Consider the following 72,089-nt stretch of genomic DNA (forward strand, 5'->3'; position numbering starts at 1 on the left):
ACATTTTGCAATCTTATTCAAAATTACTGCCACCTTTTTACCCCTTTATATATATATTTATTTATTTCTAGCTTGAAATTTCCTATTACACAATTCCATTAAAAAAAAAAACAATAACACAAAACAAAATCCATATTTTCCAAATTTATTCAAAGTGACCTACAAAACAAAACGAGACAGAAGAGAAAAAAAAAACAAACCAAACAAACAACAAACAATAACTCATTTTAACTTAGTTAAAAATACCCCAAACAATTCTAAAATAATTCTACAAAATTCCTCTCACCCCCCCTTGACCTTTTTCCATTCCTTTTTCACTTTACACTATTTTTTATACATGGAACCCATATTTACAAACACTTCATTAATTTACAACAATCAATACAAACCAAACCCACAAAAACATTGACACATACAAGACACATCCTTACCAACCACTTTCAATTCTTTAAAAAATTACAGAAAATCTAGAAACCTTTCCTTTTCTTTTTGCAATCCATGGCCCTCTTTTTCTCCACCTGTAAATTTCAGCAAACAAATATTTTTGCCTATTTTAAAATTTTAAAATTTTTCAACATACTCAAAAATATGATAAAAATTCATTAAAAATACTAAAAAATTCCCAATTAATTTTTGAAAAATTCATAACCCTTTCCTTCCCATTTTTATTTATTTTTGGCATATTTTTCTCAGTTGTTATAATATTTTCTTTCACACCTAAATTCTTTCACACTAAATCACACAAATTCATAACATACACAACTAAATACACACAACCATAAATAAATAAATAAATAAATAAATCCCTTTTTCCTCAACACCCCAACTAACCGTCTCGAAATCCCAATCCAGATATTTTTGGATTGAGAAGAGCGCATTCTTGCATTACATACACACCCCTTCCAGGTATTTATTTTATGTTATTTATTTATTTATTTTCCCCCTTAATCACAATTAATTGTTAAAATAAACCCTTTAATTCACCCACAGTTTCCACGCGCATTCGCGCTAAACACACATTTTTTTTAAATTAAAATAAACCAGCCGTTCACTTAGCACGCGCTACGTGCGCTAAAGAGGCACTTTAAATTTTAAATTAAAATAAACCAGCCGTCACATGAGCACGCGCTGGCAAAAAGGCGCTCCACATCACCTTAAATTATAATCAATGAAGTGCATTTAGAGACCCAGTCGGGAATCGAAGTCCGGGAATCGAATAACTGCACCGTTTAACCTAATAATTGGTAAATAAATTTATAATAAGGAACCGCCGTTTTCTTATTAAGGTTTATCACCTAATAAAAATTCACCCATTTTTAATAATTGATTAAAATCAACTCTTCATTACATTAATTCCCCCCTCACTGCACTTAATCCCCTTTTTAATGAACCGTTTCGTGGGATGGGTATACGCAGTTCTTAGTGTTATTTTCCATGGTCCAGTCTTGGTTCTATCATAGATGTCGTATTGATATGTGTTGGATATGGTAAGGTTTTGGTTTCCTGTTTTAGTTACGATTACGGGTACGGTATGCAGTTTTTTTTCTTTTATTGCCTGATACGGGGTTCAGGGTGTTTGTCTGATGCATTGCATGAAGCTTTCGGTCGCATTTGTCTCGAGGTCATGTCAATTTTTTTCTAGGATGTGGTTTGCTTGGGGTTAGTAGGTCGTGTCACGTTTTGATTGGTAATTCTCTTATCCTTGGTTTTTGTCTGTTGCTTTGCAGGCATTCTCTTTGATTGTCTGTGTTTGTGGTGTGTGTGTAACCATCTGAATGGCGCCTTCTCATGCTCCTCCCCCTATCCAGTACGTCCCATTAGTTAGTAGGGATTACTCGTCCCTACTTACTTTTGAGCCCCTCACGAAGGCAGGACTTGCTGCTTTTGTGGCCACTCCTTTTCCATTACTTCCAGAGGATCCGTCCTTATGTGATGAGTTCCTGGCCTCTTACAGCAAGAAGACAGGAGTAGTCCAAGGCATGTCTATGACATTGACGTCTCGAGGCTTAGGGAAGGCTCTGTCTTTACCCTTCAAAGGAGAACCTTTTGTGACCACTCGTCAGCTCTTCTCTAATGAAGAGATTCTCAAGCTGTTGCAGAAGCAGACAAGGGAAGTCCTTGATGTTAAGAAAGTGATAAACTCTTCAGGAGTTTCGTTTTCTATGATCACTGATCCCGTATGGAAGATGATGTGTCAGTTCCTTCAAGACAGGTTCATGCCTGCCAAAACGCCATCCCACTATTTGTCCAAAGAGCTTTTCACAGCTTCCAGGATGGTGCTAAAAGGAGTTGCCATTGATTGGAGCACATACCTCCTTACTAAAATGGATCAGCATTTTGTTAAAGTCACGAGGGGTAATGTTACCAATGTTACCTATGGATCATATTTGTCTGCCTTCTTGACCTATTCAGGTTTATAGAAGACTGTGCCTCCACCTCCTCCATCAGATCCAGTACCTCCTCCTCCACCTTCAGAAGGGTCAGCACCTATTGACATTGAGGATGATGATTCTCCGCCTCCCCTGGTCATACAGCGCAAACGCTTGAAGAGGGTAGCGGACAAAGCCCCTGCTGTACTTCCCTCAGTGCCTATCCCTGCTACTTCTGGCAGTGAACTCCCTGGGTATCTCACTTGCAATAATCTGTTGCGAGCACATCGAGAAGGCTCTTTGGAGATCTCAGTTCCTTCCCTGAACAGTCTCGTCTCAGGAGATGCCATTCCTTTCCTCTGCAAGGATATTCAAAGTTCCATTGAGTTGTCAGTGACAGCCTGTGTTCAACAGCTGTACGCATCTTTCTATGAGGAGCTCATGCAGTCCAAAGACCAGTTGCATAAGGCAACATCTGAGTTAGCTTCTGCTAAGGATACCCTAGCAGATCTATTTAAGCAAATGGAACAGCAAACCCAACTGGTTGTCACTCAAAGTAATGAGATTTCTTCATTGAAGACCCAGTTATTCGAGGCTCAGTCACAGGTTACTAGTCTTTCAGCGGAGAAGGAGAGGATGTCCAGCGAAGCGAAAGAATTCCAAGTTCTTTTAGATGACAAGCTTTCAGCTTTACAGATGGCTAATGCCACAGTGGCCAACCAAGCCTCCCAAATCCAGCAGTTGCAAGATCAGCTTGCAAAGTCCCGCTCTGTTCCTCCAAGCCCTCCTGTTCCATTAATTCCTTCTCTTTCACAGCAGGACTTGGCTGCCCTACAGAGACAGGCTACTTTGTGCCCTCTATTCCGAGACAAAGTGGAAAGATTGCAGTCCCGAATGGACTTGTTATGGTCTACCTTTGAACAATTTCAGGACTTTGTCTTACCAGACCATTCTTTCTTTGTCCACTACCACTTGCAGAAGTTGGTCTTCTATATGAAGCTTTCCACGATGGATTTACCTTTTCCAGAGGATGGCTGGAGTGGGGCTTGGTCTGTTGAGTTGTTGACAGAGATAGTCAGAATGCTCTTTGAAGATTCTGTCACGCCAGACACCATGTTGATGTCATACATGTATCTTCGAGGAGATTTGTTAATTCCAGATGAGGTAGATATGGCATGGTATGTGGGGGATGTGGTCTTACAGGCTGTTCTATATGTCAATCATTTGGAGTTGCGCATAGCTGATATGTTTCAGAGTTATTCCTCCAAAGTGGCTGATTGTCAGGATAATTCGTGGCATCCCATGATTGATTCAGTGGTCCTCAATCAAAGACAAAACACAGCTCCTACCTTTGTATAGAGTACTAACCAACTGAGGATGGATCTCTTAACCTATCTTTCCAAACATAATCCATTTGATGCTACTTTCTTTGATGCCTATCATAGACGATCTCTCTTAGGACCTTCTGTTCCTACCCTCCTCTATTACCAACAATTGGCTCACCGCTATGATATATATTTTTCCCTTTGTCAAACAAATTCCACAGTAATTTTACCCCTTCTTTTCCAACCTTCAAATTTCCCTCACATTCCTATTTTCACTTACTGTTCCTTTATTGAGGATAGGGTATTTTTCCCTTCTCCACCCTGTCCTTCACCCCTCATAAATGTTCCCTCCACATTTCCTATTTATCAGTTAACACCGTTCCTTAGTGATTCCTTACAAATTTCTGCCACTTCTTCTTTAACCTTTTCTTCCTTTTATGATTTTTCCTATCCTTCCCTACATCCACTTTCCCTTATTCCATTACCCTCTCCTAACACTTCCATATCTCAACCACCTTAGTTGGTTACTGACTGTGCCGGTTTTGATACTCAGATTTCCAGACGAAGGGGATGGAGTTCGGATGATTGCCTTACAGGACCGCAGATTAATTGGCCAGTTATTCTAGGAGAATGGACAGCTTCCAGTCAAGCTTATCAAAACTATGTTCATTTTGCCCAACAGTATTCACAGTCTGCAGATCCCTCAGTGAGATTAACTGCTCACTTTGCTTGGTACCTGGCGTATATGCATAGGCACTCTCATACTGATTCAAAGCCTATTCCAAAACTATGCATGAATGTCAATGTTAGCATTGATTCCCAACAGCTGGAGATACTGTATTTTCATGCCCTCTGTTTGCCTAGCAGATACTTGGTCCTATTGGAAAGGATGTGTTGTCTCCAATTTTTTCAAAATCCTCCTAAAAACTTTGTAGATGAATCCTTATCTATGGATCGATTCCGACAACATCAATCTTTTAAGAGGGATCATCTTCATTGATACCTTTCCAATGTATGGTGCAAGCTTTTTAATGCAAAACTCTCTTTTTGAAGAAGTCATTCAGATGGTTGTGTTGTGTATTAGTGTTTGTGTTGTGAGTTCCTTTATGTCAAACGAACGTGGTGGTTTCCTATTGGATTTTGTGTACGAGCTATGTTTTGGAGATTTGTCGAGATGGGGTCGTGGTTGGAGAGTTGAAGATGAAGATGATGAAGAAGAAGCAAATTCTTATATCCTTTAAAAATTTGTGGTGATTTTTAGTTTGATAAGAGGTGTTAATCTATAAAGGGTTTTCCTTTCTTTGTATTTTTAATATCAGAAACAGGTTATAAGTTGGGGTCGTGGTGGATGGCTTCTTTGTGAGAAGATATTGAAGATCAAAGTTGAGCTTTTCTATGAACTTGTATTCCCTTTTTCCTGGGTCGCGAGGACGCTTCCTTATTAAGTGTGGGGATATGTTGAGTGTTGAAATGACTTGTTTTTTGGCTGATTTTTGTTGTTTTTGAGAGCTGAATGGTTGATTTTATGGGATGATTGATTGATTTGGAAGTGGATTGAGAGTGTTTTGGATGATATTGATTGTGTTTTGGAAGTTCATGATGTTTGTTGATGGTTCTGTGATGTTCTGATAGGTTCTGTATACCTTCTGTTTTGTTCTGTTTTGGTTTGTTTTGTTCTGATTGTCTTCTGTAAGGAGGGATGGAGTATTGATTGATGAAGATTGAGAGCTTGTGAAAGTTTATTGAATGGTTTGTAAGAGTTTGGAATGGTTTGAGAATGAATTATGAGGTTTTGATGACCTTCTGTAACCTTCTGTAGGTCTTCTGTAGACTGTTCTGTTTCTATTCTGTTCTGTACTGTAGCTATTCTGATACTGTTCTGTATGCTTTTGTAAGTGTTCTGTGGAATGTATGTGTGATTTTGGGAAAGTTTTCTAGCCTTGGAAAGAGGTGAATACAAATGCAAAAGAGCTGAAAGAAGTGGAAGAAGTAGCTGCTGAAGACTCAAGAGAAGACTAGAGTGAAGTGACAGTAGTGAGCTGTGAAGAGACACTGTAGTGGCTCTGGTGACTCTTCATATCAGACATACCTCTTGGGAGGGGTATCCACGACCTAAGAGTGATTATTGAGAGTAATTTTTGAGAGATTCTAGTGAGGATATGATGTATTATTGATGGAGTGTGTGAGAGAGAGTCAGAGATAGCCAATTCTACTCAAACAGAGTGATTGTATATGAGAGATTGAGAGAGAAGACTATGAAGATATTGAAGATGAATACTATGTGATGTATTTCCATTCAAGGATGGTGTATTTCTTTGCTTTCTTTGTTCTATTGATGGATTTTATGAAGATATTGAAGAATATGGTTGATTCTATTAAAATCCGTGGGAGATTTACATGATGCTGCATGAAGATTTGTTGTGCCTGGTGTTCTTTTCTTCATTGTGATCATATGAAACATGATAAACAAGCTTGTTGATGTTACAAGATAGATTTTCTTGCAAGAGAATTCCCTTTTCCTTGGTGTTCCTCTTGGGGCTCCAGTCATCCATGCTCTAAAGCTTTGGAGATACTACCTGTTGGGTAACAAGTTTACTCTAGTGACTGATCATAAGAGTCTCAAGTGGATCTTTACCCAGAACGAACTCAACATGAGGCAACGTCGGTGGATTGAAGTGCTGGAGGAGTATGACTTTGAAATCAAGTACTGACCTAGAAAGGAGAATGTAGTTGCCGATGCACTCAGTCGCAAGGCATTCCTTAATTCTCTAATCTTGCAAAATCCATCAACAGCTAGATCTCTAGCTACAAAGGTATCTATGCCAAACAATCCAATACTTGAGCTAGCTAGAGAGGAAGCATGCCAAGATCCAGCCTATCAAAAGATGCTAAGGGAGATCTCTATCAAGGACCAGGATCAAAAGCTACAAGCTAAGTATCATGAATTCTCTATCAATAGTGGACTTGTCTACTATAGAACAAGGTTGTGTATACCGGCTTGCCAGTCACTTAAGCAGAAGATATTGTGGGAAGCTCATGATTCCCCTTTCTCAGGATATCCTAGCTATGCCAAGACTCTCAATGCAGTTAGAAAGAACTACTATTGGGAGAGGCTTAAAGGTGACGTACTCAAATATGTCACTGAGTGTTTGTCTTGTCAATGTATCAAAGTCGAACATGTCAAGATGCCAGGGAAGTTGCAACCACTTGACATTCCCAAAATGAAATGGGAATTCATCAGTATGGACTTTGTTGTTGGCCTACCCCAAGTTCAGGGAGGATATAATTCCATCATAGTTGTGGTTGACATGCTGACTAAGGTTGCACACCTTATTCTGGTAAAGACAAACTATAAAGCCTCAGACATTGCAAGGTCGTTTATCAAGGAGATATTCAAGCTACATGGGCTACCCAGAAGAATCATTAGTGATCGTGATTGTCTCTTCACTTCACACTTCTGGAGAGCTATCTTTGAAGCCATTGGGACTCAACTCTGTTTTCGTACAGCTTACCATCCAAAAACTGATGGCCAAATGGAGCGGGTCAATCAAGTTATCAAGGATATGCTTAGGGCACACTGCTATCGTGAGCCAAAAAGGTGGATTCAATATTTGCTCTTGGTTGAATTTTCCTACAATGCTTCTTACCAACAAATTATTCAGATGATCCCTTTCCAAGCATTGTATGGTCATGACTGTTGAAGTCCCCTAAACTTAGCAAAGGTAGTGAGGGCATGATTGGACGCAGGGGTTGTGCATCATCTGGGGAGTGGCGGACACAAGACTTATCTAGAGGACTTTGTAAGTTTTCTTTTAGTTCTTCTCGCTTTCTTATTTGGAATGTCACTTGTGCTAACAATCATGTTTCTAAAAATGCTATTATATTTTCTTTGTATCACTCCATCACAAACCGTGATCCCACAGGTTTGGAGACTTGATATATAGAGAGACACGGTATCACTGCACTTATCGATAGATTGTATGTGCATGGCGGCCCAGTATGTCAATCCTCTTTCTTGTCAGTAGTAGTCACTAGTTTTTTTAATGATGCATTATGTATAAGGGACTAATTGTCTGGTTGTTCATTTTGCAAAGTCCGTTTGATGCTCCTTTACATTAGGATGAGCTTTTAGATAGCAAGGATATGTAGCATGCGCTTGGATTCGAGGAGCACACGCCATCTTATTTTTTGATCCTGTGATCTGTGTAGGCATCTCCCATCTCCTATGTAGCATTCCTTTGATGTACTTATCATCCTTTGTATAAGATCATACTTTGTGATATTTACATATAGATTTTCATGTTTATTTTGGCTCTCATATCTCCATGGTTTCATGTAATTTCACGAGTTGTCATCATTAGTCTTGTACGAATTTTATGAGTTATCAATCTTGTGGTTTTAAGTAGTTTTTGTGCCTAACAATTGCATATCCAACATGTAATTGCTTTGTACAATATTACATAGCACATGGTGCTATGGGTGGCAGGGCAACTTGCTACCATGCCACAAAAAAAAAACCTCTATAACCGTCGCTATTTGCGTTGCAAATTTACTGCACTCATCACTATTAGCATCACAATGAGCGTTGCTATTTGAATCACAATTAGCATTGCAAATGCGATGCTAATAGTGATGCAAATAGTGATGCCCTCTGCGATGAATTTGCAAAGACCCTTATATCGATGCTTTTAGCAATGACGGGGGAAAATTTTTTAATGAACGGTTGCTTTGAATGTCTGTATGAGGCATGTATCTTGTAGTGATTGCATTGCATTATATTTTGCATCACTTGGAATACATCAAAATTAGAATATACTAGATTGAAAATATCAATTGGTTGCTACTCAATTAGCAGATAGCTACAAAATGGCCAATAGTTTGATGATTGTGATTATCCTATTGCCTTTGATAGCCATTATTGGAGGATATATAAAGGATCTCTTGTTGTTGCACGAGGGTCAAAATATGGCACTCGTTATTCTTTATGTATGTCCAGTGTTAAGAATCACATTGTATCTATAATTGAGTAGTCACCTATATCTCTTTGGTATCATTTTTTAGATCACATGTTAATTATATGAATGGAAGTTCTTTCATGTTTGTAATATCTTCCTTCTTTTGACCTTTCAAATTTTGAGATGTGTAATCATTGTATATATCTAAAAGAAACTAAAGTATAACATAAGGAAATTCTTAGAATAAATTAGAAAAAAATGTTGAAATTAATGCATCAAATTGTGTATGGGCCTATGCCTACCATTTCACTAGGAGCATGTTACTTTATTATATTCATAGATGGTAATACAATAAAAGTATGGGCTTATCCTTTTTACGAAAAGGGTGAGTGCATTTGATGCATTATAAAAGTTCTTGGCTCATGTGAAGAGTCAGTTATTAGGAGAAAAATTCTTGAGGGATGATAACAGGGAGGTTTATACATCTTATGTATTTTGAAACTCTTGTGAGATGCATGCTAACAAAAGGGAGTTGGCTCATCTTGAACATTGGAATAAAATGAAGTAGCAAAAATATGAAGAGGACCATAGAAGAAAAATGTTTAGATTATTTTTGAAATGTTGGTCTTACTTATGGATTTGGATTGAAACTATTAAGAAATTTATTAACTTTATTTAATAGATCAGCTAGCAAGCCATTGGATGGAAATATTATTGAAGAGTTATGGTCTAGGAAGAAGCCCTCTTATGATCATGTATTTGTATTTGGATATGAAGTTTATATGCATATTTCAAAAGACAAGTGGGAAAGAAATGAACGTTTCTTGGATATTGATACCTAGAAGAGTTGGTATATTGCCTATGGGATCTAGAGGCTAAAATGATAGTGGGCAACCATAATGTTCAATAAATAGGGGAGACATAAATATCCTATTCAAACCTTTGATATATATATAACGATATTTCAAGTTGATAGAAAACCACCATATGAGCTGCATACGCAACCTCTCCAGCATGATGTAGGGTTAGGATAGCTAAGAAATGGTGAGGTGGGAGTGCTATAGGCAAGTGGCCAACCTCATATATAGTAACATAGATATTGGGAAAAGCTAAATGCTCACATTGAGCAAGAATTGAGAGGGATCATGGGAGTTTTTAGACCACCATAGAGGTAGAATATATCTTCTTGATTAAATCATAATTATAGACTGAGCAGGACATTGAGCAAGGATTGAGAGGGATCATGAGAGACTCTAGGCCACCATAGAGGCAAAAGATATCTTCTTGATTATGTCATAGTTACAAATCGCATAGATCCTTCATGTTATGATGATGCTATAATCATAGATCAGAGTCATAAGTGGAAGAAGGCTATGGAATATCAGATGGAATGTTTGGTGAAGAATGCAACTTGGGAGTTTGTTCATTTTTCTAAGAGAGCATGGATTACCATGAAACTAGGTTTATAAGCTTAAGATGTCTCCATTGAATGCATTGCCTAAGTATGTGGCAAGATTGGTGGCTACAAGCTTTAAGTAAGAGAAGGGTATAGACTTTAACGAGGTCCTCTTACCAATAGTCATGATGGTCAATCTTTGTACGATGCTTTCATTGGTTTCCAAGGAGGGCATGGAGCTTGTCCATATGGACAACTTATTCACATGGAGATTTGCATGAGGTTATCTACATGATGGGACAACTAGAGGGATTTGTTGTGCAAAGCTATAATAGTTGATATGTAAGCTCAATAAGAGCTCACATGGATTGAGGCAAGTTCCCAAGGAATGGAACCATAAGTTTGATGCTTTCATGAGGTTTCAAGGCTACACAAGGAAAGAGATAGATTTTCTTCTTATTACATGGAAGGCTATGTATGGTACTTTATGATCTTGATCCTTTATGTGGATAACATGCTTATCGCTAGGTGGTAATATTCAATGTGGATACATTGGGTATGTTGAACAAAATATTGCATGAAACCTTTGATCTGAATGAAGGAAAATAAAATTGATATTCTTGGCATGTGAATTATGAGAGCTAAATATAAGAAGGTTCTCTCTAGGAGTACATTAGGAAGGTACTAAAATGTTCCAATGTGAAGGGGGGGAAGGCTATGAGTGTTCTCTCACCTCCACATTTGAAGTTTACCTAAGAGGACTACCCTTTGATAGAGGAACATAAGGTTAAAATGGTGAAGATAACTTATGCATCTGTACATGGTAGCTTGATGTATACTATGCTAGCTACACATCCAAACATTGCTTATGATATGGCGGGGCTAATAGATTTATGGCACCTAGAAAGAAGCATTGAAAAGTAGTAAATGGGAAAATGAGATACTTGAATGACACTAGAACTGTGTACAATTTCTTCAGTAGGAAGGATGCATTTTGGCTTGGTTATGTAGATGTATATTTCATAGGGAATGTGCAATGTAGGCTCTAGGAAGTCTATAATAGTTTTTGTCTTCTCATTCATAGTAGATAAAGTCTCATGGGTCCCTAGATTGCAATGGTGAGGTGTTTTTGTAAAATAGGAAATTGAACCCATAAACCTTGGGAGAGCCTTGTATGTTTGGCTATGAAGAAAAGGAGCACGTGTTTAATTTTTGAAGTTATTTTTTTGAAACTTTATGCATACCATTTAATAGTATGTATCATCCCAACATGATGAATTAAAAATTTTCACTTTCCACAAAACCATAATCTTCTTTTTTATATACTCAGATTTAATTAACAATATGTGCAAAAGTAAGAAAAGCCTTAGTTCATTCCATGGAAATGAGGCTTATAATATAAACTCTTAAAGATAAGATTAGAATAATATTGTGGAGATATTGAAACACATTCATGATGCCAAAAATGTGAAAAATCGGCAAAAAGACGAGTTCAAGGAGAAGATAGTGGACATGAATTCTAGTTTGCCTCTTTTTGAGGGGGTAAACTCAATTTATTGTGGATTATGATTAGTAGAGGAGATGAAGACAATTATCTATTGATTTTGCAAGTGGGATACTAGCCCATAGCCAACTATTACAACAACTTGAGAGGCATAGAGGGAGGTAATATAGGCTATAGTAAGGAGCATGAGAAACCATTAATAAAGGGGGGAAGGTTGAGATTACTTAAGTGTTGTAAATAAAGGAGAAGAAGTGGAAAATAAGAGAGGAAGGACTAGATTTTAGGAATTAAGGATATAGAGAAGAGAGCAAATATCAAAGGAGAGAAGTGATAGCATATAGGAACCACTCTAGAGTGAAGAGAGTAAGGAGTTATTTTGATAAGAGGGAGTTGTCAATTCAGTAAAGAGAGAGGGAAAATTAGGATTAAGAAGAGAAGATGAAGATACCATTCCATCCATCTTTTCAAACACACAATACCATCCTTCATCAAGCTCAAGGGTTTGTGAATAAAGAAGAGCCAAGGTTCATGAGTTCAATGTGTATTTGTTTGAGGATTGAATAACTCCATATTCAGGAATTTGGGAATCTCCCATCAATATGGGAATTCCAAATCAAAATGGATTTCATGAATTTTGGAAAATTCATTAATTTGGAACTTGGTGCAATGGAACATATTATTGCTTATGGTTGTTTCCAAGAGATTGAAAAGAACTCAAAAAGGTGGTGTTAATAAATACCTTTCTTTTAATATCCTTGAAAATCTTTAGTCAGTGGATTCTTGTAGACTTTGTTTGGCCTTCAATACAACATTTGGGGGAATTTTAAACATTTTGGGAGATTTTTTACCTTTCTCGATCCAAGAGAAGACAATGCTATCTATTGTTTCCTATCGTTCAGGATCTTTTTTGTTGCACATCCAATATTTATCCCAACAATTAAGATACACATCTACATCTATAGCATTTTGACGACTACAAAGTGGTGCCTAGTATTATATACATATTGTTGAAGTTTTTAGAGTTTCTATTTGTATCCACCTCACTTTCTGCAACACCAAAACATATCGGATATACTGGATTTGAAGGTCTAACAAGCACAAAGTCATCTTTCTAAGCATAAAGCATTGGTTCAAATGCATGCTTGTGTCGTTTGCTGAGAGGATCACAATAGTGATCATTTAACTCTTCCAATCTAATAAAGTCATATGCATTATCTACATGTATATTGGTTAAATTGCTTTGTGTTCCTGGCCAAAAATCTATGAAAAATATATCTTTTTGGACATTTGGAGTTTGAAGACCGTAGATCATATGTTTCCAATAATCAACCACTCGTGTTATAAACTTTGTGAACTCTGCTTCATGTCCTTTTACATTTGACCATCTTTTCCAATACTTCAAATAATCTTTAACTCCACTTACTACTTCTTGATGATCGTTAATGTAATCGAACATGGGTAGCGACATTGGAACACCCTTTGGAAGAGTAGGCTTTCTTGTAAAGTCTCTCTTCCATAATTCAATGCCACCTTCTCTTGGTAACCAGTCTAGGGACTTTAGATGCATCTTGTATTGCATGACAGGTGTATCTCCTTGCATATAAAATTGAAATTGAAGAGGTTTTGAGTGACCAACAAGAGTATTTCCTTGCTCCCACATGATCAATCCTACATGATGATTCGAACGTATCATAAACATAGTTTGTGCAGTCTTAAAATTGCAATCCATAAAAGTATTTATGTAATTGTTGCATTGCTTCTCTATTAGCAAAATAACAACACTTTTCTTGGTAACAATCAATCATGGAAACATATGAAATGGAGTCCATAAAAGTTCTCACATTTTCACCTTTAGGGGCAATAATTTGAGGCTTTCTATTGACCATACAATATTTTTTTCTGAACAAAAAATGATTTTTAAATAGAAATAGAATCTTCATTGTTGGTATTTTCCATTTTTTTGGCACAAGCATTTGTAGAGATAAATTGCATGTATGATTGTTGTTCTAGTAGTGGTATTCTGTCATCAAAGGTGACCTGTTTAATAGGCCATCTTTCCAAAGTGACACAATGGAGGTTGTCACCTATATATGTTCCTGTGGTTTGATAAAGGGCTTTATATACCACCACACCAACATTCTCTTCTCCCAACAGTTCAAAGTTTATCACATCATATAGAAAGCCAATAATATAACCCTATCCCAACACACATCATGTTGCCTTCTATCCATAGCATCACTCTATGTTCTCTCCAACTTTCATGAATGCTAAGCACATTAATATCCTCAGAAGGTAGGACATGGTTTGATTCGTAATCATCTCCTTTGTCATGAATTGCTATTGAGTTTGAAACAACCAAACAACCACTACATCTTTCTTTCCCCATTTTGCAAAACCACCTACAACTTCATGAACCTTCATTACATCAATTGTTGGGAATGGTAAATATGCCACCACATTTAAACATTTATAAATAGCCATTGAAATATATCATTCTTGAAGTGTTTCTCCATGGAATGTCTTATTTGGCTGTTTTGCATGCACTCTCCCAAGTGTAACCTAGCAAATTCACAGTTTCTCCAAAATAAAATTTGTTATTTATGATACATGTACAAGTGAGAAAATGGAGATTTTATAATTTGTATATTATCACCTCTCAAAAAGAAAAAAAAAGTAATGAAATTGCTAAATACAATGAAGTATCAAGTTTCATTGAAAAGACAAAAGCACTAAAACATTAGATAGAATGAGTCCAACATCCATAATACAAAGTATTAATGGAAACATCTTACAAAAAGGGGATAGATTTGACCATATGGCCAAAAATAAACTTTCTCACATGAACTATGCCCTAAACTAAAGAAGAAACACTACAAGGAATTGGGCAATTAGCGACGCTGATTAGCGACGGCGGATATCGGCGTCGCTATTGGCGTCACTATGGGCGTCGCTATTGCGACGCCAATAGCGATGCAAATAGCGACACCAATAGCGACGCCGCAGGAAAAAAAACGCGGCCGAAACCCGAACGCCGTTTTCATTTCTTTTGTTTCGCCTTTTGAGAGCGAGAGCAAGAGAGAGAGCGAAGGCTTTGTGAGAGAAGAAGAGGAAGAGACTTGCTGCCGCCGCCGCCGCCGCCACCGCCGTTGTTTGCGAAGGAGAGGAGGAGCCCTCGTTGCAAAGAGAAGCCGCCCACGCTCGCCATATCTCATTGGTGAGTCTCCCTCTCTCTTTCTTTTGCTTGTTGAAGGTTTAAATCGTTCTCTTTTGCTTGTTTAGGAGAGGAAATGAAAGAGAAGGAGAGGGAGAGGGAGAGAGAGGGAGAGAAAGAGAGGGAGAGGGAGAGGGAGAGAAAGAGAAAGAGAGGGAGAGTGCATTCTCTCTCTCTCTCTCTCCCTTTTGCTTGTTTAATGTTTAAATTACTTTCTTTTTTGCTTGTTTAGGAGAGGAAACGAGAGAGTAAGAGAGAAAGAGAGGGAGAGGGAGAGAAAGAGAAAGAGAAAGAGAAAGAGAAATAGAGGGAGAGGGAGAGGGAGGGGGAGGAAATGAGAGAGGGAGAGAAAGAGAAAGAGAGGGAGAAGGAGGGAGAGTGCATTCTCTCTCTCGCTCTCCCTTTTGCTTGTTTAATGTTTAAATCACTTTATTTTTTGCTTGTTTAGGAGAGGAAATGAGAGAGAAAGAGAGCGAGAGGGAGAGGGAGGGGAAGGAAATGAGAGGGATAGAAAGAGAAAGAGAGGGAGAGTGCATTGTATCTCTCCCTCTCCCTTTTGCTTGGAGGATGTTTAAATCACTTTATTTGTTGCTTGTTTAGGAAACGACAGAGAAAGAGAGATAGAGAGGGAGAGGGAGAAAAAGAGAAAGAGAGGGAGAGCGAGAGGGAGGGGAAGGAAATGAGAGAGGGAGAGAAAGAGAATGAGAGGGAGAGGGAGAGGGTGAGAGAAAGAGAGAAAGAGAGGGAGAGGGAGAGAGAGGGAGAGAAAGAGAGGGAGAGGGAGGGGAAGGAAATTTAAGATAATAGACTTATTGATAATAGTATGCAATGTGCTTTGCCATGGGCCACGTACATTGGTAACTCTTTAAGATGGCTTAAAAATGGTCAATTCCTTCATGAAGTCCAAGTAGGGGATCTAATTGTGATATGCATAATTCATTGTTTTTGTATTAACTTTATAGGCATGCCAAATTAGAAATCATGCCAACTAGTCAACGGAAGGACTAAAAGAAAATGATACCCTAGCTAATGGTCATTAAGGTACTTCATCAAAATGAACCCAAAAGTATTGTTATAGAAGAAAAAACCCTTAAATTGAGTATAGGATAATTTCTCTAAGGTCTTATGACTATGAGTAGAATTGATTGAAATAAATTTTATTACTACAGTTATAAAATTTCATAGATGGCGCGCATTAATTTTAAAATGGATTACTTATACTCAAAGCCGAGATATAACAAATAATTATCCACCGGGACAAACAAATCCTTGAGCATGATACAAGGCCGAGATATAACATCGGAAAATCTCTCAACTACTATATACAATGCAAGATTTATGGTCAACTTGCAACTTGACGTACATCTCCATAAAGCTATCCATTTAAGCCTCGTTTGCTGTAATGTAGATAAGATGGCAAACGAAGAAGGTCTTATTGTTCAAGACTGCGAGACGTATCTTAATCAGCGTGTCCCATGTCCTTGCCCTCAATGCAAGTTGGCAATTAGACGAAAACGCCGATTGTCTATAGAACACGTACGACGATTTGGCGAGTTTCAATCTGAGATCATTGATCAGGCGATTGCGGATTTTCAGCAAATGGTAATTTGAAGTTAGCATTTTTCATGCATTGTACTCTCAAGCTAATTGAAAACCATACACAATAAGATTGGGTCTTGTTGGCAAATTTTCTATCCAGGGGGTGATGTCTCGACCCAAGGGGGAGTGCACCCTTTGCGGCCAACTAGAAGAGTTCGTGGACGTGCGATGGATGGATTGCAGGAGCCAATCGACCACTCGCAAGGCCCATCTATACCGTCAATGCCAGAGGAGACAGACAACCTTCCCGACCTGCCTACAATCTTGGAGCCTGAGATGGAGGCAATGATCGATGCATTGATTCCCATGGATGTTGAGACATCTGACCCGCTTAGAGAGGAAGCATCCATATCATTATATGATGGGTGTCGAGTATCTCGGTTGAAGACATTGCTTGCACTCTTAAGTATGCAAGCAAAATACGGTTGGAGCGATACGAGTGTGACTGAGTTATTCAGTCAGAGGCGTTAGTGCATATCTCACAATGGCTACCAACGGTGGAACCAGACAATGAAATGCTATGGATGCTGAAGGACGATGATAGGCTGATTGGAGATGTGGTGGTTGGAAATGGGGTAGAAAAAAGAATGGATGCCTCAATGGAAGAGAAGGTGAATCGCTTTTGTATGTTGCACCATGCCTCCATGGAGACGTGGCTCACCAAGTACCAGATTGCAAGGCAAGATCGAGAGGAAGCGCGAGCTGAATTCCAACGTAGTACGCGTCACCGACCGATTCGATATCCCGAAGGCATGGAGGAGATGCCACGGTTTATGTCAACACGATGGTTGCATGGAGCCTTGACCGCAGCATCCAGCGAAGGGACAGAGGTCTCACTAGAGGAGTGGGAGTTCTCGAGGGGTTGTAGTCCAAAGGTAATGAGGGGTTTAGAATGTGTCGTATCTAAATTTGCTTGCTACATCTAATTTGAGTGTTTCAATGTGCAGTACAAAATATATAGTGCAGCGTGGTCATGCGGACGGCATTTTCGGGTGGAGCGTATTGACAAAATGCGCTCCACAATGGACTGTGGTGTCATGGCAAGGTTTGAGTAAGAGAGCCGGTGACGAGCAACGGATCCGACTACGGTTGTGGATGAGATGGAGTATTTTGGGAACTTGCAAAGTATTATTACGGTGGATTATCGTAGCTTCTCCATGATACTATTCGATGTGCAGTGGTTCAAAGTGGTACTTGGAGGAGCTGGAGCAACAGTTCGACGAGGTCCATCTAGGTTTCTCGAAATAGATTCCGAAAAAAAATGGACGGATTTGCGCGACACCTTTGTGTTGCCGGCCCATTGTGAACAGGTGCAAATAGTCATTTGCTTGCTAATTGTAATACGATATGGTTTATATCAGAATGGTTTGAACTCGCTTTGTAAGTATTTGTGAATAGGTAATCTTCCATCCAAACCCCCGACAACCTCGATGATGGTATGTTATACCTTCAACTCCTCGAGGTGCGAGAGTATATGATCAAAGCGATGTTCCAGGCATAGATGAAGAAAATATGCAAATAGAGGGGTCGATATTACAAGGGGTGGAGGCCACCGTAATCTTGGAGCCCGCATCGGCTAACAATGATGGAAATACAGAAGTCGTAGAATTTTTTGAGAATGAGGCAGACTTGTTCTTTTGTGGTGACATGTCTATCGACCTTCCAGTGTATGCAGAGTTGTGTCAGGAGATTAACATGGGACCATAGAATACTTAATTCTTGGAGAATTGTATTACTCAATTCGTTGTTTAGATCTTCCATAAAGGTAGACAAGATATGCATTTTAAGAGAGATTTTTCAAAAATGATTTATATTAATGTGCTTTGTATAGTTTAAATTGATTATTCTAACATCATTTTTTATCTGTGTAGGTATCGACATTTTCAAGATGAGTCGAGGGATGAGCGATGAGGAGTTTCAGGAAATGATGGCACGCATGTCTCCAGATCAGCTCGCGAGATTCAGAGAGATGGCAGACCAGGAGCTGTCTCGTTCTTTGTCAGGGCGCTCTGCTAGATCAGCTTCAGCGCGATCAGATGCTTCAGCTTCGAGCAGACGATCTCGACGCTCGCGACTTGGGTCAGAGGGAGGGACTACGACTGCAGGAGGATCAGCGGGTATTGCTGTGGAGACATGGACGTGGTGTCTCCGTCTCGTGGTTCAGCTCGAGCTACGTCACCTCCAGGATTTGTTACACCTGTGGGGACGTCCACTCCAGTTACTCCGGCTTTTGCACAGCCGTCGGCAGATGGCACGCCTTTTGGTGGCACTCCTTTTGGTGGCACCCCCTTTGGTGGCACCCCTTTGAGTGGCACTCCGGGAGAGGGTACCCCCGTCAGTACACCAGATGTACAGGGGTCTCCTGGATATGCCCAGGAGCGTAGACGGAGATGGGAGAGGGCCCATCTTAGGCAGACTCCTAGGGGTTATGGATACCTAGTGGATAGTAGGTCAGGAGCCATCATCATGAATGATGAGGGGAGGAGGGTGATGGCTCGCATGAGGGAGTTGTGCCAACAAGTTTTTCGGCACAACGTCCTGGATCATTGGAGGAACATACCGGAGGGGAGCAAGGACTACATAGTAGCATCCTTGCACGAGGAGTTTCCGGTGCCAGCCGCAGTAGATAGATTCTCTACGGGCTGGATGATGGATTGCATGCGTGCATACATGTCACATAGAGGATCCGACGCATGCAAGGCAATCAAGAGTGGGGCTCCAAAGCCTGAGTGTTTAGATGCAGACAACTGGCGCCGACTGAGGGAGGAGGCTACAAATTCGCCAGGACGTTGGAGTCAGCAGTGGGAGGCAGCGAGGGCATGAATCGAGGCCGGATCGGTGCATCATCTTGGGAGTGGCGGCCACAGGACATATTTGGAGGACTTTGTAAGTTTCTCTTTTGTTTTGCTTATTTGTTTTTTTGAGATATTCTTTGTACTGACAATCATGTTTCTAACAGTTAGCATTTTGTTTTCTTTGCAGCACTCTGTTACAAATCGCGATCCGCAAGGTCTTGAGACTCGATATGCAGAGAGGCACGGTTTCAGGGCATTGATCGACTGATTGTATAGATGCGGCGGCCTTGTAAGTCACTCATCTTTCTTGTCCGTAGTTACCATGAGATATTTGAATGCATTATTGTATGGTGGATTGATATGTTGTTTCTTTTTCTGCAGAATCCGTTTGATGCTCCTTTGCAGCGGGACGAGCTTTCGGGGGACGAGGATTTGTAGCTCACCCTTGGATCCTTAGAGCTCACACACCTTTAGTTTTTAGTCGCCTGATCTATGTAGACATTTTCTATGTATTAGTGATATCGTTTCATGATTGTACCAATCGCATTTTATGCGATCATGTATTTATTTCATGTATCAGTTTTATGATTTCAGTATACATTCTTTTTGTTTGCAAATGCTTTGTATGCAGCAGTGCAGAAACTATTTTGTATGGCTCTCATACAGCACACAGTGCTATACAATTTTTTTTTCTCTGTTACCGTCGCTATTTGCGTCGCAAATTTACTGCTCGCGTCGCTATTGGCGTCTCTATGAGCATCGCAAATTCTCTGTAACCGTCGCTATATGCGTCGCTATATGCATATAGCGACGATTCTATGGCGTCGTTAATAACGACGCTTTTTGCGACGACGGGGGCAAATTTTGTTGTTTGTATTTTCGTCGCTTTAAACGTTGCTATAAGGTCTATATCTTGTAGTGAAAATATTCTTCTATTATTTTTAGTTGCCCTTGATTTTACTTTAATTTATTAGCTACTCTTTATGTAAGAAAAAACTTCTTTGTGTGTTCTCATTGGGGAAAGATATAGTAGATAGTCAAAACTTGTACTATATCTATTCAACATGAGAACGATGATTAAAATTCTTTATAATGTATACAGGAAAATATTTAGCCACTTGGTCAAAAATCTATTGCATGTATTCCACACCATAACAAATATGAAAATTCTTTGTGGTCCCCATTGGAAAATACATAATCAAATGATTGAAACCTTATTGTATGTATTCCATATGATAAAAATGATAAAAGTTCATTGTGTTCTCCATAGAAAAACATTTAGCCAGATGGTCAAAACCTCAAGCAAAATACATACAACAAGGATAAAAATTCATTGTGATCTTTATGGGAAAATATTTAGTTGGATGGTCAAAACCTCTATTGCAAGTATCTTATACAAGACTTAGGATTAAAATTCTTTGTGATGTTCACAAGAAAAGATTTAGCCATATGGTCAAAACATGTATTGTATGTAACCTAGATGGTAGCAATGATAATAATTTTTTGTGATGTCCATAGAACAAGATTTAGCCAAATGGTCAAAGCCTCTATTGTATGTCAACAAGGATAAACAATCTTTGTGATCTCCATAAGAAAATATTTGATCAAATGATCAAAACCTTTATTCTATGTATTCCACATGACAATAATAATAATATATTTCATGAGAAACATTGACCTCGCACTTAAACATTGAAACCACAAGGACCTCAAAAGAATAGGAGATTTCATTCCCTATGACATGAAGCTATAAATACTAAGGAAATTTCACCATCAATTAGAAGCTATTTGAGAAGGAAATATAATTTGTATCATGGTTAAATATTTATAAATCTTATAGTACCTACTTGTTCATAATAGTAAAATGTATCATATTGCATTTTATTTTTATGTTATACTATTTTAGTCTAAATCATGTAAAATTAATATATCATACTATGTGCATATTATGGAATATAGTATCCAAATATATTTAAAAATATATTTTAATTTAGTTTTATTAACAATTAATAAATATAATTAAAATATATTAAATTATATTTTATAAAATTATGTATATTTAATGTGTCTAATATGTAATGTGTAATGTCATTGAGGATTTTGAAGCCATCTTAGTGATAGTTCAAGAGTAGAATATCTAGCAAGGTAGGATAGGGAGTGTATAGGCAAAATCTCTAGTTATGAAAATAAGAGCAATGTCCCAATCGTGGGTTTTTAGGGGGGGAAGGGGGAGGGGGTCTAGGAGAAACGTCCCCAGTGAGAGTCTAGGGGCCATGTCCCCTCGGTGGGGGTGTGGGAGAAACACCTCCAAACAGGGAGTCTAGGGGAGACAGTACCCCTTGGTGGGGGTCTGAGAGCAACACCCTAGCCAGGGTCCGAGAGGGTAGTGCCCAACGGTAGGGGTCTTGGGGCAATGCCCCCAATGGGGGTCCGAGGGACAGCGCCTCCCGGTGGTGGTCTCTAGGGGCAACACCCCCCAACAAGGGTCAGAGGGGGCAGCACCCCCAACAAGGGTCCAGTATAGCCATTACGTGATTTTTGAAAATTTTTGACTTGAAATCTTAAAAAAATTAAAAAATAATTACAAAAATAAGATCCAAATCTACTCGTATTTCATAATAAGTATGGTAATTCGAATAGTGTGATACATTAAATGATGCCTTTCACGAGGTCAGTATCTTTCAACTAATCATGATGTTTTTCAAAATGAGTTTCTCTTCCCCTCCCTCTCTCTTTCATATAACGCTCTAACCTGAGTGTTTGCTATATTGCGTTTTTACAGTTGTAGGTTTTGCATCCCTAATTCTCTGCATTTTTATCTCTGCTCATGTTGCCTCACACTTACTGTAAGTTTTGCGGCCCTAATCTTTGGTGGTTTTGTCCCCTTGCTTTTCTTTGAGTACTCTCTATAGTTTTATTTTCTCAACTAAAATAGATTGTGCTCTATAAAATTTGATCTACATCTGGGTATTGTGACTATAATTGTATGTGTCTTCAAATAAAAAATCTTGCTCTAAGGGTTCAACCATTCTACAGGGTAGTGAATGGTCACCACTCCACAATGTGTTTGCTCTACTTCGCGGGTGATTTTTATTACATTCTGAATAGCACAGATTACTTATTTCTACTAACTGTGGCAGGCTTTAAACTCTTCTCTACTTTATTTTTGATTTGAGTTAAACTACACTGATTTAGTACTAGTGATTCTCCACTTCTTTTCTAATCTCTACTAATGCATACTCTCTCTTGATCAATTCAATACATATAATTACTACAAATCACACTATTAGTCTTTCATATGATTAGTATAGAATGATATTAAGATAAAGTATGCACCACAAGAATTATCTAAATAATAATCATGTATAAAAATTAAATACAATCTTTACTTTTGTAATAATAAGATTAGGCACTTACTCTTGGATATTCAATGTCTTCTTCTTGTTCCTGATTGGTTGTTTGATCTCTTGAAGTGCTTGTCTTTTTTGATACCCACTACCTTGCAAATGATAGCTTCTTTGCTCAGCGAATATGAAAAACATGATTTCGTGTGATGTTAAAAATACTCTCTTTGTTGTGAATATGAAATATATGATTTGTGTAATGCTAAAAAGACTTTCTTGGTGGATGTGAATATGAAATAAATGGTTTGTGCAATGCTTTCATCATTGAGTGCTTTCAAAATACTAACCTTTCTTTCTATTGTGTGATGCTATATACCTTAAGGTTTCACCTCAAGGCTAAATTTAGCATTACATTTGATCGAGTTAGTGTGGTGATTTTGTGTATCCATGCTATATGGATGTTTATGATAGTCAAGGAAAAAGGGTTAAAAATGTTCTCTTATTTACTTTAAAGAGTGATATTGCATTTTTTCAACAAGATGGCGTCATAGAGAAGATAACAGATGGATGTGCTGGGAAGAAAGAGGGAATACCATGTAATCTTGTTAAGATCAAGGGGAAAAATGTAGTATACAAACTTGATCCTTTGCCATTTCACTTTGCACATATTAAAGAGGATGAAGAATACTCTTTGAAAAAAATGGGATGGACCTTATTTGAGGAGGTAAAGGGCACAGAAGACATTATATCAACATTCCAAGCTATCCAAAATAGTGAGCTACTTTCCCTATCAAGAAAATGTGATCGCCCCAACAAAAGAATAAAGCTCCAAGATAAACAACCAGACTTGAGATATTCACCTGCTCTTCAAGAAGAAAATAATATACCAAATCCCACAAGCTCAAAGTCAAAATCACCTCAACAAAGTTCTTTGTCACAAGCTCTAGTTGTTAATATGGCTGCTAACATTGGCGAGAATGATGCGACTTTATCTTCCATGTTGGAAATTACACCTATTGCAAAGCCAATAATTTCTCTTGAGGTCAAGGGAGTAGAAAGAACATTTGATTTTCTTGAGATAGTTAATAAGGAATTCGGTCTAACAACACAATTTCCTATTCTCATTGACAGGTGCTATGAGGCACCTCCTTTGTATGCTTATAGGTCACTATGTTGGGATTATGTGAAGAACCTAACCACATCTTTCATAAAGAATCTCATGAATCTAGCAATAGCATCATATCTTATGCCATTTGTGCAAGACAACAATGAGAAGAGAACCATGCATCGTGATGAGGTGGATGTTAATAAGTTGGACACTTATAGTTATTGGATTATATCAGGGTTTCACTCAATTCATGTAGTAAATATATATATTCAAAGTAATACTACAAGTTGTCTAGCAACCAAGCATTTATACACCACGAGAAATGCTAGAATATTAGTTGATTGTCTTGCCGAAATATACATTAAGCTTTCACGAATGACAAATATGGAATCACATAATGTTATAAAGAATGCCCCTTATGTTGAGCAACTTCAACAATTAAGAGATCAATGGTGGCTAGCATTTGGTTCTCCACCAAAATCCCAACAAGGGCTATCTAAGACAAGCTCTCAAAGAGTACCATTGCATGTAATCACATATAATCTTACCTTCTCTTTTTGTGAAGATTAGTGTGATGCTCTTTATTTTGTTCTATGCTCACTATTTTGATCTTTTCTTTGGAGAGATTTGTGGCATTGTTACCGTGTTTCCGACCGTGTTTCCACAGCACAAAGGAGCGAAAAATGGAAAAAAGGGAAAATAGCAAAAAAAAGGCACAGGATAAAAGCAGAAAAAGGCGCCTTGACCGGCAACCAATCCCTGAAAAATTCAAATGTTCGGGAACGACTCTCAAGAAGCTTCGGTGTCGGGCCAAGGCAACGAAAGAGGAAAAAGGCGCACCATTAAAATGCGGAAGCACCCCCGAATCTGTGTAAAAGAGTGCTAGGCTCGCTCCTGTGCAAAGTGTATGCATTAGTTGGGAATAGGATAAATTAGAATGGTGGGAAATGGAAAAAGGGCCTAGGCTACGGCCGGCCATGTAAAAGAGGGAAAAGGGGATGACCGCCCAAAAAGGATTTAGGGCTTTGTATATAAAGTTGGAAAGTGAATGAGAAGCTCATTCTTTGGTGTGTGGCAAAAAGAGTATTCTTCTTCCTCTCTTCTTCTCTCCTTCTTGCTTGTGCGTGCTCTTGAGAGAGGGAGTGTGAGAGTGTGAGGGAGTGAGTGTGTGTGAGAGTGAGGGATCAAGAGGGTGAAGCTCTTCACTATCTCCTCTTCTCTTCTTCTCTTCTCTTCTCTTCTCTTCTCTTCTCTTGCGCGCGCGGCTATGGAGGATGGAGCTTGGAGATGGAGGAGGCTTGAGGATGCTTGAGCTAGCATCAAGAATCGTGGAGCTACCGGAGTGCAAGAGAGAGAAGGGTACTCGATCGGGCATCAAGGTAAGCTCACTATACTTGTAGGATCGGCGGCGTGTCGGCTAGGTGAGAGATAGCCATTAGAGCTCGCTTGGAACGCTTGAAACAATAAGCGGTCCGTGGGTCTTGGCGGTTGAGCGAAAGCTCCCACATTTTGGTTCCGTTGCCGGGACCAACGGATTCAAGCTTGAGCACTTGCACGCCTCACATCGAGTATCGAAGTAGGGTATTCATCCCCGAAACGGAGCTTGAGGTAGGTAGGAAGTTGGGTGCTTTTAATCTTCAAAACAAGTAAGTATTTTGGAATATTTTGGTTGTTTGATGATTGGAAAGCATGGAGGATCTATTTCAGTTTTTTGCCTTCGATTTTTGTTGCATTTAGCGTAGGTTAGAGTTAGGAAATCGAACCGGAAAAGGGTCGGGTTCACTGTTTCAAAACATGGCAAAACAGGGAAAAAATCGTGCAAAATGCTTGCTAATGAGGCCTAAGATCGACAAGAGAGTGATTGGGGGCGTCAACGCCACAGTTGGGAAGGCATATAAGAGCTAGGAGGCCAAAAGAGAGCTCATTTGTGCCATTTTAGTGTGAGAAAGAGAGAGAGAGAGAGCTAGAGAGCCCCAGCCCGTGTGATTCGATCGCATCACCGACGCACTCACCGACCCGTTCAGGTATATGAATCCCTTCCTCAATCCCCCTAGATAGGATCTGGAGGGTTGTGCTTGGTATGATTGTGTAAATCCCAAGAATCGATCGAAATCGACATCGCGCTGTCTTCGTCGCGCCGCGTTCGGCCCATCCGAGTGGTCATTTTTGGGTCGAGTCCTAGAATCAGCCCTTGGCCCCTTACCATTCGGCCACTCGGCCCGGAACCCTAGTCGGCCCTTAGTCCCAGTCAAACCATCCGAGTCAACCCACTCGGACCGTCTGAGCTAGAACTTTTTGCCACGTGGCATATTCGGCCTCGGCCCGTCCGAATGACCTGTCCGAGTCTCAAAGTCAGAACTCGGCCACACCTGGGATTTGGCCCTCGTCCAAGCGCCATTCGGCCTGTCCGAACCTGCCATTCAGCTCGTCGGAATAAAAGTTTTTCGAGTCAAATTCGGAGATTCGGCCCTTAACCCCGTGCCATTCGGCTCGTCCGAGCGACCCACTCGGACCCTGCAATTCGGACCAGTTGGTCCGAGTGTAACTTTTTGTCAAATCTGTCAGAAATTTGACCTGACCTGGCAAATACGCATTTGCGCAACTTGTCGAAATCCTTCGGGCGCCTAGAACGTGATTCTGGTACACGTGATAAGAGAAATTGTAGTACACAGCTGCTTAGCGGTTAGCAGTAGACAGTTGAGGGACCGAAGGACTCGGAGGCGAGCCGCTGAACCGTAAAACCTGATCGACTGGAAGCGAACGAGGCAACATGCAAGGAAACCCTAAACCCTAACTAAATGGCTAGAAAATGGACCTACAAGCCTATTAGGCCCAAAATGAGCGGGAGTGAGTAAGACGCTGGGGAATTGCTTGCGGCACTCACATTGAATTTACGCACTTGAAGTACACTTAAGAAAGTTGAAAGCCTGATTGGGCACAAGTGCACGAGGGACAACACACTCACTGAGTGACCATAAATTGAGGTTTGTATTCAATAATAAAAGGAACTCACTCAGATAAATTGCTCAAGGAACCCACCAATAGGAGAAGACCCAAGACATAGACAAACACGCGAAGCACAGGGTAGAACCAAGCAAGGAGCGCCAACGACGAGGATCTGTCACGACTATCCAACCTAATCGATAGCCCAGCGGGACGCAAGAATTCGACCACCATGACAGAAGAAAGCTCAGACCATCGGTCTAATGAGGAGCTCGATTTGAGTGTATTCCCAGATGCTATACAGCAGACAGCAGATGGTGAGCAGTTACGACGTGCACGCCCGGTACGAGCACCGCGGCAGGACAACATATGTAATCATTGCAGACCTAGAGGAGGAGAGAAGGCTAACCCGCAAGGCATTGCAAGGCATAGCTGATTATAATAGGGATCAACAGGCTAGGAGCCAAAGGCAAAGCATGGAGCGGCACGAGGTGCAGCGAGTGCTGAACTTGACTGGCCGGAACCGAACAGACCATAAGAGAGCGCTAGAGGGAGACTTGACACTGAGCGAGCTCCTCATGAAATGGCTGCTTGATAACACCGCAGTAGAGCAGAGTGCCACCGCACTAGCGACGTCTCTGCTTGCAGGATTAGGGGCAAACCAGGGCTCAAAGAGCCAGGCCAAAATACCAATTGTTGCCAAGCAACTCGACAAGTACCAACTGCATGACGATCCGTACAGCTTTGTTGAGCAGTTTGAGCAAGTCTGCGAAGCCAACGGCCTCAACGACCAGACTCAACGTTTGCAAGCATTCAGGCTTTGCTTAGGCGACAAGGGTAGGACGTGGTACACAAGCCTGGATGCCATGGAATGAGCCAACTTCAATAATCTCAAGGATCTCTTCGTCAAGAGGTTCGCCAAGCCTGGATACTCCAATAACCTGCTACTACGCTTGATGAATGTCAAGCAAAAAGAGAAGGAAGACATCCGCGACTACGTGACCCATGTGAGAAGTCTCTTTAAGAGAATCCCTCTAGGCGAGCGACTGACTAAGTAATTTCAACTGTATTCATCAGCGGAACTAGAGACGAGGAGTTATTTAAGGCATTGACAGGCAATTCAAGCTTGCAGCGGGACGTGGGTGGCTAGAGTTTTTGAGGAGGCCATCAGAGTCGATGACCAGCTAAAAGAGCAAAGCTCTGGGAGCTCAACTCTAGAAGAGACCAACCCACGAAGCTAGAGAGAACGTCAGCCTCTAGTGAGCGGTCAAACCCATCATCCCAAGATAAGGGGAAGGCCACTGAGACAGACCAAGGCTTGGCTGAGGTCAAGATGAGATTAGCCAAGATACAAGATGTTGAGACGACCAACGCGCCTGCACATCCAGTGCGTGTGCTGTGGCGGAAACCACTTGCCAGCCGAGTGTCAAGACCCTAGGTCAAGACCTTGCACTAACTGCGGTAGGTTCGGTCACGATATGGCACATTGCAGACTACCACAAAGACTTCAATACTCTCAACCCTACGGTCAGCCTTATCTAGCTAACAGGCCGCAACCATTCTTCGGAAGGGGAGCCCCATTGGCTCTACCCGCGCCTAACGATATGAAACCAGTTGTCCCTAGAATGGACATAAATCCTACATGCATTCCTAGACTGCTTGGTCCTTATGTGACCCACCCACCGAGCGATGCTCCAGTACACTACGTGGAGGAGCCGAATGAGGAAGAGACCTACATATACCCTTATGTCTCGCATGACGATGAGGGCAATGCGATCCTCATGGATTATCGACCCGTGCCGGTGATGGCATTAGGATGGGGACGGGGTAGAGGCCTGGGAGGGCAGCCACAGGATCCAGTCACTTGTTGGACTTGCGGACACCCCAGTCATGTCTCATCACGCTGCCCTAAAAGAGAGCAACAAAACAGGAACAAGGCTGACCAAAGGTGCGCGGAGTGCGGAATCACCCATCTTTTCATAGACTGCCCAAAGCGGAAGCTGTCCTCTGGCTTAGCTAATTTTCCATCCGTCCCATTGGGGCTGTTTGGCGTCGAAAGCCCTGATGGGGAGGCCACCCCTATTTCCTTGCGAGTTATGACCCGAGCCCAAACGAAGCATGCTGGCATCTCTCTACCAGGACCTAGGAATCTTGACACAACCTCAATAGGAAAGAAAAGCCGCAGGCGAAAAAGAAGAAATCAGAAGCTAAGGTCGCATTGAAGACCGAGAGTGCTATGTCTTTACCTACTGGGAAGAAAGTCTCAGACGCGGAGGCAGAGACTTCAGGCCCTAAGATAGCTGAAAAGGGAAGCGCTAAGATAGGGGAATACCCTCATCCAAAGAGACAATTAGAGGCCATAGAAAAGGTAAGGGAGGCTCAACAGCATCTCAAAGATGCTGAACCCATCATAGAGGACGAGATCGATGATCTCTCCAGCATGAGCATGCCAATGTCACCGCCTCAACCTAAGTCGGCCGAAGCCACTGTGCCACAAGCAGTGCCGCTGAGACCAAGTCTAGACGCAACAGAGCCGCAGATCAGCCACGCAGCCATTGGCTCGGATAGTCTAGGCTAAAAGAAGGACGAGTATCTGACGACCTCTTGACCACGCTAGTGACCACGCCTGTAACACTTAGGTTGGGGGATCTGCTTAAGCAGCACCCTGCCCTATGGCATGACCTTAAGTAGTGGGTTGAGGGATCGCAAGAGTAGGCCACGGCAGACCCTCGAGACTAGGATGCAGAAACACAACTGCCAAGCCTGACGCTGCACTCCGTGCCTAGATCTTTGCAAGTCAACGCCTTTTGGGAAGGCTCTGAGATGCACGCAAACTTGCCGGTCCTAGCCCTGGGTGACACAACAAGGAAGGGAATCGTAGACACGGGAGCCCGGGTTAGTGTGCTTAGCCACACAGTGCTGCAGACTTGGGGAAACCCGCCTGTCGAAGCTACTCGGTTTAATGTCACGCTAGCAAACGGTATGAGAGTGAAGCCATTCGGGGTCCTGAAGAATTGGCCAGTGAAGATCGCAGGTGTCCAGTTCTCTGTCGACTTTATAGTCATGAAGGGAGTGGATTACGATGTCCTATTAGGCTGACCCTGGATGCACAACGCTAGGGTCATCGAAGATTGGGGTAACGGCTTGATCTTCCTTGGCAATAGAACTGACGCTGTAAGAATAGAGATGGACACTTGGAAGGCCTTATCAGTCGACCTAGACGCCATCTCTGCTATGGTCAAAGGGAACATTCAGGTCAGGAAGTCCTATGGGTCCTTGACCAAGTATATTTCATGCCCAAAGGATGAGCGGGATTGGATGCACGTTCTCACTACAATTGACCTGCCATTCTCAGACCATGAGGCATATGAGCAGGCCATCAAAACGATCGGCAAGACAAACGAAGCACTCTTTACACCAGTTTGTATGATGGCAGCAAGCCTCCGTGGAAGGTCTACGCCTGTTACCTTCCAAGTTCCATCCAACAAAAGGGAACTCCAGGGGGTACTGGAATACCTAACGGACCAGCTAGCTGGCAACCCAGTCGCCAACTTCAAACCACTCTAGGACCTCTTAGAGGATTCCAAGTGGCAATGGACCAGGGCGCACGAGCTGAACCTCATGCATAACTGGGCCCTGGTTCCTGACCAACAACATGGGGAATACCAAGCCCTAAGAGACGATGAGCAGTTAAATGACAAAGATTCCTGCGATGAATATAAGGACTGCCAATCCTTTAGTGATGAGAGCGAGGGTGAAGTGGACACCATAGAGTACGACATTGAAGGATGAGAAATTGAGCAAATATGAGAAGACGCCAAGCCGCAGAAAAGGCAGGCCCTTAGACTGGAGCAAGGAGTTATGCGCATGAGGTGTGATCTGCGTGGTTAGAATGTACAGGAGCCATAGACCTTGACCAAGCAGGCCTAACCCAATCAGGAAGGACATCAGTACTTAGAACCGACTCACCATCCGAATTGCGGCCACCAGGGGAGACCACCTCTTCTAGCGAAGATGGAGGGTTCGACTCCGAATCGGAAGTTACTTCAGATAGCGACCCAGAGATCCCTAGGCCGCCCATGACAAGATTCACCAAGGGGGACTTAACCGTCCACCTGAGGCGCAGACGGTCAAGGTAGGGTGGGGCAAAGCACCCAAGGGATGCACGATCAGAAGAACGACGAAATCCGCAGGACCTCCCTAAATGCTTCACTAAATTCAAAAAAGGGGATAGGGTAGTGCTAGGTGCCAAGCATCAAGGGCAGAGAGTGAACCAATTAAAGGACCAGCCAAGGTCAAGGAGGTAAACCTAGCCCTGGAAGGGGAGATACCCCGACCAGTGTTCATCGTCGATGACTTGACTGGTGAAGAAGAGTTGAGTCTTGTCGCTCTCTTGCGGGAGTACATAGACGTATTTGCCTGGTCCTTAGAAGAGCTACGGGGGGTAGATTCGAGTGTTGTGACTCACAACATACCCATGACGTCGGATGCAATGCCGGTCAAGCAGCGACTGTACCCCATGAATCCAAAACACGCTCATGCTGTCAAAGAGGAAATTGACAAGCTGATGAGAGCTGGATTCATCTACGAAATTGAGCACACAGAATGGATGTCACCCATAGTCATTGTGATGAAGAAGAACGGCAAAATTCGAGTGTGCATCAATTACAAGAAGGTGAACGCTGATACAAAGAGAGACAACTATCCCTTGCCGTATACCAAGCACATGCTTGAGAGGGTGGCAGGCAAGGAAGCCTACAGTTTCCTGGATGGCTTCTCAGGGTAGAACCAGGTGCAAGCGCATCCTGCAGACAGGCACAAGACCGCCTTTGCCACTGAGTGGGGTGTCTTTGCGTACATAGTCATGCCCTTCGGGTTGACCAATGCCCCTGCCACTTTCCAATGCCTCATGTGCACCATCTTTAAAGACATGCTTCACAAGGAGTTAGAGGTCTTTGTCGACGATCTATGTATCCATTCGACTTGGATCGAACACTTAAACAAACTCTGAGCAGTCTTTGAACGTTGCCGCTTATATCATCTCTCCTTGAACCCCTTAAAGTGCCAGTTCTGGGTGAAAGACGGATGCATCTTAGGGCACGTAGTGTCAAAGAACGGCATTGCCACTGACTTTTCTAAAGTCAGAGTCATTGTTGACTTATCACCACCCGAGTGCTTCTTAGGACACACTGGATATTATCGACGCTTTGTACTAAATTACGCACTAATTGCTAGACCATTGTACAAGCTGTTGATAGTGTTCGAGTGGACTGAGGAATGCCAGCGCGCATATGAGGAGTTGAAAAAGGCTCTCACTACTGCACCAATGTTACGAGCCCCAGACTGGAACATAACATTTCATGTACACATAGACGCCTCTAAGTTCGCTATTGGAGCCGTGCTATGCCAGCCTGATGAACATAATTTAGACTACCCGATGAGTTTTTCCAGCAGGCAGCTCACAGAGACCGAGATGAACTATTCCACGACGGAAAGGGAAGGGTTGGCCATGGTATTTGCAGTAAAGAAATTTAGGCATTATCTGTTGGCCACTCCCTTTGTCTTCTTTGTTGACCATCAGGCCTTTCTGTATCTTGTGAACGAGCCTCGCGCTACGGGATGCATAACTAGATGGTTACTCCTGCTACTGGAGTTCGACTTCTCTGTGGTTGTACGCAAAGGAAAGCAGCATTACATGGCTGACCACATGTCCTGCATACCCACAGGAGAAGCTGTTGGATAAGGCATACCTGACAATTTACCGGATGCTCATCTCTTTAACCTGTCTAGCGAGAAAGAATTATTTAAAGCTGATCTGATGCCGTATTGGGCCGAAGAAATAGTGCGAGTACTAGAGAACGAACTACCTGAGCGACCCATTGAGAAGGCCAGGCTGAGAAGACTTATCCTGAAAATTCAGCCATACCAATTGATAGTCGGCCAACTCTACAGGTTGGGATAAGACGGTTTATTGCGCAGATGCATATGTGAGCACGAGATGTACGATGCATTGAACGAAGCACATGGCGGAATCGCTGGAGGACACTTTAGCGGGGACACAACAGCCCGAAAGGTGCTACAATCTCAACTATGGTGGCCCACCCTCTTCCGTGATGCAGCTAAATTCGTAAAGCACTACAATGAGTGCCAAAGGACCAAAGTGCGTGTGTGGAAGGACAAGATGGAGTTGACCCCTGTCATAGCCTGACAACCCTTTGAAAAATGGGGCATCGATTTTATTGGACCTATCAGTCCTGCGGCACAATATTCCCAAGCTCGCTACATCATAGTGGCAACCGACTATCTAACAAAATGGGCAGAGGCACGACCCACGAGGAAGAATGATGCTACGACCACTGCAAAGTTCTTGTGGGAGCAGGTCATTTCATGGTTTGGCTGTCCAATCAAACTTGTAAGCGACCAAGGCACACACTTCGTTAATGAAGTGATTGCCCACCTGCTCTCTACCTTCCTAATATTTCATCGGAAGTCCTCTCCCTATTACCCTCAGGCTAATGGCCAAGCCGAATCCACAAATAAAATCTTAGTCAACGTGCTTACAAAAGTCGTGTCTACTTCAAGAAGTGATTGGGACAACAAGCTAATGGCGGCCTTGTGGGCCTATCGCACAACTTATAAAACGGTTGTAGGACAGACGCCTTTTAGGCTGACGTACGGAACTGAAGCCACTTTGCCCTTAGAATTCTTCATCCCTAGCTTGAGGCTAGCAGTCCAGGAGCGTTGGGAGGGAAGAGAGGCTTGGACCAACCTCTTGGTGGAGCTAGAGCACTTAACGGAGACCCGACTCCTCGCCACTCACTCTCTGATTTGTGAAAAGGCTCGACGAAAGATGTGGTTTGACAAGCATGTCAAACAGTGAGACTTCGTACAAGGGGACCTTGTTCTGTTATACTCGGTAAAAGGACATAAACAAAAGATGAAGTTTTGGGGGCTAGGGCCTTTCACAGTACGAATGATTGGTAGAACAGGGAATGTTGAGTTGGAGACACTTGACGGTGAAGGAATAGGCTTTTTTAACGGCATCCGCATAAAGAAGTACTATCCTCCTTCCCATCCATTACATGAGCCACCCATGCTAGAACCCCCACTGAACGTCTGCATGGCTACTATAACCGACCTTACCGATCAGGAAGAAGAAGCAGTGGCACCGACGTATCTACGAATCACAGTCGCAGCAGGAGCGATGTATTCTTTTGATGCCTTGATTGATGAAGGGGCCGACTACAACATCTTGACTCATGACCATTGGACACGCATTGGTCAACGGACACTACAGCCCACTAATGCCAACCTCACCCCGTTTGGGGGTGCTGCTTATTACTCTTGGGGAAGTGCAAGATACTTGTTTCCATCGAGTCTGAAAGTTTACTAGCTTTCTTCCATGTGTTGCCTGACACTAAAGGAGCCGGTAACGTGTCACTATTGGGTCGCACTTTCAAGAAGCAAACAAATTGTAATGTGGATTACAACCTAAACCGCATTCATCTTGTTATCGGCAATGTCCGTATTGTGATGACTTTCAACAAGGGCTGTCATGATTCCTCCACCATTTCGAAGCCACCAGTAGAAACCCCTAGGACCACACTCCAGCCCAAGTCTAAACAGGAGAAAACTACAGCCTCGTGCTAGGCTCTCGACCCTAGGCCCAAACCCACCAAGAGTGCTCACAAGGCCAAGGAGTCTAATCTTATGTGGCTGCCAAAACGGCAAAAACCACATCCGGGTACACCACCCAAACGTGATCCTAACCGCCAAAATCATCAGCTGTCACGGCCTAAGAGGCAGTCTAGACGCTATCGATGTAGATACACAACCACACCGCGATGGATTCCCAAAGGTCTCTTGCGAGCACAAGGATACTACGAGGGAAACCCCTGGATTTGGGTGCCTAAAAATGGCTAGCTAAACAGCTCATCTACAAGCAATCTCACCCCAATGAGGGAGGCTTGCACATGTGGTGCCCAGAACATAGTCAGCATGCCATTGCCAGCTGTGGCTAGTAAGTCTCAGCTCATCTATCGACCAAAGCAAATGCCATAGGCCTTAAACCTACCTAATCCAGAGAACTTAAAAACCCCTATGACTACTCACTCAGAACCCAGCATAACCCCCATGCCCCCAGAGCTTCCTACAGCACCTCAAAGTGCTTCGGAGTGCAAAGCCCAACCTGTGACACCGATGATGGAGTCATCACTATCCAGTCCAGTTGCACCATCCCCACCAGCGGTCTTAAACCTTCATATGTGATACGACCTTTCCTCTCCTTGGCTAAGGACCTTGTCGCGACTTCTGGGGATGACTTAATAACCTGCATCAAGATGTTGGACGAAACTTTCACTACATTTGCTAGAAATTATGAGAGGCTAGACCTAGGCCTTCTTGACAAAACCCTTGCTTCGGATGTTCGTGCATTACTATGCACTTGGGAAGAATACGAACTTGTGACTACTAAATTCCCCAAAATTGCTGCCGAACTGATAGCAAACGATGAAATCTCAAAGGAGCAAGCTGCCCTCAGACGCCTAGTCACTTCATATCGTAAGCCTCCTCGTTCTGTTCTTGAACATGAGATGCAAGAGCTCACGCAGATGGCAAGCTCGCCTTCCACGTTCTTGTAGCAGTGGTTTTCTCTGAGAATCCAAAAGGAGAAAAAAGGTTGCCGAATAATGACCAATGTTGAGCAACGCAGGGCGGTTAAAACCATCAAATATGACCCCACTTATGTGGCACCTATCTTGTTTAGGGTTTTGGCCATCACCTGCAATCAGCATTTGGATGACCATGTGCTCGCCCACCCCTATATTGACCAATTCCTCACGGAAGAGGAATTACATGTTGCCAGCTGCCTTAATACTGGAGATCTCTTTCACGATGTCTTGACCTACATCTCCCAAGTCTCTATCCAACCATCTGCTCTTGATTGTCATGCTCAACTGGAATACAATCCAAAATTCTACACGTGGCTTCTTCACACGTAAAGTCCTACCCCAACATGACCAAATCCCTTCACCTTTTAACCGCCAATCCTAGGAAGGATTCTTCTCTCAGCCGCCGGAAGAGGAGGGGGTATGTGGGTATGTGGTGAAGGTGAAAAGAATCAGATAGGAAATGAGTAAAAAAGGGGGTACAGTAAAGTAAAGGTAGTGAAAAGCATAAGCATTAGTATGAGAAAAATGGATTCCTAAAAAATTCAGTCAAGGGTTTTTATTCTCACATAAACAGCAAAGTGCCATGTGGAAAATGCTAACGAAAGTTACGAATTATGGCAGGAGCAGAAAATGTCGTAGCAAGACCGCGCCCATCGACTCCCGTTCACTGACGAGGAAAGGGAGCAGTATCGCATCCAATTGGAGAACTGTACCTTTGGCCACCTCAAGTTCCGAACCATCCACAACATCGAAGTCGTGGTGGCGAAGGAGGAGGCAGCCAGGAGGGTAGTGGAATAGTGCAACCTTATAAAGGACATTGAAAAATTCTCGTAGGAGTCAGATAACTTAAAATGCGTAGAATTCCTCAGAACATACAATCCGGACTAGGAAGGTGGCATTGTAACAGTGGGCCGAGGAGAGGGTGCAAAGCAGGTGCAAGTCCGGTTGGATCCAACCTTGGTGGAAAAGGATCTGGGATTGGTACCAAGGACAGAAAGGAGACAAAAAAGGGATGTTTATGCCTTGCTGAAAATGAAGAAGGAAGAGGTGCTCACGAACGACGGCATAAGCATCCAGGACATCCCTGACACAGACGCCAGGTTGCAGGCCAAGTTGGTGCACGTGCTCTTCTCCAGCCAACGTTACAATTCCTTAATGCATCGAATTAGCGTGCCAATGCTCGAGAATGTAGCAGCCCACACCCTAGACGAGGTGGATTGGAATGGCTACGTGCGGAAGACGATTGATCAAGCGGCCAAGGCACTCGCCCTGGGAAGTGCACCAACAGGAGGAGAATCTCCGGCTTCTAATGTGACGGAAAGGAAGAAAGCCTCCTCCAAGGCCTCTTTCATTGGATACGGAGGAGTCTTGACTGCACTCATTCAGGAGGCAGTAAAGGCAGCACAGGAGCCAGAGGAGGGAGAAGGAGAAACGCCGGAGAGGTCCCCCCCTCGTCAGGACAAAGACAGGTCCATCGACAGAATGGAAACCAAAGAAGAAGGGGAGGGACAAACTAGTAAGAAGACAATCAGGACAATGAAGAAGAAGGCGGCGCAAGGGAAGAAGAAGAGTGATGAAGGTAGGAAGAAGAAAAGGGAAGACTTGGAAAGGGCAAAGAAGGAATCCCTAAAAGAAGCAAAGGAGAGAGAGAGAACAAAGAGACAGGAGGAGCAGAGGGAAAAAGAGGAGTTACAGAAGGCCAAGGATGCGTCAAAACAAGAAGCTGAAGCGGAGAAAAGGAGGGAAAAAGAACATAAAGGGAAAAAGAAGGAGGAGCAGAAGAAAAGGGAGGAGGAAAGGAAGAGAAAAGCGGAGGAGGAAGAGGAGGAGCTACGAAGAATGGAGGAAGAGGACCTGGCGGAGGCCACCCGCCGACGGTCCATCGAACAACAGTGCCGAGCAGACGAACTAAGGAACCTGAGCCCATGCAGAGAAGAGGGGCCAGGATCCAGCACGTAGGTGCCAGAGTTTGTGCCACCTCTAGTCTCCAAAGGCAAAGGCAAGGCCCCGCTCCATCCGATCCCTACCCTCTTGGTACCTCCCGTGGAACTCACCACCGTCACCCCCAGAATCCCCACTAGTGCAGATGTGTCAAACTTAGTGGCATGGATGCATCATTTTATCAACAAGGAAATGGGCCAGGGGCAGAGCACGGAGATTACGGCCACAGGACAGAAGAGGCTAGCCACGGATGCAGAGTCCAGGAAAGAGCCCAAAAAGCAAAAAGTCGAAGCCTCTACCTTGCCCATTCACGCAACGATGATGCCACCAGCTAATTACGACGAATACGTCACCGAGCTGCTCTCCTAATTGGAGAGAGTGAAGGAGGAGCACAAAATAGCCGTGGCTGAGTTGGCAGCTGAGAAGGAAACCGTGGCCGCCTTCCAGCTGGACAAGACAAGAATGATAGCCTTGCAACAGCACGAGATTGCAGATCTGAAACAAGAACTGAAGGCTAGGGATGAGAGGGAGGAACATTGGAGGCAGCTACTAGAAAACGAGACTCAAGAGTTAGTAAACATGCAAAGAGAGTACAAGCTCCTAATAGTGCAGTACCAGGAGCTTGCTGCGAAATCTGCTGACATTGATGCACTCGTGGTGGAGCTGAATGCCAGGGATGAAGAAAGAAAACGAGACATGGAGGAGCAACAGGAGGAACTCAAGTGCCTAATAGATCAGCTTGCTGGAAAATCTGCTGACATTGATGCACTCGTGGTGGAGCTGAATGCCAGGGATGAAGAAAGAAAACGGGACATGGAGGAGCAGTAGGAGGAACTCAAGCGCCTAACAGATCAGCTGACCTCTGAAAGAGAAGAACAAGAGAGGCTAGTAAGGGAACTAGAGGATTATGAGCAGAAAATCATGATGCTGACCTTAAGGCAGGGAGAAGGCTTGGAAGTAATGAACAAAAGGGCCGAGGAGTGGGCCGCATACAACGAGAAGAGGGTGAAGACACTGGCGCGCCGCCTTGCTCTAACAGGAAAAGAGAAAATCATCATGGAGAGCAAGGCGGAGGCAGCCCAAGTGGCCTTCAGCACTCAACAGAAGGCCTTCCTCGACACCATCTTGGACGCCACCCACGCAGCACAAGGAGAGCCATTGGAAGCGGTGCAAAGGAAGCTCGGCATGGCAAGAAGAGCCCTACATGCTGGACTACAGATGCCACCATTATCGGCGGAGGTTAGGCTGAGTTTGGAGGAACAACAGAAATACCTAATGCAGGCCGGCCTAACCCCCCAGGAGATTGATGCCCTCGGGTTCGAGGAAGAAGTAGTACACACAGAACGACAGGGGGAAGAAGCAGAGCTGGAAATCGATGTGAATCGATTCAGGGAAGACGTAGTCCCACAACCCCCCTCGCCACAGGCCCAAGACCTGCCACAAGAAGATGGTCCTGCCATCTCTAAAGAAAGACGAAAAAAGATGGTGGAGGAGGCCAGACAAAAATTGAGAGCCAAACCAGCCGTGCTACCGTCCGCGCCTCTCCCTCCGTGCCCAAATGATCTTCCTGCAGGATTGCACGCAGAACTGGTGGTGTGGGAGGTATAGGAACTAGGAAAGGAGCCATTCTCCTTCAGTTTCCTCCTACCCAACAGTTTGCGGAGGGTCCTGCCTCTCAAAGTGATGGACGAGGTATCGCGGTTGGTGGCTGATTGGGGAAAAAATGGCTGGAGGAGTGGGAAAAGACCCCAACCTCTTGGGGCACTGAAGCGGCCGACTTCTGGCAAGATAAAATTTTTGAAATCTCCCACACTGTACAAAGCTATAGGAGCCAACCCCTGTGGAGGAGGCGAGTATGCGACATAAGCATGCTCGCCTGGATGGCTTTTTGTAATACCTTGTCGTTCGAGCAAAACGACCCTACTTACATGGCGTACCCTCGAAGGGTAGGCGTAGATTTTGATGCCACCCTCCACGGGCGGTATGACTTTCCCGTTATTTATAACTCCACTGTAGCATCCTTTGACAATGCCCTTCTTTTTACCGCAGAAAGCCTAGACGAGTCTATGATGCACTTCCTTGCGGACTTTTCCTCATGTCCTGACCCCGCTTTTATAACCACTTGTAATTATCTTAGGTTACTTAGGCTACTTCTTAAGCAGGACCTGACTCCATAAGAGCGTGGCCTGCCTCCCCTATTCTTTGACCCTAACGCTATAGATAATTGTGCCATGGCTCATCTCATGATGAGAGCTAGTCTCCTTCCCTCTTTTTGCCTAGCCCTCCTAGAGGACAGGAACGATAGCCAGTTCACTAGATGCAACCACCCCTTTCTCTCCACTACCTCCCTTCATGTCCGCATGAACCTAAAAGATTACATGCAGAGTCGCCAATTTTTGAGCAAGTCTCCCCGCCCCCCTTCTCCTCCTCATTTTGACCAAGACACTTAGGCCTATGTATCATTTCAAAAAAAAAAAAGAAAAAGAAAAAGAAAAAGAAAAAGAAGAAGCACCACAGTCACTGCACCTAGGGTTCTCCCTAGCCCCCTCCCCCATTGCACGCTTAGGGCACATCAAGGGCAAGACTTTCAGACCTGTCACCCTAAGGCTCACACCACACCTCCAACAAAGCACAAGCTGGGTCCTCAAGTGTGGGACGTTACCAAGGGCTTGCCCAAGGTTAGACCCATCTTCCAGTTCCATTGCCACGAGCACTACACACTACACGGCAAACACACACACCCCTTAGGGAGGGCACAACTTTTCTTGCAGGTTATGTTCGACTCTCAAGAAATGGCTACCTGTGGAAGACGATCACCCACGGAACCCTTTAATGACCCAAACGTACCGGCATCCAGCTATCCGCTTGCTGATGGGCACCATGATCGAACCAAATCAAGGTAGAACTGCCATTGGCATAGATCTTGGAACCACATCGTCCAATGATCCATGCCCAATGCCTCAATATCCACGGATCGCTTAGTGATTCCACAGGCCTGAAGACCTTCAACTCAAAACTGAATACCTTCAACTCAAAGATAAGGATCTTCAATCGAAGCCACGGGTTTTCAAGCCAAACAATGTTCGAGGGGTTTCTCTAGAATAAATCCCTCCAATACCATCATCCTTAGGGATTGCTTATTGCTTCAAGCATTTCTCATACTCAAAAGATGACCTGAAGTCCTTCAACTCAAAGACAAGGATCTTCAATCAAAGCCACGGGTTTTCAAGACAAACAGTGTTCGAGGGGTTTCTCCAGAATAAATCCCTCCAATACCATCATCCTAAGGGATTGCTTATTGCTTCAAGGGTTTCTCATACTCAAAAGACGACCGACTACATAATCAGCACCACAACCGTGTGATAGATGCCGAGTATCTTCATGAAGCCTAAAGCACGCCAGAATCTCTTCTGGTCATCATCCCCAACCACCCACCTACCTGTTCCGCATAACAGCCGACCTAACTAGCCACTATCCCACCGCAATACCATGGGACTGGCACTTGGCTAGGAGGGGGGTAATGCTACCATGTTTCCGACCGTGTTTCCGCAGCACAAAGGAGCAGAAAATGGAAAAAATGGAAAATAGCAAAAAAAAAGGCACAGGATAAAAGCAAAAACAGATAAAAGTAGAAAAAGGCACCTTGACTGGCAACCAATCCCTGAAAAATTCAAATGTTTGGGCACGACCCTCAAGAAGCTTTGGTGTCGGGCCAAGGCAACGAAAGAGGAAAAAGGCGCACCATTAAAATGCGGAAGCGCCCCCAAATCTATGTAAAAGAGTGCCAGGCTCGCTCCTGTGCAAAGTGTATGCATTAGTTGGGAATATGATAAATTAGAATGGTGGAAAATGGAAAAAGGGTCTAGGCTACGACCGGCCATGTAAAAGAGGGAAAAGGGGATGACCGCCCAAAAAGGATTTAGGGCTTTGTATATAAAGTTGGAAAGTGAATGAGAAGCTCATTCTTTGGTGTGTGGCAAAAAGAGTCTTATTCTTCCTCTCTTCTTCTCTCCTTGCTTGTGTGTGCTCTTGAGAGAGGGAGTGTGAGAGTGTGAGGGAGTGAGTGTGTGTGAGAGTGAGGGATCAAGAGGGTGAACCTCTTCACCATCTCCTCTTCTCTTCTCTTCTCTTCTCTTGCACGCGTGGCTATGGAGGATGGAGCTTGGAGATGGAGAAGGCTTGAGGATGCTTGAGCTAGCATAAAAAATAGTGGAGCTACCAGAGTGCAAGAGAGAGAAGGGTACTCGATCGGGCATCAAGGTAAGCTCACTATACTTGTAGGATCGGCGGTGCGTCGGCTAGGTGAGAGATAGCCATTAGAGCTTGCTTGGAACGCTTGAAACAATAAGTGGTCCGTGGGTCTTGGTTGAGTGAAAGCTCCCACAGGCATACATTGGAGAAAATTGTGCATCTAGAGATTGCCATACTATTGTTAGATCCTAAGAAATATCCAATAGTTGGATCAAAATCATGAAGATATATTCTAGAGGTGAGCTTATATTCTAGGAGGAGAGTTTGAGAAAGAAGGGAAGGCAACATTGTCCTGTTGCATTTCGTTGCCTTATGAGTCTAAAGGATGGAGACATCCTTTAACTATGAGAGGAGATTAATGAAGGTCATATCCTTTTTCTTAGAAATAAATGGGATAAGGAAGATATGATTGACATGAAACAAGGGCTAAGCAAATCAAGTAAGATAGGGTCCTAAAGGAGGAATTAGTCACTCTTTTCAATGTCTTAGTTCTAAAAAGTAGCATTATGATGAAGATTTGGGAAGAGCTTGTTGATGACTATGATATCAATGATGAAGTCTACACAAAGATTTTAGGGATTTGCAATGATTGGGTATCAAAGAAGCTCACACACATGGAGTTGATGCAAGGTCCCTACCAAATGGAGTAAAAGATATTGTGCACTTTCTAATTGGAAAAAAGAAAAATCCTCTTCAATCCTCCACTAGTTTACCTTGGCATGTATATGTTGTTGAATGCAATCTAGAAACCTTTGATCTTATACATAATGTTTATAGAGATCCAATTACCATTGGGGTTGTTGTTCTAGATGCAACACATTGAGTTGAGGGAATGAAACGGGACTCTATAAAGTCTGGAAAGGTTGTATCCACTCTACTACAAATGACATGTGAAGCTAAATAATTCATGTTGTTATCATTTCTTGATCGAAAGAAAATGACAGCTTTGAAAAATGCTATTGAAAGCATTTCTTGCAAGTATCACATGCTAGTTGGTAGTGTTGACTTCCTACCAATGGATAGAACCTTTGCTTTTGGATCTATAGATTCCTTTGTGGTTTTGAAATTGGTTACCATGGAAAAAAGCTTTATCAATTTTGAGAGATATATAAACAATGTCAACAAGCCTTCCATTTTGAACTTTGAAGTCTTGGACAAGGAGTGCAATGATGAAGACCTTGAAGAAGACTGGAGGATCGCAAATGTCATTTTGAGAAAAAAAATGAAAGTTATGGGGACTGTAATTAAAGCATTCAATGATGCTCATGAGATTGCATTTGATGTATATGTAAGTGGACTTGCATCTAAGGTGGCATTGGTAAATCACATGAAGACTATTGTAGTGATTTGCAACACTTAAGAGCAAAGAGAGATTGAAGCACAATTGTGGAGAGTCCATGAGAGTGTCAAACAAAATTCAATTTTCCAAGAGGTTCATCCTACTAAAGTTCAAGGTCTTGAAGTATCACATGAGGACATAGAAGAATCAAGCCAAGATATAGCAAGTCTAATTGTGAAAGAGAAATTAAAGGCTACTTCAAGTGTTTAAACTTCATTCCTTCTCCTTTCACATAAAAAAAGACACATTGATGTAATTTTGGTTTTTTTCTTGAGAAGTTGCCTCCATTAGCATTTGCAAATTTTTTTTCTTTGGTGATATTGCTTAAAGAAACTATGTCTTTAGTTTTTTAATTTTTTGCAAAAGGTACTAAGCACGTTTGGTTCAAAAAATCTATTTAAGTAAATCTTTTGCTAAAATAGTATTAAAGAGATCATTAAAATTTATTATCCTTTGTAAGGATAATTGTTTAAAGGAGATATTGTAATCTAGTGTGTAAGAATACTTATCATAATGAAAAGTAACTATGCAAAATTTACTTCAGTTTATTTTAGATCTTATTTCAATTAAACTCTCATATGCATTGTGTAATGATCTTGTCATGTTAGTTTTGGTTATATTTGTCCACATGTTCAAATCTCTTATCTCTTATAATCTCTTTTACTACATCACTAGTGTATGTCTATGCATGTACCTTAGGATAAGAGAGCCAACAATATATTGCACGCCCCAAAAAGGTTTCACTTTTCAAAGGAGTTTTATCTCACTAGTAAATATTACAATAAAGATTTCATGTCCAATGTATCTTTTGAAATGTGTATATGAAATATTAGGATAAAATGCTTGTTACAATTCATATAAATATCTATGGGATATAACTAGTTCAAAAATAGAATGGTTAGTCCTTAAGAAGAAACTATGAAAACTTTATCCAAATAGAGTATAGCTTATCTCAATCAAATTGTCATGTGTCACTTATACGTGACAGTAGTTTTGGACACATGGTCAAATGTATCATGTTTAAATTTTCTTTTAATAATTAGGACTAATAAACACTTTATTTGTACATGTCATTTTGAATGTCTTTTTAGAATCTGAGTATGTTTAATATTATAATGATAAGATAATTTTGTAGCTAATTACAATAATCTATTATTAGCACCACAAGTATAGTTACAATAAGTGATAAAAAGTAGGTATGAAAAAATTACTTTATTAGAATAGATTTCTCAGAGAGTGAACTAGAGAGAGAGAAAGAGGAGAGAGAAGACTGTAGAAGAGAGAGAAATATTGTAGGAAGAGAGAGAAGAAGAGTGAAGAGGAGAGAGAAATACTAGATTTGGAGAGAGAAAGATATGAAAGAGAGGAAAGCCATGGAAACTGTGAGCAAGATGGGAGAGAATGACAATAATTGTACTAATGTGTCAAAAAGATATGAAAAATTATATGTTCTCTCTTTTTATACCAATGTAAGTGTGACATGGTATAATTCAATATTATTTACACTAAGTCCTTATTTTCAGCTTCTTACAATTCATCCCTTCCCAAAATTTTTTGTCCTAAAAAAAAACCTAGAAGACTAGAAAAGAATGGATAGAATAGAGTACTACTATCTTTCTTACACCTTTACAAATGGAAAAATGAATGAAGTATGACCAATCATATGGACTAAAATTGAAGAACAGGAGTAGGCCTCACCCATATACATGATCTGGAATACTTCAAAAGTATATGAAAACATAAAATCTTCAACACATAATCTCAAAATGAAGTAGACAGCTTGCTATGTAAACAGACCCTGTTGGACCAAATCTGCCATAACTTCTAGTAGAAGTGTCCAAATGAGACGTGCCATATATCAAAATGGAGCCCTTGAAGAGTAATTTAAGCCCATGTAAATACCTTAATTTTGAAAACTAAGCACGATAAAAACTGTTCTAAAATAGTGTGTTGTCCTAATCCTGTCTGTATCATCACTAGCTCCATAATCAATAGGCTTTAGCCACCAATGTATCTCTTAATAAAGGAAACTCATCCAATATAGAATCAAACCTCTAAGAAGGTTCCTCAGGTGGTAAACCTCTCCATTTGGTCAAATGTTCCACGATAGAACGAGATTGAAGCTTCTTCTCACGTTGACCTATAACAGCCTCTGGGATGTACTGAATAAGATCTTCTTCATCAATAGGTGGTAGCTCATCAACTATATCCACTGGATCACCATAAAAAGACTTGAGCTGACTAACATGGAAGACATTGTGAATCTTTGTGGAAGAGGGAAGCTCTAATCTGTATGCCAAGTCTCCAATACGCTTAAGGATGCGGTAAGGGCCATAAAACTTATGAGCAAGCTTATTACTAGATCCATCTTTTAATGTAGAGTACCTGGACTTGGGCACCTTCAGTAAGACCAACTCTCCTTCTTGGAACTCTAAAGGCCGCCTCTTCTCATTAGCATACATCTGCATTTGGTCTTGAGCTTTCCTGAGATTCATCTTGCATTGCTGAAGAAGGGTTTGCATTCTTTCTAACTCTTCCTTCCCATGAGGATTAATCCTTTCATTAAAGATGACTGTGGGTAAGGACACCTTGTAACCATACAAAGCCTTGACGGGTGAAATGCCAATACTAGTGTAGGTAGAATTGTTATAAGAAAACTCAGCTGTGTAACCAAGAATCCCATGAAGTTTGGACATCATAGCAGAAATGGCAAAGATAAGTCTCCAACCATTTATTGACTCTTTCTATCTATCCATCAGTTTGTGGATGATAGGCCGTAGATGGAGCCAATTTAGTGCCCATAGATGTAAATACCGCCTGCCAAAAGTTACTCATAAACTTTGAGTCTCTATCATGAACAATCACCTGCGGTAATCCATGTAGTCTAAAAATCTACTCCATAAACTGACTAGCCACCTGAGAGGCAGTAAACTGAATCTTGATTGGAATAAAATGGGCTGCCTTGTGAGTCTATCTACCACCACATATATACTATTCCATCCTTTCTTGGTAGTAGTCAAGCCAGTAATGAAATCCATAGTAATATGAGTCCATTTACCTGTAGGAATAGGTAATGGCTGTAACAGACCTCTTGGCTTATGGGTGCTATCCTTATTCTATTGACAAGGCATACACTTCATGACAAAGTCCTTGACATCTTTCCACAGTCCTTGACAAAGTCCTTGACATCTTTCCACAGTCCTTTCCAATAGAAGCTTTTGTTGATTCTGTCATAGGTCTTGAAAACTCCTAAATGTCTAGCTAAAGGCAAAGAATGTAGTTCCTCAATAATTTTTAGTGTAAAAGAAGAGGTAGAAGGAATAACAATTTTGTCTTTCAACCAAATAAGGCCATTTTTGAATTGATAATGCGAGTTTTCTTCCATAAGACCTTGCTGTAAATTTTGAAAAATATGGCTAAATTCTTCATCCAAGAGTTAAGCCTCCTGTAATTCTTTAATCCAATCATTATGCAATTCAGTCATAGCTGAAACTTTGCAAGCCCACATATATATGAGTGATGTCAAAATCATAATTCTATAGTGTAGCTACCCACGGATGTCACTTAGGAGTAAGATTGGAATGAGTAAGGAAATACTTAAGAACCCTGTGATCACTGTGTACTCTGAATCGACTGCCATACAAGTATTCGTGCCACTTCTTAATTGCATGCAAGATAGCCAACATCTCTTGGTCATAAACATTCATGGCCATTTCTTTATCTGTAAGCTTACGACTCTCAAAGGCAATCACTCCATGCTCTTGTAACAAAATAGCCCCAATGCCATGACCACCAGCATCACACTGTATGGTAAATTCTTTGGAAAAGTCCGGGCATACTAAGATAGGAGCAAAGGTAAGGAGTCCCTTTAACTGGTAGCTACTATCTGCAAGAGCATCCCAAAAGAAAGCCTCCTTCTTCAACCTATCAGTCAAAGGAACTGCAATGGCCGCATAATGCTTAATGAATCGGTGATAGAATGAAGATAAACCAAGGAATCCTCTAAGAGAAGTAGTAGTAGTGGGTGTTGGCCAATCTTTTATACATTGCACCTTCTTGGGATCAGCCTGTATTCCTTTTTCATTGACAATATGTCCCAAGTATTCCACTTCAGTCTGCATGAAAGAACACTTCTTCTCCTTAGCAAAAATCCTGTGATGTCTCAACACATCTAAAACCCTCTTCATATGTGCCAAGTGATCTCGTAAAGTCTTACTATAGATCAGAATGTCATCAAAGAACACCAAGACAAACTGAAAGAGGAAAGGCTGTAAAATCTTAATTCATTAGGGTCTAGAAGGTAGCTGGAGCATTTGTAAGCCCAAATGGTATCAGTAAGTGATAAACTGAAGTGGAGGGGGTCCGAGAGATGGAGCAAATCAGAGGTCAAGAGCTACATGTTATCTTCTCCTCCATTATTCTTCTTCCATTCTCAGAGTCTACTACAATAAGTGGTATCCTCCAAAGATAGATACCCCCAACTTAAGGACACTTTACACATGCTTCTATTTTAAATACATACATCCATAGAGTATGGCTTAGGATATGTCATATTTATCAACACTCCCCCTCAAGCTTAGAATGAGCTTGCACATATAAGACTCCAAGTGCACTCCTGAAGTACTCAAACTTATCTTTACCTAATGCTTTGGTAAAGATATCAACAACTTGGTCATTTGTTTTCACATAGGCCAAGTCAATCTCTCCATCAATGACTTTTTCTCTAATGAAATGATAGTGCACTTTTATGTGTTTTGTCCTTGCATGGTAGATTGGGTTCTTTGCCAACACAATGCTACTAACATTGTCACAATACATAATGACTCCACCATCAATATCTATCCCCATGTCATATAAGATCAATCTCAGCCATGTTTGCTCACATGCTACCAATGCAATGCCTCTATACTCTACTTCAGTGCTTGATAGAGCAACTATAGGTTGCTTCTTATTGCTCCAACTTACCATGGCTGATCCAAATGAGAATGCATAGCCACTAGTAGATCTTCTATCCATAGAGCCACCTGCCCAGTCTACATTTGAGTATCCAAACAATGTAGGCTTGATTCCTTTTTCATAAAACAAGCCAAATCCAGTTGTCTTCTTCACATACCTAAGAAGTCTTCTCACTACATCCAAATGTGATTTGCATGGTTTCTGCATAAATTGACTTATCAATCCAATAGCATAACTCAAGTCTGGTCTTGTAATGGTCAAGCAGATAAGACTACCAACCGTCTTTCTGAACATAATGACATCCTCAACATAAGATCCATCATCCATCAACTTAACATTTTGATCCAATGGTGTATTAACCGGTTTGCATCCTATCATGGCATATTTTTCCAACATCTCCAATGCATATTGCCTTTGTATCAGCCATATACCATGAGGTGTGTCAATAACCTCAATACCCAAGAAGTATCTCAACAAACCAAGGTCCTTTATATCAAACTCTTTATGTAACCCATGCTTGACTTCAGTAATATCCTTCTCAAGTGTACATGTAATAATGAGATCATCAACATAGATGACAACAACAACCATACCATCTTTTGTATGCCTCACATGTAACGTGTCCTTTTCGTATCATTCAGGACACGTCTTAGCAGTCCATCGGAAGGGATGTCTAGAAAGCTCCGCCCGGCACTCCCATGGAATGTTACGGGACTTGCGATCTAGGTCTTTCCGTGTCTGCCAGTTTGACAGCAGGCATCGCTTGTGGCCTAGAGCAATAGAAGAGGGAGACTGGGTATTAGTCTTTGATAGCAGCCTTGAAAATCAGCATACTGCACTTCGGAAGATGGTGAAAAGATGGTTTGGGCCGTACATAGTCAGACATGTCTTTGATAATGCAACATATGAGTTGACAGAATTAGATGGGACAGTGCTTAGAGTGCCTATTGCAGGAAAAAGAATCAAGATTTTCAAGAAAAGAGATGATGAAGATTATGCATTGGAAGAATTTGCAAGAGAAGAGCAACGAGAAGAAACTCCAATGGAAGAGACAGATGATATGACAGATAATCTTGTTGATATACCGGAAATGCTCAATGAAGAGATTGATCTGTTTGTGGATCTTGATGATAACGATCATGGGTAGTTGGCCCATCCGGAGGATGCGCAGGGTTAGAGGGGGTGGATCTCGTATTGCTGCACATCTGAGGTGTGGAATCCACCCAAAAGTTGTGTGTGTGGGAGTTGATATTTTGTACATACTTAGTTGTTATGTTTGCATCTTTATTCTGCGTGGTAATATAGTAAAGAGGGGTCTTTTACTATCTTTTCTTTCAGCTATGGTTGACCTTGGAGATGTTGATATGTCCTTTCCACCGTCATCTGGAAGAAACAGTAAGAAGGGACGAGTTGGTTATCACAGATCAAAACAGAAGATTCTTCAACACCTTCTTTCAGGATGCATCTCAGCTGCTGTTTCACGGATAGTGGTAGCTCCACTTGAATGCTGTAAGATTTTATCAATGGTGAACTCAAACAATACAAGAAAGGGTTTCACTTTGGCCATCTTAGATCTATGGAGCAAGGATGGCTTCAGGGCTCTGTATAGAGGAAATTTCCTGAATGTGCTTCAGATTGCTCCAACTAAGGATTGCGGACAAGGATATTGAAAAGTTGGTAAATAAATTGCACAGGAAGGGAGGGGCTATAGGTTCTTTAGGTCTGAACCGTCGAAGCCAGCTGCTTGAATTTTCAGAATACAGAGGCTTTCTAATGCTTTCAACTTTCAAAGATCTAAGGGATATTTTTCAAATTTGGGGAAGAGGCAAAAGGGGGCGTGAGAAAGAAAAAGCAAGAGGACTATTTTTGAAAGAGGGAGTTTGGAGGCAAAAAAGCGGCTGGAAGAGGGATCGAAATAGCTCTACGGGACAGCACAGATGAAGGCGGCGAAGAAGAGGGATCGAAGGGGGCAGCAGAAGTAAAAAGGAGCTTCAGAAAGAAAATCTCGGCTAGGTGTTAAGGAAGTCCATACAGAAGAGAACACAGATTCTAAGGCAGAGGATCAATTTTCGGAGCATTTGACTCTGTGGAGCTATGCAGTTGCATTCCCTGATTTGGCCTTAGTTCCTCTCATGGGATTACACTGGTTTTTGAAGAAAACAAGGGTGCGTTTCCATCGGCAAATAAAGCAATTGGAAGAGAAGCAGGCTGGCTCGAGCCCGCTATCAAAGTTTTCTGTCAGCCTAAGGCAGAAAGTAGCCCAGCGAGACGGACAAGTCTATACACTTCCAGTATAAAAGTTGAATCTTCATAAGGGAAATCAATTAAGGATACCTTCAATGAAGAGGATACTCAGGATGAAGTTGCAAATGCATTTCACTCCGATTGATTGCCTCCCAAGAGGCCTAAAAAAGGGAGTGTCAAGTACTCGACTCATCTGCCTGTCACAGGTTTTGATGACAGTCAATTTCACAGGAATGGCGCAATGTGAGTACAAGTCACATTGCATGAAGAAGAAGTACAATCGAGAAAAGGCATTGATGATTGCTGTGACAGAGGAGAATGGAAGGACTTTGGCGAGCTTAGAAAAGATGAAGGAGGAGTGTTGCCTAGTCGACCTGAAGCTGAATTGACGTTAGTCAAGCGACGAATTGAAAGGATGAAGATATGGGATTGGCATGTCTCCCTGAGCATCATGACATCGTTTTTGTAAACTGTCGAATAGTCTAATTAAAAGACAGTGATGTACTTTGATTGTTGTTCAGAATGATATGCCTTACTGCAACGAACAAAAGAGATGGATGTTAGTGAGGAATTTGTGATAGGAAGGGACTCTGATGAGGAAGATTTCTGTGATCTGCTTTGTGATTTGGAGTCAAGCCTTGACAAGGTCACGCTGGCTGATTTAGGGCTTCTTGATGGCAGCGATTGTAAAGTCCTATTTATGATGACTGTCAGAAGCTTATAAGGGGTTGCCAATTAGATGCCAGACTTACTTTTATTATGCCATCTGCTTTCTCTTCTGTATTGTCTGGAACAAGCTTTCAGAGATTCATTTTCTCAGACATAGGAGAGAGAACTTGTAGAGACTAGCATCATCTGAAGAGGTTTTCCAGGAATCTAAAGAGTAACAGTTATCCCTTGAAGAGTGTTGTCACATGAGGGGGGAAAGTAATGCAACTTCAAAGTGATGCGTATTTCCTGATGAAAATGAGGATCTCATTACAATAACTCAATGAACTTCATATTCAGAGATTGCAGCAAGCCTTTGGTTCTCTAATCGTCTTCAGTTATTGGCTACTAGCATTATCTTTTTCATCAACATCATAACTTTTCTGGAGCATAATACAACAGAGAAAAGAAGGTGGCTTGCTAAAGGAGTGTTCAAAAGAAGGACTGTTTCATAACACAGACAGGACTGTAATTCTTTATTAAAAGAAAATCACACAGAGATACTATTTTTGGCTACTCTGTTTTAACAACAATAGACATCAGTAAATAAGAACAGTTCACTCATGACTTGAGGGTACATTGAATAAAGTTTGAATATGCTTGATTGATCTTCTATCCTGAAATTAGTCAAGGTCCTCTGTGGTCGCGACTTTGCTTTCGAAAACCCTTCGACATCGTAAACAATGTAGCTACTTAACTTTTTATCAATTCTTATACACAGCCAGACATTGATAGAAAGAAGTCTTTATTTGTATTTACATGGACATAGCCCTTTCGAATACAACGTTTCATGTGATGATAAGCCAATCGTTACATTCAGTTTGGGGAGAACAACATTATATTGCATTTATTTACAGGAACTGAGTAATAGTAGGGTTTTGTGTCATGGATCTTTAGGAATCAATAATTCATTGGAAGTTCAGGATACCCTTTCCGTTGGAATCCATACTTCTCATGGCGGCCCAACACTTTAATCCTGTCGGTTGGGATTACACGGGTTACTTTCTCATATATATATGAGTTCATCTCAACCCTCCGACCTCGGATATGTAAAGTTGAATTTACGTGAGCTTCCACAAAAATGAACAGCTTCACGACTTTCAAGTCTTCCAACCACTTGATCCTCTTTAGGTTGGTCTGTAGATAAGCAAATCGGTGGGCGGCTATATAGTAGATTCCAGAAGACCTTGTCCATCTTCGTTCTATGTATAGAGGTGATGGATTATAAATCTGCTCCAGGATGTTCATCATCCCTTCTTTGTCTATAAAGCGGAGAATTCATTGCAGTCATAAACATGACCCGAAATACCAAAAACTTGTTCCACGCTTCGTAACTCTGCAAGACAGCATTGAAGGTAAGAAAATGTTTGGACAGCAACAATTTCTTTACTTCATTTTATTGAGATCTCATAAAAACAATTCCGTTGTTGGTCGGCTCTGATACCAACTGTAACGTGTCCTTTTCGTATCATTTAGGACACGTCTTAGCAGTCCATCGGAAGGGATGTCTAGAAAGCTCCACCCGGCACTCCCATGGAATGTTACGGGACTTTCCGGGTCTGCCACGTAGCGGAAGTATCCTAGCCGTTCCCACTTAGGATCGACTGGAATTAGGGTTTTCCTGACTGGTCATTAACTAACAGCAACTAGCGTCGGACCCAAGCGAACTACTTTACGCAGAAATGCCATGTCCGAAGCGGATTCACGCTGCACTTGGTTCAAGGAGAATGGGAAACGAGAGGGATGCAGAGCTCAACCTCTCTGCCATAAGGCATAGTCCCATTTCGTTCCCCTAAAACAGCGTAAATCGGTTAAGACATAACTCTAGGTCGTCGCTTTCGTTATTCGTTTTCTTTGACGATCATCCCGCTGTTCTTTGAGAAAAGTTCCCGGCTAACCGGGACCACCCAACTGTAGGACGGACCTATGGCCCATCCTCCGCACTTTCCTCGGTTTGTTTTAGTTTTGTAATTATTTAACATATTAGTTTGACATGTAACAACCAGCTTCTTTAATTAATCCGTTAAACACTGGTTCCTTCACGTAATCTTATCACGTGACATAGAAAAACAATATCAAACAAGTTCTTTATTAACATATCATCATTTTTATCTTTGAAATACAAAGAGTTTCGCCCGTAGGCTTGTCCATAATCTGCCCGAAGGCTATCCAGTAATCCACATTGATCACTATTCCAAGCTTCTGCCCATAGACTAGTATGCGGGCCTCGAGATCCAATCTTGAGTCACGTCAGCCTCTTGTGCAGGACCCGGAAGGCGAGGAATTTACGGCCAGAGCCCCCCTGGCACCCAAGTCTCCTCCTGCTCCAAGTAGAGCTCAATGGAGAGACCTCTCGTGGCGGGTTCCGGTCCACGTTCCCGGCGCGGTCAACAATCCCCTTGGTTAGGGTTAGGCAGGCAGTCGGGGGTAACTGAAACTGCCTCTCCCTTCAGGCCTTTAACCTGAAGTATAGGTATTCATTTAATTTGTAATTCATAATTCAAACAGTGCTCTAAAATCTCTAGCAAGAACAAACATTTCCATTAATCAACTGTGTTGTTTGGCAAACTGCTAAGGAGGTGTTCTTTCCTTTTGAGTGTATCAGCACTCATTCCCAAGGTATCTTGTAAATTGGCGAGATCCTTTATATTCCGGTGTAGGGCGTACCTTATTAACCCAACTTGGTTAACCCTAAAGTTCCTTAGATACTTTAGTTTCCGGTTTATAACTTTCCTTATTTAGAAGGATATCCAAAAATACGTCATTTTGTAAGATAACTTGCGTAGGGATCTGCCATACTTGTTGAAGGTATTTACCCTTTCTCCTTGTGAATCAATCACAAGACTAAATGACTTTGTACTTGCTGAGCAAGTCCTGCGATGGAATAATCCGTTTTAGATCCTTTAAGCTGACGTATGTCGGACCTAGGGTCTCTTTTTAAGAACCTCAGGGACATACCCTAGTTCTTTATCTTTACGAATTTATTGACCCTACAATAAGGAAAGTAGTCAAGTGCTTAAGGTATAAATGTTTCTTTGGTCTTTAAATCATTTCCAAGGCATATTTTTGCAGCACGGTATTTCTAAGTTTAGATTGGTTTGGTTATCTTTTGGAAGGTAATATTGATCACCTCATCACGGTTTTGTTATCCTTGTGACAATTGATTTTTCAGTCGGTACAATTCAATTTAATCTTCCTTTTTCCTTGCAGACGAACTCATGCCAAATAACAATCATTTCCCTTGCTAAGATGTGCAATTAGCAATGATGACTTTCTAGTAGTTTGAGCAACGAAAGAAACCTTTCATGAATTTAATCATTTACAATGATTTGTTGCAAAAAGGAATAGGACTAATGGTGCAAGATACAATTTCTATACCCTCAGGATTTAACTGAAATATACTACTATAGTAAATAGATAATCTTGCTTGTAATTCGTTATAATACATGATGCTATTCGAAGGAAACTATGTTCTATACATTATCATTCATTCAAATAAGCTAAACTCCTTCATTATAAATAACTCGGACAAATATATCCTATCCCTAACAATTTCTCTTTGCATGATTGACTTAAAACCAATTTAAAGCCAAGAAGAAAAACCTGGTTTTGGGGTGAGATATCCACATGGATACCGGGAGATGAACCTCCTGCGGCTACTCCTTGGACTTTCTTAGGCGGCATCGTAGTTCGAATGTGAAGGTAGCTTTTACTCTTTCTTCTGGATTTCCACCGTCTCTCTTTCGAGGCAAGGTGTCATTAAAATGGTTGATCACGAGAAGGAATGATAGGACCTTTAGATTCTTAGATTCTTCGGAGAGGAAAGATTTACAAAGCCTAAGAAAGCCTTATAGGGTATATACTTGGCAAAAAGTTTAGGAGTGAGTGTGGTTTTGCAACCACATGAACCTTTGGAGAACTTTGGGCTTGGGGTAAAAGGTATAGAAGGAAATTATTCTCTTTCCTTGCACTTCCTCTACCTTTTTCTTCTCCTTCCCTACTCCTCCTCCTTCACTCTTTTTTTTTCCTCCCTTTTTACCCTTCTACCTCCCTCTATTCCTTCTTTCTTACCTCTTTTATCTTCTTCTACCCTATTTCACTCTACTCTTCTTTCTCTTCTTTATCTTCTTCCATCCTATTCCTCTCTACTCTTCCTCCTTCACCCCTCTTCTTTTCTTTATCTTCTCCCACCTTATTCCTCTCTACCCTTCCTCCTTCACTTCACTCCTTCTCTTCTTTATCTTTTCCTCACGGTCTACTTCTTTCACACCACTATTTGCTTCTTCTCTACTCTCTACTTCCCTTCCTTATCTTTTCCTCATGGTCTACTTCTTTCACACCACTATTTTCTTCTTCTCTACTCTCTACTTCTCTTCCTTATCCTCTACTTCCCTTCCTTTTCCTCACGGTCTACTTCTTTCTCACCATTATTTTCTTCTTCTCTACTCTCTACTTCCCTTCCTTTTCCTCACGGGCCCCACGCAGTTGGTGATGTGTGGTTACAATCGTAGTGGTCCAAGGCAGTTCAGTGCATGGCAGGCAGTTAGAGGGGGAAGGTGGTTAAGATCATGGCCCAGGGCCCGTTCAGCAAGACGGGGGGAAAAAAATAGGCTGGGACGTCCCCTGGGTGGCAACGTGGTACGTCAGCCTACGGCTGTCCTTGCAACAGGGGGGGAAATAGCGCCGTTCGGAGGCCCAGGCAGTGTCAGGCAACTCTGGCCGAAGGCCCAGGGGAGAGTGTGCAACGCTATCGAGTGAGGAGGGGGGAAAGCTTCCAATCAGCGGCCTCAAGGCCCTGCAGCAGCTAACGGCCCGTGACCTGCGTAGAAGGTGTAGTCTCTTATCTCCTCGCCCTTCCCTCCACAGCAAATTGTCGCCATCGTCTCCCTCATAGACTGAATATATCACCCTCTACTCCTCACCTTCTCGTCATCATTAGAAGATGAATATTTATGGGAGGAGGGGGGGGTAGGGCCTCCCCCTCCACGTGGATCCTGCATGTGATCCCTCCCCTCCACCACTACTCCATCCCATTTTAGCATCATTCCCTTCCCTCAGCCATGCTTCGGCTAAGGGAAAATGTAAAACAATTTGCATTAATTCCCATATTTATCCCTTATCCTCCTCCTAAGAGGAGGTTCCTATGAGAAATACGCGGTTTCAAAAAGCTGTGTCTCGTATGGACTCAGTGAAGAGTGTATTAGTTTAGACTATCCCGTCCCAAACCTCACTGCAACCTTATTATTTTCCCGAGACTTCACATGGCTGGAAATATTACATCACATAAAGTGAATAATTAGCTTTGCTCTGCTGAAATCCCATACTACATAAGAATTTGCTGATTCTATCACACCATGCTCCTAGTGCTTGCTTCAGTCCATATAAAGCCTTCTTCAACCTGCATACATAATGTGGGTATTTTGGATCCACATAGCCCTCTGGCTGATCCATGTACACTTCCTCTTCTAAGTTGCCATTCAAAAATACATTTTTCACATCCATTTGATAAAGTTTCCAACCATAGATAGAAGCTAAAGCAATTACCGATCTCAGTGTCGTCATTTTAGCTACTGGACTGAATGTTTCTTCATAGTCCAAACCATAAGTTTGTAACACAATATTAGTGAGTTTGGGAATTTCCATTTTTTGAATGCTAAAAAGGTGGCACCCGGATAACATGCCCATAGGTTTCTCAAAACCATATGTTCTGACCTATCATTTGAAAGCGCTTGAAAAATGGAATCTATTGAGCTATAGAGTACTCAATTTGGAGTTATAATGTTCAAGTTATGACAATTCCAAAGATTTGACCACGTGTCCTAAACTTATGGGAAATTCCCATATTCCCCAATATGGTGTTTTGTGCATATCCTTTTGCAACCAGCCTTGCTTTATACCTCTCAAGAGAACCATCCGACTTGCATTTGACCTTATAAACCCATTTACATCCAATGGATTTCTTGCCATGAGGTAATTTCACCAAATCCCAAGTCTTGTTTTTCCTTAGTGCATCCATCTCTTCATCCATTGCTTGTCTCCACTCTTTGCTCTCTACTGCTTTTTCAAAGCAAGTAGGCTCCACATGTTGTACATAAGAAACCATGTATGCATAATGCATCTTCATGAACCCATTATAAGTCAATCTATCAACTGGATACCTTACCCTTTCTGACCTTCTCAATTGAGGTGCACTACCATGTGTCTCATCTGATCTAGCATGTGGTGGAATATACTTTCATGCACTTCTAGTGCCAAGTGCTTTAACATGCGGAATGCCATACTCGTCATCTATAGATTCATCTTTTGAACTTTCAGCCATGGGTCTCTTTCCTTTTGCAACTTCTGCACTCCTTTGTGCATTTCTCAATCTATCACTCCATGGACTGTAGCTGCCACTGCTTTCCACATTCTCTTGAGGTCCCGAAGCATCTTCCACATGCTGATTTTCAGACTTTTTGTTTGCTGAAATTTTCCTTCCATAGCCAACATCATCATTGCTTTCATAGGAATCAACATCCATTGCAATTTTGGGCTTGTACCATGATTCATATTCACTGAATTTGACATCCCTACTTATGTATACTTCCTTACTCATTGGATCATAGCATTTGTATCCCTTCTTCTCATCAGGATATCCAAGAAAAATGCATTTTATAGCCTTTGGTTCCATCTTCTTTATCAAATCATCCGGAACATAAACATAACAAACACATCCAAAAACTCTAAGGTATGCAATTGTGGGTGTCCTGCCATACATTTTCTCATATGGTGACATATTATGAGTCAAGGCTGTAGGTGTTCTATTGATAATGTGAACTGCAGTATGCACTGCTTCTGCCCAATATGACAATGGCATGTTCATTTGGTTCATCATTGCCCTTGCAACCTCTACAATAATCAGATTCTTCCTTTCAGCCACACCATTTTGCTGAGGTGTGTGCCTGCATGTCAATTGCCTTTTGATACCATGATCTCTCAAGAAGTCACAAAACTCATATGACATGTACTCTCCACCATTATCCGACCTCAAACATTTTATGTAGCATCTAAACTACTTTTCAGCCCCATAGATTTAAATTCCAAGAACTTTTCAAATGCTTCACTTTTATGCTGCATAAAGTACACCCAAGTCATTCTGCTAAAATCATCAATGAAAGTGATATAGAATCTACATCTTCCGCTCATGGAAACATTCTGACATGGGCCCCAAATATCTGAGTGTATTATTTCCAAAGGATAGCTGCTTATTCTCCCCCTCTTTGGAAATGGCAATTTGGACTGCTTGCCAAATTGACAAGCCTCACATACATGATCAAAATTCACATATCCAAAATGCGGTAGATAGAGATTATCTGTCTTGATTGCATTTGCTTCAATCTTTGCAAATTGACATGACCAATCCTTCTATGCCATAATTTCACATCCTTATCTTTGCCATGTCCTCTCTCAACATACATAGAGTTTTGAATCACTAGAGTACCTGCATCCAAAGCAAATAATCTCCCTTTCTTTCTACCATGAGCAATCACCCTGCCAGTTCTTCCATTATGGAACTCCTCAATGAAACATCCAGACTTATTGAATCTCACCTGCAATCCTTGATCTGTAATTTGACCAACTGATGCTAAGTTCTTAGTTATTGTGGGTACATAAAGTACATCACCAATCTTGTTCTCAAATCCATCTTTAGTAACAAATGGCACACTACCAATATGAGTAATTTTATGTAAAGTATCATCACCAGTGGCAACATATTCCTCATTTTGCATTTGCTCCTTGCTATCAAACCACTTAGCATGATGAGTCATGTGGTTTGTTTCTCTTGAATCCAAAAACCAATCATTCTCACAAAGAGGGTGAGTCATGCTCCCAAGCACATGCTCCATAGCAAATAGGTGACCTCTAGGCGATCCACCTCTAGGTCCATAACCTGTACCAACATAAGTGCATGCATAGTGACCATATTGGGTCCTTCCACGACCCCTAGACATGGCATTCTATTTTTGATAACAATCCCTCTCAAAGTGACCAAATTGCCCACAATAATGACAAGTGCCATCTCTCTATGAAGAAGGACTAGACCGTCCTCTACCTCTAGGGAAAGATCTCCCCTTGCCTCTATGGATGAAGTCACCACGACCAAAGTTACCTCTTCCACGAGAAAAACCATAATTACTTTGACCAAGTGAAGCACCCCTAGCTCTGGATGAGCTGCCACGACCTCTATGGTGATAGAAAACACTGTCTCCACCTGCATTTTTGCCACTACTAGATGCATTCAATCCCAACTTGATTTCTTTTGTAAGTAGCAATCCAATAAGCTCCTCAAAGTCAGGCATAGAGCCTCCTCTAATTGAAATAGAGGTATCCAAAGATTTGAAAGCTGGTCCAAGTCCATTTAGTGTCACTGACACTAAATCATCATCATCAACACGTGCATTAATGGATGCAAGGTCTTCTGGAATTTGCTTGATTTCAGCCACATAGTCACTGATACTGCGATTGCCTCTCCATGCACCATGTAATCTCTGCTTGAGTTATATCTTACGAGCCTCTGTACATGTTCCATATGTTTTTTCTATGATTTTCCATGCCTCCTTACAAGTACTTGCCTTTTTTATATGAGGAATCAAGACTTCTAAAATACATATGGAGATCCAATGCAAAGCCTTCCTGTTCTTCCCTATCCAATCCTTGTACGCTTTCTTTTGCTCTTCAGTTGGATGTTCAAGGACTTCTAGACATTCATCATCACCTGTTATGAGGTCTCATAGACCTCTACCCATCAAAAAATTCTCCATCCTATAAGACCAAGCACTATAATTGTCTTTGGTCAATTTGTCTCCCACAATCTGAGTGATTTGTGCCATGTTAGACATTATGGCTGCTGCAAATTTAGAAAAAAACAACAATACAAACTGTCCACAAATGATATTCAGTAGTATGCCCCAATCTGGAACATCAATGGTCCAATCTGAGACAAAAAAGCATAAAAAATAGTCCAAAAATGCATGTAAAAATAGCTTCCAATAATATGATTGTGATACATGTGTCCAAAATTTGTCATATACATCCATCCATGATGCCAACATGTCATACATTCAGTTCCCTTGGCAGTGGATACATGATAAAGTTCCCTTCAAAGTCACGTCGCTCTTATTTTTTCCCACCAGAGGATATGGCGAACTCGGTAGCCTCTTCTCAGCATCTAGGCGCAGTCCATCCTGGGCATTTGGAGGTTCCATTTAGTTCTCTTTTGAATAGACAGTTTCTGAAGTAGGATATTCATCGTTTGTATGTGTCCTGTCCAAAACACCATTTTAGTTTGCCATCAAGATGAGCCTCTGATCTACCTTCAGTAAAGGTTGCCATATCACCCTCTGTATCAGAGGCAAGATCACTCTCAGTGCCAGATGTGCTATTGAAAGAATTCCCTCTCAGTGGCTTGTTTTTTGTTCTTCTCTTTCTAATCTATACACGGACAGTTGACGCAATCCCTATTGCACCACGAGTTAAAGAGCTGAAAAAACCCCCTGTGGAGATTTTGTCTCCCAAGTCCTTCACTGAAAGAGGTGAAATAATAAGTCTCTTGAATGGCCCTAGGTCATAAGCATCATCCCCATCTTCTGATGAACTGGTGTGGCAGCCAACGTGCACTTGATGTTGGCACCAAATGCAATGCCAAGGGGCAAGAAAGGAGCTAGTACAAGCCTCATCACAGTGCATACAAAAGCCAGGCTCAACATCTGTATCATCCCATTTTTCTACCCATTGGTGAAGGAGAATCTTTGAACCAGCCATGGCAACCTTTTTGCAATCATTCTGTGCATTTTTGGAACAGTTTAAATGTGCTCCAACACCACAGACTGTGCATCGACTTATTGAATACTGTGGACCAAGAGATTGTGATGGTGTAAGGGTCTCCAAACAAACACAACAAGACAATGAGCTACGTGCCTTCTGCACAGATTCCTGCACCCAGGTATGAGGGACAGAGGAAGCCCTCACTCTTGAACTTCGTTTTGCATGAGCGAATTTCAATCAGTGGATCGAAGCTTTTCTTTGCCAACGCAGAATGAATAGTGCGAATGTAAACACTCCGATGAGGACTATGGTGAACCAAGCTGAAATCAATAGAGGAGCCTCATGAAATCGGTCGATGACACGGGAGACAAAATGTATGGTGTGGTTCAACGAAGGAGGTGGCAAGAAGCTGATGTTACTGTAGTCCGCTTAGACCTTTCTACTTCTGGCCACGATTGTCATTAAGGATATTTAGATCATCATTTCTGATACCAAATGATAAACTGAAGTGGAGGGGGTTCGAGAGATGGAGCAAATCAGAGGTTAGGAGCTACATGCTATCTTCTCCTCCATTATTCTTCTTCCATTCTCAGAGTCTACTACAACAAGTGGTATCCTCCAAAGATAGATACCCCCAACTTAAGGACACTTTACATATGCTTCTATTTTAAATACATACATCCATAGAGTATGGCTTAGGATATGTCATATTTATCAACATTAAGAAATGGTAGAGCCCCCGATCAGCCTTGAAAGTAGTCTTGACTTCATCACCCTCTCGCATGCGAATTTGATGATATCCTGACCTCAAATCAATCTTCGTAAAGAATCAAGCCCCCTTGAGCTCATCAAGAAAATCATCAATCCGGGGTATCGGATACCTATTCTTCACTATGATCTTATTAAGATCCCTGTAGTCAATGCACATTCTGAAAGATCCATCTTTCTTTTTGACTAACAGAACTGGAGATGCATAAGGTGAAGAACCTGGTTCAATGAATCCCATCTCAAGAAGTTCCTTGATTTTCTTGGCTACTTCCTCTCATTCAAACTTTGATAATTTGTAAGATGGCTTATTGATTGTCTTTGAGTTGGGCTCCAAATCAATGGGGTGATCTACTGCTCTCTTGGAAGGCAATGAAGTAGGTACCTCAAACAAATCCCTATACTCCTCAAGAAGAGCTATCAAGGCTGGACAGTTTGCTCAATTATTGGGCTGATCTTGCATCTCTTTATTCAAATGCAAAACAAATATTTGTGAGCGCCTCTTGTACTCCCTTTTGAGTTGTTCAATGGTAATAAGCTAAAAATCTGATCTACTAGGAATTCCCTATAAATGGATGAGTTGTCCATTGAAGATAAACTCCATATACAACTGTGAGAAATCCATAGTGATCCTGCCTAATGTCATCAACCAATCACAACCGAGTACGATGTCTATAGGCCCCATTTCCAAAGTGATCAGGTTTACTTTTGCTTCGAAATTTTCAGCTAGCTGTAAAGAAACCTGTGGGCATATCTGTGTGCTGATTTCCTCTTCACCATTGGCCACTTGAACTCTAATGGGCCGATGTAAATTTGTGGGAATACAATTCATCTTGTCCATGATGGACTTATTCACAAAACTATGAGTACTGCCACTGTCTATCAGAATGAACACTGGCTTTCCACAAATGTTTCCCTTCATATGGAGTGTATTAGGGCTCTTAGATCCTGTCCAAGCATCCATGGAAATAGAACAATTAGTGGCAACAAGTGGCTCATGATAAGTTCCACCTGGATCAAAAGGAAAAGAGTCGACTGGATCATAGAAATACTCTTGCCCAACTTCTTCCTCAAGATCTTCATTTTTCAGCATTAAGTGCAATTGCATTAGCTTCATCCATCTCATCTTCAAAATCCTCAAAGACTAACATACTTTGAAGCTTGACATTTTTGTATACACACTTTGAGGCATGATCATGTGTATACTTTTCCCCACACTTGAAACATAAGCCTTTCTCCTTTATTTCTTTGTAAAGATCCATAGGAATAGACTTAGGATTCATGTTGGTTGAAATGGATTTAGGCTTGATGTCCCCTTGTTTGAAGTCAACTCTAGGACTGTTTGCTGTCCTGAAATTACTTTGAGGTCTAGAAGCATTGAATGGTGGATAAGTTGGTACTCGTAAGCTCCCATTTGGCACATGATTGTTGCCATAAGTGTTACCAACTTGCCCCTATTTAAAAACAATCCTTGGCTGTCCAAAACCAGGCTGAAATGAAGATTCTCTTCTATATTTTCTTCCATAGTGCTTCGCAAGCTCAATAGCCTTAAAGAGGGAAGTAGGGTTTTGTGCCATGACATCAGCTGATAAAGATGGCTCTAAACCATACATGTACTTGTGGAGCTTAGCCTCATCACTGATGCTTTCCACATACGTGGTTAGGTTGAGAAATTGGTTAGTGTACTCTCTTACACTTAGGCCTCTTTTTTCCAAACCATACCATCTTCGTGCCAATTTCTCTTTTTCAAGAGGGGAGACAAATACTTCAGCCATAAGTGCCTTGAAAGCTTTCCAATTCTCTACAAGTATGTTTTATTTTTTTATATACTTCCACCAAGTATGGGCAAATCCCTCCAAATGCAAAGAAACAAAATGAATCTTCATGTCATCAGTTTTAGGGAATAGGCCAAAGTAGGATTCCATCTTAGAGGTCCACTCCTCTAAATCAGATGGTGAAGATGACTGACCATTAAATTTGGCTAAAACAATCTTGTCCTTTAGCTCTCTTTCATGGAATGGTTGCTATCCCAAAATAGATTGATCATGAGTACCATGCATTGAACCCCCAAATTGAGATGGAAATCTCCCAATAGGTGGCTGAGAACCACTATGCAATCTTCCTGTTGGTAGAGGACCTTGAGTATTCAGCCCAAAAGCTTGAGAGTTAGCTCCATTCAAACTGCCCAAATAGTCATCATGCCTTTGTGAAGCCTCACCTACTTCATATTGCTATTTGGGATGCCTCTTCTTCCAATAATCCCATGACCATGTCCATTTTGGTTAGATGGCTGAAGTGGGACTGAAGACTCACTGTTTGAATAAGCTTTCTCCTTAGCTTCTTTAAATCCCATTTGCATCTGCATCCATTGGGAGAATTGTGCCATAATTTGAGCATTAGATTCCACTAACTTATCAGTAGAAGACTTTATTTGAGTCATTGAATCTACTAACTTCTCAATGGAAGACTTCGTTTGATTAGTAGACAAAACCATTTGCTCCATTCTTGATAATATGGCCTCATGACATTCCCTATGTCTTTGTTCATGTATGCACAAGGTATTATTGAGTATACTAACTTCACCTTGTTGTTGAGGCTCTTTAGTGCTCTCTTGAGGTGCATTATCCAACATGGAATCTCTGATTTGTTGAGCATAATCATCCTGGACCTTATTTTTACCCTTATGTCTTGCCATAATAGCGCAGTCCTGCAGTACTCCCTGTCAGAAACATGACTATAACTTTTTCTAGGGAACTTCGATTTCAAATTTTTTTAGCTCAAATTGAAGCTAGGAATGCCCTCTTCGAGATGAGCTATAGCATGCTATAACAAATTTAGGACCGAAAATTCTAAAACTCGATTTCTGAGTCTGAACTGTCCAGGCTTGCACCCTGTTTTAACCTGTAAGTGCCCTATTTTGACCTTGTAAGGTAAGATAGTAACCCCAAATGGTTACCAAACCCTGTAGAAGACTGAATAGGATATGTGGGCACCCTGTAGTACCTGCACCTGTACTTCAGTAATGAAGGGTGTACTTGTAACAACCTATAAATGCCCTGTAGTGCCCTGTAAAATCCTTGTTTTACCTTGTTTTGATCCTGAAGATACTTGAGCCTTTGGAAAGTCTTCAATATTTGATTCTCCACTCGCTGTACCTATGTGAGGGATAAAACGGTATGACAGGCTCCCTACACGGGCTTCGAGTCACTGGGAGGTGGGCAAAGTTCCCTCTGGGTTGGTTGGTTGCACCCCTTCGGGGTCTTTGATAGTGAGGGAGGGTCACCTCTCTTTTGTCCCACTATCTTCCTCGGCATCCACCTTTTTCCTCGGTGGGTATATCAACATGGTAGTAGCTTGCTAATCTAATAAATTAGCATGAAATGCATTTTTGAAATATTCATTCATCCCCTTTCATGAGATGTAATTATATAGAATTTTGCAAAACTGGATAGGATAAAGGTCTTACCAATGCAATTCAATGAATCCCAGATTGCTAGTACTTACCCTTTTACAATATTTCAGCTTGGGTAAAATAATTCAGCCAATCAATGGATTAAAGTGAGCAAATTCATCAATCAATAGATTCAATCAATTGGATTCAAGTGTTATGCTCGAAATTTCAGATTGGAGCCTCTATTTCACTGATTAGAACTAATATGCATAGAGCAAACACTGCATTACATGAATGGATTGATTTAAGAAAGGGTTGACTAAAATTTGATGAATATTATTCAATTCTTTAATCTCTCAATCAAATGGATTAAGCTCAGCAAATGGATTAATGAGAGAGATTAAGAATTGAAGAAAAGTACATTTGACATGGTTGATGATGACTTGATCAATCTTCATATGCTTGATAAAGCCTCCACTGGTCCAATGTTGCCAAAATAATATTCAAGACTTGTGCATTCAATGCTTAAGAACAATCTTAAAGCTTCAGATGCTTGAGATTGAAGCATTAAACCTATTTCCCCCAAATTTTGGCTCCATGGAAGCTCTTGAGTTTTAATCTTTGACCAATCGTGCTTAATCCTTGCAATTTGTTGAAGAATCCTTACTAAAATGATCCCACAGGCTTAAAAGGTGAAGAATCTTCAAGAAATTATTGAGAAATGAAAGCTTGGGCTGAAGCTTTCATGGCTGCCATGGATTGTTCATCTAGGGTTTACAAGAGAATTGAAGATCCACAATAGGAGTTCAATCTTGAGCATTACGTGAAGGATTTAACTTGTTGAAGATTGGAGCAGTCAAGATTGATGAGAATCAGTAAGGGAGATGAGGCTTGACGTAGCCCGAAAATTGCACCGCAATTTTCGGGACCATTTTGACCTACATGGGCATCAATGGCTCTCCACAATTGTTATAATCTTGAAGCTGAAGGGCTGAATCAACTGATTCTCAGCTTAGATGAGGTCTATGATCACTGATTTGTGTGGGAGGAAGAGATCTTGGCTGGAAACTCCATGAAACCTGCAGGAAGCTCCAAGAAAGGGGAAAGAGAACTCCCTCTTTTTAAAGTAACCATAGTTTGTTCCCAAACTAAGCCCAATTAACTCTCCTTTACCCTAATTACCTCCAATTTTGCATAAAATTTGATGACAACGTGCCATTTTAGCCATCCTTTGCCATATCTAACCTTGGAGATCTCCAGATGTAGTCTCGTACTAACTGTAGATGGTCTGCAGTACTACACTAGTCACTGTCTTGTACAATACTTGTCTGAAATTGATTTTGATGGAAGAAAATAGGACTGAAGAATAGAAGGAAAAAATAGATCAAAGACCAATGCTCTGATACCACTTGTCAGAGAGTGAACTAGAGAGAGAGAAAGAGGAGAGAGAAGACTATAGAAGAGAGAGAAAGACTGCAGGAAGAGAGAGAAGAAGAGTGATGAGGAGAGAGAAAGACTAGATTTGGAGAGAGAAAGACAGGAATGAGAGGGAAGCCATGGAAGTTGTGAGCAAGATGGGAGAGAAGGACAGTAATTGTATTAATGTGTCAAATAGATATGAAAAATTATATGTCCTCTCTTTTCATACCAATGTCAGTGTGACATGGCATAATATCAATATTATTTACACTAAGACCTTATTCCGAGCTTCTTACAAGATTTTACCTCAAATACATCATATATATTTTTTTCATCTCATGATATTACTCTTGGTTAGATTTGTCCACATGGTCAAATGTCTCTTTTCTTAAGACATCATTTTTAAACTAGTATCTATGTATGTATTTGTCAATATGAAGTTGAATTGCTTTAGTGTTCTATGCTAGTTTATAGCTCAAACATTAAGTAGAATGACAAGGAAGTAAATGAATCTAACCTACTTCTTTTTCTTCTTTGTAACTTCAACAAAGACATCTATGGTTGGATATCTAACAGATCCAACAACAGTAGGGCACGATGATGTGATTGATGTGTCCTTGATAAGAAATGTAACACAATTCTGTGTAATACTTGATCTTAATGGTCTTCTTTTACAATGATGCTTTGCTAAGTCTAAAAATTTTCAAAGTTTTCAAATGGGAAAGCAAATTATGGCTTATTCTTCAATCGGGATGTAAGCCTTATTTACAAGATTCCAAGTGGGAGTTTGGTAAATAGCTTTACATAATGATGTCATGGAAATTATTAAGTACTTGGAGATCCATGCAAAAAGGAAGTATCCTTTCTTCATGGTTTGGGGCCAAGAACAATGTCATAGATATCCACTGAAAATCATACATAGGCTAGATAAGATGGGAGTAAAAGCAATGTTCAAGCCTTTGAAGTATGCATGGGATTAATATGGAGATGTTTGTTAGCATACCAAGACTATTCTCACAGATAGCAGTCCTTACAAAGGATGTCCAAATCCTATTGAGAACTACATTTATCCAAAAACATTTGATATTGATCGTGGAGACTCTATCTTGATCAAATAAACTTCTACCATATGTGACTGGCTTAAGCAAATACCATGATACATGTGAAGTCATCAAGTATGGATATGAATTGTATGCACAATTCAAGGTTGTCATTGATGAATGGACTAGAGCAGAGAGATGATAATATTTCATCTTTATCATCAACACCGCACGAGACTATGATTGATAAAGATGGAAGATATATTCAACCTTCAATCACTTCTTGCTTCAAGAGACCATCTATTATATAAACATCCTCAACAAATGCCTCACGTCATCCATCTCTTACATTGAACAACTCACAATTATCCAAGTTGAAGCATACTCCTTTAGTCTCTACTATGAAATATATGGAAGCAATGCAACTTGCTCATCAGTTAGGATATCACAAACATTTCATAAACGGTAGTGCAGCTAAACATTTTATACAAAATCTACAAAAGTTGTATTTTTCCAATATACATGATGTAATAAGGCAGTGACTCTATATGGACTAATTTTGACTTCCACAATAAATATATCCCTTATATTAAGGGCTTTTGTATAGCTGTGAAATATATGCTTGTTAGAAATTTAAAGTGTTTTATATAGTTACCTTGGTGCTTTTAAACACCACCAATATCAATGAGAGATTCTACTTAATGTTTTTTATTCCTTTAATAACATTAGTTAATCATGTTGAAATTTCTTATAAAGTGATTTAAGTCTAATTTTTTAATTTATATATTAGCTAACAATCAAGTCTTAATTAATAATATAATTTATGTCTATTTTTTTGGAACACAAACCATTGGTTAAAGGTTAAATCTTTAGTCTTAGAAAACTTCTAGCTTGGTATATAAATCTTCATTTTATGATATGAAAGTACATTTAGCTATTCAAAGTGTTAAGCTAGTTGATTTTTGCCAAAGCCAATATTGATCTTGTCCATATATTGTTAAGATAGATGGAACTTTTGAACAAAAGACATTTATATATCATGCATATACATACAAAAAATGTAAATGGAATGAGCAATTATTTAATATACTTGTGTCTATTGGTTTACACAAAAAAAGAACCATCAAATCATAGGTTATCCGAACTTATTACTATATGGTATGAGATCAAGTTATTAAACCACGCCTAGTTAGTGGTGACTCTTTTAAAGTCTTAGTTCATGAAACTTATACATGTCACTTTAAATGATGCTATATCTAAAAGAAAAAAATCATATTATAATATCTTCAAATCCATAACATTATAAATTCTAGCCATGATAACATATCTTTATATAATGTTCGAGGCTCTTGCATTCTAAATTCTCTCTACACTCCTTCACACCTTTGTATTCTTACATCAAACTTGGAAATTTCTTAGGTATATCCTTGCTAAGCTTGCTTGATGTTTCCACCACCATACAACAATGCATTTTGTTAGTATGCTAGAAAATATAGAGTGAAATCCAAATCTCCTAATAACCACATAGCTTATACTTCATTACTTAAGCTCCCAAGATGTGTGATCTCACATTTGTAACATACAAAGTGCCTTTAAAAGACAAAAATAACATAGTGCTCTCTTTCATTCACAAAAATAAGGCATTCATTAAAAGTGGGACTTGGGAAATTCCCAAATCTCTAATATCGTGTTGAATGCCCAATTTATGGGTAAAAAGAAGAATTTGTAGTTTTGGGAGCTATGGATTTAGACCTCTTGTGTGATTGTTTTTGTGAGTTTGATTTTCAAGTCTCTTTGAATTGTATTGTGGCTCTAAGATACTACTATTGATGGCAATCCTTGGGTTGGAAGTCGTAAGTTTGTATACATGGATTCTAGGTGTAAAGGGTATAGTATAATCGACAAGAAAAGTGTATTTGCATATTCAGTCTGTAATTAGATCTAGGTACTAAGTGTGGTCACCTACTTATGAGGGGGGTGAATGCATGGCAGGTGGGTGGTTTGAATGTGGCCAATGTATATTTTACATGTTAGCAAATAGGGCCATAAGGAATAAATGAGTATGGCACCATTCTCAAAAATCATATCGCCACTTGTAATGAGGGTCATGTAATTGTATGATGATGGGTGATTAATAAAAGCCACATCACCAAAAAAGGTGATATCAAGATCACTTTCAATCTCGATTCTAGTAATCATGGGGGACTCAAAACTAGGTGAAGAAGTCATGGAGGGATGTGCAAAATTAGGTGCAATGTGATCAATAGGGCATTCTAGAGTAAATGGGAATGGGCACACTACTGTGTCTGCATATAGCAATGCCACAAGTGGAATCCATTGATGGGTTGCAGAAGAAGATTACCCTACAAATTAGTGAGGTAAAAATAATTAGTGGGTGTGGCATGGAATATCCAAAATGGGTTGCTCCATTTTCAATTTTTCGGAAGCTTGCCCATGCGAGAGCAGAAAACTAGGACTACTTGTCTATGATTGAAGAGCTACTTCTTGGAGAGGTGATTTGCTTAATGCTTGTACTTGGAGAGAAGGTAGGAACTCCAAATCCAATCCTCATTAAGTTGAGCCAGGTTTTCTATTCTGAATAGGAAGGATTCTTGAGGGAAAATGTGAAATTTGATAGCAATCCCAAGCCTTAGGACTACAAATTCCAAACGTATAATTGCCTCGATGTTAAAGGAAATTTTGTATGGAGTGAGGCTTGTAGCCACTTTGAAAGAAGTGTGGTAAGCCCAAAGGACTATTTTGGGTGTTTGGTATCCCAATATCTTTTTGATGATGCTTATAACGATTATTTATGTAAAACTATCAAAGATATTTACTTTATGATCCGTCCATGTGAAAACCTATGTGTATACTACTATTGAATCGATTATAATATGATAAATAAAGAATAGTATAATCAAAATACATATCCATCTGCTTGTTAATAGGTAGTATAGTTTAGATCATATATTCTGCAAAAGTTAAATATAGTCATATTGGCTATAAATAATATTTTTAAATTATATTATTATAATTTTTAAAATTACAATACATAAAAAAGTCTAAAATAGTATGTATGAGTCATGGAAAAAAACATGTTTTTTATCATGATCGATCTAAAATTGTCGTTTTTCTCTTTCAAGAATCCTAAATTTGCAATTCTACCTACTCACCTTGTTGACTAGGTAACTTCCAATCAATTTAAGTGCCCATACATCTATATTCTAATTTCATAGTAGCACGTTATGATAGAAACAATTTGCAAACTATTTCATGATAGACTACATAGATATATGGAGTTCTTGTTCCTTACTTTTTTTCTTTTTGAGTTATGTATGATTATTTTCTCTTATGTTGTTGAATTTGATTATGAGAATTGAGATCAAAATTAGGATTAAGAGTCATGTATACATATGTAACTTGGTTTGGAATGGGTTTTTCTTGAGAAATACACCACTCAAGAAGATATGCAACTCACGGATTCATATAGAAGGCAGTTGATTGAGGTAATTCTTACTCTTCATCTTTATCCAATAATCCAAGATTGTGATTGTGATTATGATTGTGATTGTGAATGATATTGAGAGTAAGAGTGAGATTAGGATCCCTTATCATGTACATGATATAAATAAGCTCAAGGGTAGTTGGGAGGCTCGAGCTCCATATTGGAGTGCATATTGTGATGTTTCATTATTCCTACTCTATAGACTTGATCATACATTATATTGTTTTCTCTTCTTCTCTATTTTTTCCATATGTATCTTTGTTCAATTTGATTGACTATGTGATTTATTATAATTATGAAAGAGTCATGTAGTAAGTGGTATTAGAGCAGTTATGATCCGTGAAGATGAAAATCTTGGAGCAATGAATCAAGGAGTAAGAAGAATTTATCCAGCATCTTCTTAGTGATATGAGAAGAGAGCACGCTAGCAATGAAGCTACAAAGATATCAAAGATCATTGTGGATCTACGAGGTGAAGCAAATACGACTTGTATATGTAGGTTAAGTGAAAAGCCACATCAACAATCTAGGTCACAATAACAAGTAAAGAGAAGAGAAAGATATTTTGAAGATGATGTTAGAGAATCAACTATTAAGTAAGATGATTTTATTATTGACTTAAAGATGGAAGGAAGATTTGACTATGAAGCTGATGTTTATGAGAGTGAAGAAAGATAGTCAACAAGGAAGTGATGGAGATATCTATATGAAATACATGCATTATTTGAGATTATGCAGTCTTTGGATTTGATATTTTCTCTATGATTATTCATAACAATTAAAACATACAAGTATCTTTATCTCTTTTATTTGTCTTGATTTTCTAAATATTATCATGTATATTTTTACATTGATTAGATAGTATAAATTGTAGTTTATTTTTATGAAAATAGTTTTTATTAATTTTTTCTTTTATTCTAATTGTTAACAAAGATTTTCTTTGAAAAAAACATATCTCTTATGCTTGAGTATATTTGAAAAGAACTCTACTCATGGAGTCAAAAAAAGGGATATAATCTCTATTAAGAATATATTTATTGTACTTAATCTATAGTGATTGAGGTGTGATTGTATTTTTTTATTCTCTGTTTGTATGATCATAGCAAATACTTTTTATATTATTGAAAATTTTAGATCTCTTTAGCTTTATTTAGAATGTTCAAGTTTTATTCTAGTAAAAAATCCCTTTATAGATTTCTTCAAAGAGAAATCATTTAAAAAGAAAGATAATGATGATTTTAATGATTTTTTTGAAAGAGAAAACATTAAAAATACTTAATACCATAATTAAAATATTTAAAAAAAGAAAAAAAGATTTTTGATTAGTTTAATTTTTATCTTTAAAAAAATTATAGATAAAATTTATAATAATACATGATTATATATAAAAGATATTGTTAAAATAGTTTATTAAGAGATCCAAGCTTAAGGTAATTATTTTATTGAATTTAGTGAAGAACTAATTTGAGAGTGATATAATCATTATTTTTTAAAAGTGAACAAAATTT

This window comes from Lygodium microphyllum, chromosome 20 (genome assembly GCF_053477565.2).
Source record: "Lygodium microphyllum isolate KBCC chromosome 20, Lygodium_microphyllum_v1.1.10, whole genome shotgun sequence".
Taxonomy (NCBI): domain Eukaryota; kingdom Viridiplantae; phylum Streptophyta; class Polypodiopsida; order Schizaeales; family Lygodiaceae; genus Lygodium; species Lygodium microphyllum.